Consider the following 72,089-nt stretch of genomic DNA (forward strand, 5'->3'; position numbering starts at 1 on the left):
TGGATTTTCATGCAGGAAAACATTGTCCTAACTATGGGAAATTGTACATACTGTACAAAATTGTTTTGTTATAAGAGTATTTGAGATAAAAAGGGGTATAAAAGAAGTATTTGGTGAAGTGAACAATAGTGAAAAAGGACATCTTGGTGTGTTTTAACGCCGTTACATGTTATTATGTTATGTAGACATGTTGGTGTGTTTGTAAAGAGACATTTTTCTGATCCAAACAGAAAGCATAACAAAACATAGTCATCATCATTACACTTCTTCCTGATTTCAGCCCACTCCAATGATACTGATTATTGATCATTAACTTGGGGTGGGGGATTGCAATGGACAATTGTGTCAATATTTCTTTCCACACACTTGATCCCTGCTGAAACCTACAACATTATATACAAATACTTCTAGTTAGTTTAATATAGCAGCCAACTGTACTTCCTGTTTTACCTTCCTTTGTGGGATTTGAAGTGTCGAATGGAATTTCACGTATTGGTGTCGGTGTCACTGGGTTGACAGGTTTGTGCGCAAGGTCTGCAAAAAGCAGACACCCGATGTTTTCCGTGTTTTTTTTAAATTTTATTTTTAAATTGTAACGTTAAGCCTTCAATATTTGAGAAAATGTAAATATTTTTTAAGTTAAGTCAAGTAAAGTCTTTTACCAGTGTTAGTCAAGCGAGTCTCAAGTCAAATTTGCAACACTAACAAAATGTTATCAAATTGATCACCACTGTCAAAAATGAACTTTCACTATAAATAAATCACATTAAATATCCTCTTTTATCAATTTTTGTGCATTTTCGATGAAAGCATTTCCTCAGGTTAAAGATAAAAAAAAAAGGCACACAGTAGCTGTTGATCCACTGCTGCCTCCTTCAGAACCTCGTTCATTTACACAGCCAACACTCAAAACATCCTGAACTATCCCTCACTGCCAACACTGAAGATATCACATTCATGTCAAGCTGCAATCTAAAACTCTGTGCTGGCCCATAGGTGTGGTCACTTGGCAGGTGCAGCACATATTTCGAGCAGAGGAACAGCGGTGAGGGAGGAGAGGGAACATTAAAAGAATTTGGCGAGAAGAGAGGGAGATAAAGGAGGTGACCGAGGAGGCAGAGACCGGGGAAGAAAACAGAGCCACAAGTTCCAGGCAGCTGGTGTAATTACAGAGCGGCGCACGGAGCGAGAGAAGAAGAGGGGAGAGAAAAAACAAAAAGTTGTACAAGTAGTGGAGCTGATCTCCTCCTCTGCCCTGCCTCTGTTCAGCCCTCAGCACCTGTCTGCCAGCTGGACAATGTTTCCCACTTCACCTGGACAACTTTGCTTTGTCTCTGCATCTCAGTTCAAACTTGGCAGCGCACATTCTCACAGGCCTTAATGTCTGTGTTAGTCACTCCGTTTTAGCAGCCGTCACAGAGTCTGTTGGATCATTTAAAGGACTCTACATTTACATCTCTAATATTGATAATAGCTTTTTAGTCTGATTCACTGCTATACAGAGAGGAAACCATTTTCATTTTACCAACTTTCAAAACTGATACTTCAACTAGCCTATGTGTTTCTCTTTTGTTTTAAAGGAATAGTTCAGGTATGACACATACATTGTATATATACACATATATATGTATATATGTGTATATAGTCTGTTAGAATTAGTTTACATGCACAGTTTAATCGAGCTAAGTAGTCTGACGAAGACAGGCAATAGGGCCACTTGCAGAGTCCTAGTATACATGCGGAGGAGAAAACCGATTTATTGGCTGTGTACGTATGACTCGTCCTCCATAGGTGGCGCTGTATCTCTCTATCAGCTGGTGCGTATTGAATCAGTTTCCTGTTGACCTTAACGTCGCAGAAAAAAAAACAGGGAACTGCGAGATGGACCGTGCTGTGGTTCTAAAGCATAAATCTCTCTACTTCAGTCCAAAAGTGGGAGTCTTCTCCATAGCCTTCGCTCTCGCCGGCGCCATCGTGTTATTTGTTTTTTTTCTCGGCAACAGCACTGCAGTTTATACGTCGTCTCCTTCTACTTCTGGGTCAAAGACCGTGAAGGAAATTTTGGTGCATGCACAGAATGCCAAGTCCGACTCTAGTCCGACTAAGCGTATACATGCAGGAGTAATTGGACTATGAATCGCATCATCCAGGTATGTTAGTCCGACTAAGACTAGCTCGATTTTAGTCGGACTAACATGTTTACATGACAAATTATTGTCTTAGTCTGACTAAAATTGGACTTTAATGTGCATGTAAACGCACTGAGTGCTCACTTGGCCATGCATGCCCAGGACAAGGACCTTCACCATCAACAAAGGAAAAACAGATTTTAGTCTGTATACAAAGTACACACATACAGTATTATGTCCTGTACAAGATGTATCAATGTCAAATTTCCATGATTTGCAGAAAATGTGTACTTACGTTTGGAAAAGGCTGTCGGTCTAACTTGCCGGTAACCTACACAACAGAAAATATAAAATCGATTAACAGTAGCAGGGTTCTCACATATTTTGTTTTGAAAATCCCACATATAGTTTATCATATTGTGTTGGAGACAGGTGTAAGAGTGTGATGCCCAGAGGCCACGTCAAGCTTTCATCTCAACAAACAGTTTAGCTCCAGGCAGGGACTGACATGTGGCTGACAACAGGATGTTGTGCATTGTTCAGCAGAACTTAACAATAAAATGTGTTGTATATCCAGGTAATGCCACACAACATCACACCACTTGCATGTACAGGTGATATCCAGATCCTGTGACATGGTTGACAATAGCAGGAAGAGGTTTGGTTATTGTATCAGACAGAAATGGTCTTTAGCTTTCTGAACAGAGGAGCCACAAAAAACCCGTGTGTCAGTGTCTGTGGACGCTTCACACAAACCAAACTGTGACCTTGGGGGCTGAGGATCATTGGAGAGCCACAATAATACAAGTGTAAGTGCTGCTGGACACCAGGAAGACGGAGTCAAAGCTTCAGTTGGAAATTCCCTCTCGCTCACAGAATGCTGCCAGGCGCCTGGAGGTGAGGGAAGAGCAAGATGGAAGCAAGTGTTCAAATGCCTGGGAAAGTCTGGGAGGAGTCAAACAAGCCAGATATCAGGCTTCACAGCGCTCAACAGGGAGGGAAGATGCATCAGGCAAGGTTTATTATACCAGAGGGCTAGTTTTTTAGACATATGTTACTCTATGGGTCTGATGTGAAGCTGTTGAGGAAGCAGGTATACAGTGCAGAGAAGCTGAAACTGAGACTGCATTTGAGATTAGTATTGTGGTCCAATTGTTTCATTAGTTTTGACTTTTTAAAATGAGTTTGTTTTAATTAGTTTTAGTTTGGTTGTTATTAGTTTCAGTGTTAGTTTGAGTTTTTGTAATATGGCACATGCATATCGAGTATCCTTGCATATCCTTGCGTCCCACATTGCAGACAAAAACCAATTGAAAACATTTTATTGTGAATGAAAATACAACCTTTCAAAATTGCCCACAGAGAAAAAAATAAATACACTTCATTTGAACCCAAAAGGATTATGTATAAAGTTAATTTACAAAGTGGAAAACAAAGCACATTTCCACAACTTTAGTTAGTTTTAGTTTGTTTTTGTACACACGCAATTCAGTTTCAGTTAGTTATGTTTTGGTTTTTTTTAAATCTAGTTTTAATTTTAATTCAGATAAGTTTAGTTTTCATTTTCTTAGTTTTCATAATAACCTTGGTGTGGTCATACATAGTACAATGTCTGAGCCATAATAGCTTATAAAATGTTTGATCTGTGATGGATTGTGTTTTAATTCATGTGCTTTTCCCTCCAGCACAAATAATATACTGTTGACCACTTTATTAAGTACACCTGTCCAAACTAAGCAGTCAATGCTTCTAGGCATGTAGCATTGGTCAAAATGAATTTCAAATCAAGCATCAAAAGGGGGAAGAAATGTGATTTAAGTGATTCATTGTAAGGTGGTTGTTGGTGTAAGACAGGCTGTTTTCAGAAATACAGAAACGATTTGACTAGTCATGCACATCCATCTGTAGGAGCACAAAGATAATATCCAGTGAGCTGCAGTTCCCAGGGTGAAAGAGGTCAGAGAAGAATGACCACACTGGTTAAAACATTATACAATAGCCACAGTAACTCAAATAACCACTTATTACAACCAAGGTATGCAGGAGCTGAATGCCTCCACATCAGACTTCATGAAGCAGCAGCAGAAGACCACACCATGTACCACCCTGACACTTACATAATATGTGTGTACCTAATAAAGTGGCTGCGTGTGTTTTGATGAATTCCCAGTCTGAGGTTCCTCCCGCAATATCTCCATTGAAATCACTGTTCTATACTTGTGTTGAGATTTATCCTTCGAGTGACCCTGCATTTCTATTGAACCACCGATAGATGGCAACACAACACCACGAAGATGCTGTCACGGATGCCACGTCAACATTTAAAAACATTACAATTCCCCACTTACGCAAGCGGCTCGTTGGTCTAGGGGTATGATTCTCGCTTTGGGTGCGAGAGGTCCCGGGTTCAAATCCCGGACGAGCCCATCCTTTTCCTTGTATATGATACATCTTAACTTCTTTTGTTCTTAATTCTGAGTTACCTGAGCTCATAGGTAAGTCTGTATTCATTTGCATTTTTTATGACACCCTGTTTATTTGATCCACTACAAATGTTTAACCAATACTGGTATTTGGTCCTCAAAGAAAATGCTTAATCAGATTAATGTCAGTTTCATTTAAAGCAATTGGAGTCAGCTGTGTGTCTTTTACTATCATGTGCTTCTTTTTGGAAGAGATATTTGAAATGGATACTGGATTTTCTTTCCGTGGCATTACTGAATACTCCAGAAACTAATAAAAATATTTAATTATGGAGCAAAAATACTTTTTTTTTTTTAAAGGAGAGGATTTGAATTATTATTTTTTTTTTAATTTAGAATGTTTATAAAACATACATTTATTTTGGAATCCTATGTTGCAAAGAAAAGGAAGTAACTGTAACTGGTGACAATTTACCAGACATAAGTACATTTCTTTAGGTGTATACTTGCTTTAAAATAAAAAATAATCTTTGTGTTGTTTAGATTGCAGGGCCTGTTGTTAAGTTTTAGTTTAAGCGGGTGTCGTTGATAATAGAGGATACATTTTCACTGCAATTATTGCTCTTAATCTTAGAACTTGGATAATTAAAGCTGTAGTGTGTAACTTTTGAATATAAACAAACGTCCTTTACATTCAAACCATATGTCAACTTTCTCTGACATGCTAGTTAAGCGAGACGGCAGTGAACTTTACGTCAAGGAATAAGGAATGAAAGGAGAACCTAAGGTTCAGGCTTCATCCTATAGACCTCGACTCGTTCTTCCAGAAAGCTCTGCAGGCTCACCTGAGGCGTGGGGGTAACGCGTACGGAAGTCTCAGAAATTACCTTCCCTAATAGAGACACAACATTCCTTAAAATAGAACCTTTATTATATAAAAATGCTTTTGATACAAAAATTATCACAAGTGTAAATTACACAAAGCATTTTAGCTGAGACAACAAAAACAGAAGGTTTGTCGGAGTTTCACTGACACAGTGGTTTAAGTCTTAGTAATAAAAAAAAAAGAAAAAAAGAAGAGCTGTGCAGCTCAGCGTGTTCCCACTGACACACACACAGACAGACACTACTTCACTTCTGTTAACTGGAAAAGAGAAAAGAAAATAATCCACCTGCAGCCAGTCACCAGGTGTCAGCTGTGAAATTTATCAGGCGACAGCGACAAAGTGCACCACACGTTCCAAAGATTTCCCACCTCCAGAAGTGCTGGGAGAGTTTCCCGGGAGACTCATGGCTACGCTCGCCTCAGCTCAGTGATCAGAGGACATGATCAGCAAAAGAAAACTGTGCCCACTGCGTTCAGCGTCTGCGAGAATTGTGCTATTAAAATAGTATAAAATGTCCCTGTGTCTGAAGCAACAGTTTAAAGCAAGCCTGGTGTGTTCTGTTCTAAAACTCGGAACATTTCTGTTTTCAAGTGCATAAAATGTCTTCCCGCGTTTGCTGCTTGGGCCTCTGTTGATATTTGCTAATAAGTGCTGGAGCAGCAGCAGCAGCAGCAGGCTAAAAGAACACGACTCCATCACGATCGGACATGAAGAAAACTACTGAGGAGCTTCAATGTGCACAGGCCTCAGAGGTGGCAACCAACTGCTGCACCACGACACCAACAGGATGAAGAAAAGACTAAAAGTAAAGCCTCATGACGCCCCCTAGAGGCTGGTCAGTACACTCCACCTTTGAACAGATTTGAAAAAAACAGCAGGCTGGCTGGTGATATTGATTTTCTTGAAAGAGTGAGATGAAGAGTAAGGATTAACACTAGTCATCAGCGAACCAGCTGTTACTGTAAGTCATGAATTATAGTGCCTTCCAGTTGTAATCTGAGGTCAGAACTTCCCGGTTATAAATCGTAAATTACAATCAGAACAATCTCTGAAATTCTATTCATCAACTCTTTTGTGTCTACTTTAATTAGATGTACATATAGTACTGTCTAACTGCCACACGTAATGTATAAAATAAAACATTGTGTTCTCTGACACGTGAAGTTCTGTGGAAACAGCAGTGAACCAAACTCGTATGTGATGTAATTTCCTGTTTTGATTTCAACTGGAATGCACTATTATCCTAACAAGCGGCGTGCGTAATTGTTTTGTCAGAATCTTCCAGCGTAGAACTACATAAGTGCGTTTTAAGAAGACGTTTCTTCTCAAGAGTAAACGGTAAAAGATTCCTAATGTTCGTGCGGTACAAAGGAAGGCACACTGGTGGGTGATAAGTGTTTTTAAATGTCTGAAAAGGGGAGCGTTCAAACTAGAACAGCGGTTGTTCACATTTCTTTGTTACAAAGCGAATCTAATTTGAAATTTTAACTTGACTAGTCATGTCCACGATAGTGATGGTGCGCGACTCTCACCTAACCAGGCTCCTTACCAGGTGTCTAAACAGAGGAGAGGCGGGGGTTTGAAATTCTTTGCCTTGTGCGATTCATCATGTGGAGATAATGAAAAGTCGCAGAGATGAGGACGACTGATCTGCAGCTCACTGGAACCTTATCTGGAACCACTCAGTTAAATGTCTCAGCTGGAACTCTTGTCAACTTTCCACTTTTTCTATTTCTAGCAAAAAAAAGAAAAGAAATAATAATAATAAAAAAAGACTCCTTCAAACCAAACATGGTGACTGACACAGAAACATACACAATCAGCTACACACAAATACAAATAAGCGAATTTGCTATAAGAATAATTTGTTATTAACAGTAAAATAGCTTAATGATCTAACAACAGTATGAGAGTGGTAATTTTGGGCTTTCTGTGTAATTACACATCATAGTAACTAACATAGTATGTACACAATAGCAGCAAACATACTTTTGGTAAACGGTATGATGAGAGTAAAGAAAAAGGAGAATGGAAGAGGTTCAGATTCACAATGCAAAGCATCCACGTGTCACAGCTCATTCACTCAATGACTTCATTACACATAATATGTACAATAGCTTTACATGTTGACATTTTGGTATGTTGTTGTTGTCATGCGGTCATTTCATTGGGACAAAGACGGGACTGATGGCAAAATGTGTCTTTTCCAGTATGAAATGATGAGGGACACAATTTAAAAGTAATGTTCAAAAGATTTCACACTTTGATCTTGGCCCTGCTCCATTCATCCACTCGTTCATCCACTCATTTATTCATTCATTTTCTTCTGTTTGTAAGGGACTGGGTCATGGAGGCAGCATGCTAAGCAGGGATTTCCAGGGGATCTTCCTTCTGGAACTACATCGAGGTCTCCTCCAAAAAAATGGACTTGATCAGAAGACCTCACCCAGATCATTATGCCCCAACTACCTCAGTTGGCTCCTTTCAATGCAAAGGAGCAGCAAATCTAACTCCGAGCTCTTCCCAGATTCCTGACGTCCTTACCCTAAATCAGAGAGACTTTCACTGAGACACTGCTGGTTCACTTTGAATGGGGCAGTGTCACATGTTGCCAAACTGCATTGTGGATCCTCTTTTGCATTGATTTGCTTGCGCTGTGTGTGGCAGAAGTTGATTTTTACAAGTTGTAGCATAGGTGCTAGTCAATCAAATCATATTTATGCATTGAAGTAGTGCACCATCCAAACCGAGCTCTTGGACAAAGCTTTTATCTCCATTGCTGGACAAAGTGCACCCACATCACTATCACTGAAGCAACAATAGCACTAATGCTACACAGTTGGTCATGATGGACACGGCTCAGGTAAATTCTAAATGCTGCATCCAGCACCGGATGTCAAGCACGTCCACCGTCAGTTGTTGAAGCAGTGTGATGAGGGAACTCATTTCAGCCACTTCAAACTGTGATGTCATTCTTTTGGTCACTATCCAAAGCATGTGACCATTAAGTCGAGGTTTGGATCATAATCGATGGGTAAATTGGGAGCTTCAGCGCAGCTCCTCCACCACAATGTCCCAGTACAATGCCCACATTACTGTTGAAGTGATCATTCATTCATTCATAATTCTACACATTCATTCAGCCGTCATCTACGAATTGATCATATTTCCTACAATAAGGCAAACAGTCTCTCTCATACAACATCACACACTCATTCATTCATCAATTGTGCCACCCATAACACATTTCATCTGTCCTGTTTTTTTTTTTTTCTGTGGTGTGGTCGATCAGCCAGCATGAATAAAATAGCAAAATAATTCCTCTCTGATTAATTCTTTTTTTTGTTCATATTATTTTTAAACACTATATACAGTCCTGCTGCTGCTCGACCAACAAGGACGCTGCGATGAAGGAGCAGACAAATGGCAGGAAACTATGGGGGGTGGGTTGGTTGACAGGTTGTCCATTTCCTTGGTTTCAGTCTAAATAGTAACTTGTGGCACTGGTGACTCTCACAGTCTGCGAGTGCACGGGAGGTCAGGACTTAGACTCACATTTTGTGACCCACCAAAAGAACTCTTCTTCGTTTTGTGTCCAACAGAAATGAAATAAGAAAGAATGAAAGGATGGGACTCAATCCTGCTCCCTGCCACAAGAGACTCACTGTTCGTTAGAGCAGGACACATACGCTGATCAGATGATGGTCACCCTGAGAGCTTCAGGGTGACTGGAATGATGACACGGCCAAAGTGGGAAATAGGAACCTTGAAGAAGGCCTTGAAGAAGCCAAAGCAGTTGATCAAAAGCAGCATGTGTGAGGTTGGCACAAGTTCTTTCCCTGGTATCGTGGCCATGACAAGGCCAGTTCTGTGGGAGGCAAGCGTGCTTTGTCCTTTCCTTTTTCACAGGGCTCTCGGGCTGTTGGAGGGTCACGAGGAGTCGGTACAGGGTGAGGGAGGAGGGGGACACAGGTGGAAGTAGGAGCGCTCCGTGGAGGGGGATGGGGGACAGCTCTCCTCAGCTGACAGGTACTGGGAACGGGGAGTTGGGGGTGGAGGGTAGGGGTCAGAGTCAGAGTTAAGGTCCATGTAGTACTTGTTCTGTTTGCCGTGGCTGCTGTGGCTCACAGCCTTCCAGCGGCCGGCTGACGATGCCACACCGGCAGGCAGGTGGTGGGGCGTGTAGTCGCTGTCACAGACGTCAGTGCTGCAGGGTGTAGTGGGCGGTGCTGCACCGCGGACTGGGTGGTAGGGTCTGATGGAGGAGGGCACAGGGTTAGTTAAGTTCAGGTTAAGTTAGTTTCTATCTGCTAGTCCTTACTAAACAAACTATTACCTTCTATTTGACTCTTTGTTTGAATTGCTGATTCTGGAAACTATTTCATTAAACATTTGTGGTGTTTTTAAAGCGATAACTTTTAAAGCGATAAATGTTGTCAAATGGGATCACTTAATGTTGATTAAGCCTATCAGTGTCACACAGTTTCTCAGTACAGCACTGTTTGATCTTATGCCATCTGGCAACATTTCCACACTGCACACAGTTTTTTAGACAAATGGAGGCAACAGAAACATTGTGCTAGTAAAGTGAGGTTGGAGTATGACCGAATACACAAAAAAGCGCCCAAAAGTGACTTATTTTGTGCTGGTCTAAAACATCTGGTCATACAGAAGTGTCACATGCAGGCCCCCTGCATTTTTGTAACAAACATTTTCCACACACTAGACAAAATGTAGTCTGACATAATCGGGTCTTTAAGGTCCCACCAGAGTAGACTTAAAATCCACTTGAACAACATGATGTTGTAACAAGCGAGTGGGGGAGAATTAAAGGTAAACAACTAGAGGATAAGACAAGAAAAAAAATATCAAAAAATGTAATTATACTAGAGCCAGTATATACAGCTGCTTGTTTACAGGTCAGGTGAACAGGGACCATGTCTGTGGTTGTGAGTACCTGTATGATCTGGTGGTGGATGGACTGTTGGAGGAGTAGAAGATCTCTGTGTTGTAGAGAGAGTGGTCAGTGGCTGGGGACGGAGGAGGGTTCAGGATCTGCAAACAAAAGAGCTGTGTGTTAGTTGACTGCTGAGATGTGTGTGTGTGTCTGTGTGTGTGTGCATGTGTGTACCTGGGGGTAGAAGGCTCCCTTGGTAGATGACGAGCTGCTGGATGAAGCTCCCGTCACATGGTTCCTGTCATAGAGTGGCGCTCCGCTGCTGCTGCTGCCCATCAGGCTGACTGAGCTCATTATGGACTTCCCACAGGAAATCCCTGCACACAGCATTTCACACATTACATCAATGGAGCACAATGAATGATGGAAAATTCAGTTACAGCATTAGAGCCACTAATACACGTTATCCCGCCATTGCTGCAGTGTTTCCTGATCTTACCTTGGAAGGTGCCGTGCTGCGAGCTACTGGGGGCAATGAAGTTTAGCGGTACATGGGGTGTACCGCTAATGTACTCGTGAGGAAACGTCCCACTGGGGCCCTTGTAGCGTCGACACACCACACGTTGGCAAATGAAATAAGCTCCACCGATCAGAAAGACCAGCAGGATGATGGCAATGACTGGAACTATGGTGTTGGTCCCTGTGTTTGGGATGCCACTGGATGGAGGGGACACATATTCTGCAAAAGGAAAATACAAAAGATGCAATGTCAGATAAAAGATGACATAATACACATGAGTTTACAATATAGTGTATATTGTATTTCAGTGTGTTTACCACAGGCAAGCTCATCCGATCCGTCTGGACAGTCAGAGTAGTTGTCACACTGTTGTTTCTTCGTGATACACTGGTTGTCACCGCAGCGGAACTGGTTAGGAGGGCAGATGGCTGGAGCAGAGGGAAAACACACACAAACATCAAATACAACACACTAAAAATAACACACACTCTACTTTGCTGCTTTCACCAATATTTTTAATTTATAGTTTTCTGATACACATTATTTATTGCAGTAACTATCCCAAACTGTCAAAAATCGTAAATGGAAAAAGTTCTGTACGTGTAAGTAAGCATTCAGATATTACAAAAAATATTATTGCTGTTACCAAATCCTAATAGTGGATATTCACTACTATTAACCCACTGTGACTACTTCTTCATTGCACTGCATAATAGTAGTAAACAATTATTCTCATAAAGAAGCTGAATACGTCCCACCACTGGCAGCATGAATACTTTTATTGACCGTACTGAACTGTAGAGTGCTTTTCACAACTCTGTTAAGAATTAAAGCATTTCTAAATGGGTTGTCACAAATTACAGTAGCAGTAAATAATCTAACATTTAAATAGAATAATTAAAACAATTTTTTTTATAAGTGTGTTTTTATCATAATTTAAACTTTTATTTTGTACTTTCATTGTTGTATTATTATTGTTTTTACTAATTTTGCCTAAATGTCAGTCTTTTTTTTTCTCAGGTTTTTCTACAGGACTTAACTTTTCCATTTCACAAAATATAACTTAGAACTGTTATTATATAAACTTATTTGTTGGCCACACTCTTTCAGGCGTCAACCTACTTTCACAGTCCTGCTCATCAGAGTTGTCGGCACAGTCTGGCTCGCCGTTGCAGCGCCTCTGAGCGTCGATGCAGCCTCCTTTGTCGCACTGGAACTGGAAGGCTGAGCAGACGGGGCAGTTCTCCTCGTCGCTGCCATCTTCGCATTCAGGGAAGCGGTCACAACGCCACGCCATAGGAATACAGTCGATCTCACCAGTGGAGCAGGTGAACTGCTCGGTGGAGCAGGTGGGAGGCTCTGGGAGAGACAAGGACGGTTGTTTACAGTGAGGTAGAGAAAAAGACAAACAGGGGGCATTTAATGTACATGAGACCAGAGTCTTCAGTGTGTGACTATTCAGGTAAAGTCAGACCAAAAATCTGTGCATTTTGTTTAGACAGCACCGCAACCCTCAATGTGACGTGTAGTAAGTTGTTCACCTCCACAGCGCAGCAGGTCCTGCAGTAACACCAGGTGCATCGGACAGGAGCAGCGAGGTGTACCGTCACCCTTTGCGATGCAGATATGAGAACAGCCACCGTTGTCTCGGGAACAGGGATGGGAGGCTGGGGAGAAGAAACGGACATTACTACAATGACTCCTGCTGCAGTGAGCTACTCAGGACATATAGGAGAGCAACAGTGTTCCGTACCAAACTCCTGTGGGTCCATCTCTTCTACAGCGTGAATGGAGGTCAGGTATGATATCCTTCCCTGTATGCGTGTGCGTCCGTCTCCTGTCAGCTTGTCCACCCTCTCTATCATCTGCTGCTGCCGGTCAATCCAGTACAGATGATCTCCCAGAACTGTCAGGCCCATTGGCTGTAAAATGTTGGAATCCTGGAGGACAATGCGATTGGCTCCTGGAAAAGATGGAATGATGTTGTGTTACACTTTTCATAAGAGTCTGGTGTTGCTTTCTTACTGCTAGCCTGGTCTTTCTCGATTATAGCTACACTGTGCTAAAACAGACACTCTTTCCTACACTGTGTTTGTTGCAACATAATGATTTCAGTCTCAGTGAACATTCCCTTTTATCATGTCCAGTACTGTATGTGCAGGACGTTATTGTAATTTTAAACACTATTTTCTTATTCTTGTCACCTCTTTTCCCTGGGTGTTGTAGATGTAACAGGAGATGCCTAATATAATCAGTGTCTCCTAAACCTCATTGTGACAATGTCCTCTAAATACTTTTTAAATTACTGTCGGAGCAGAGCAAAGGAACTTCATATTTACATTTAAGAAAATTAAAAAAAAACAACACTTCAACCAATTATCAAATTATCAAAATAGATGGTGACTAATTTAGTAACTAATTTGTTGGTTACTAATCAGTAAACTGCTGCAGCTCTACTTCAAAGTGTTATAAAATCATTACAGGACTATCCAAAGCACTTTTTTTAACAGTGGTTTAACCATGTTTGTGTAACTCACCTGTCAGATCACTGCTCTCTATGCGTTTCAGGTCAGCATCAACCCAGAACAGTTTTCCCAGTTTATTGTCCAGAGCCAGTGCGACGGGTCTGATCAGACCAGTGGTGAACAGAGATTCTCTCTCTGTCCCGTCCAAACTGGCACCTTCGATTTTAGCCGAGCGCTCCTGCACTGTGGTGAAATACATGTACCTGCAGAGTGGGACACGGAGGCATTCATATTGTGCAGGACACAGCAAATATGAAATTTCTAGGAACCCAAATAATAAAAATTAGCTCACCCTTTCTCAGCACTGACCACAAGGGCCCGGGGCTTGTCAGTGTCGTCCTTCAGGACCACACCCACGGTGTGTCCGTCCATCCTCTGGACATTTATAGTGTTTGTTGTCTCACAGGTCCAGTATATGTGGCGGCTGTAGGGGTCCAGGCTCAGGTCGTGAAGCTGAAGCTGGCTGTCCACTGCCTGAGTAGTGCTGCTCACTATCATGGACTGAGACAAACATAGCCGGCATTAGATTCTCAAGTCTAATAGTGATCTGAGTCAGTGGTAGCAGAGCATGGTATGGGATTTTGCGATCTGAGAGTCAGTAAAGTTTTATACAATCTATACAAACTCTGCTCTTCCACAAACTCATTGAGCCATGAGGTTCCTACAGTGTTAGCCTTTTTTGATTTTTAGTATGAGAGCAGCTAGTATCTGCTACTATCATAATCTGATGTGTATGAGGCAGTGAGTGGCTGTGGATGGATTTATAGAAGAAGGACGAAACACAATAATGTAGACTAAAAGAATATCTATCTAACATTGTGGACACGATACTGATCCAGAGGACACAATAATAAAATGTGTCCACGATAGGTTTTGACATGAAACAGACAAACCACCAACAAGAAACTGATAAAACCTCTTAAATAAAGTTGCTGTTGGTTTAAAATTGAGAAGAAGTAGATAATTTCTGTTCATTGTTCTAAAGCCAAAACCACAACCAATAAAAAAAAGCTGTAGTGAAGATCAAGTGAGGTGGAATGACTGACATTAAGACAGATCTCAGTTACAAACAAAAAGTAAATTTATCAGTTTTACAAAGTCATATAAGGAGAGGGCTTTTAATTTTTTTTTACAAAATTTGAACAGAAATATGAATATTTACACATTACATATATTAACAAATATTTACTCGAGGGCTCAAAACACTTCAGTGTTCTGGGTGGAGGTATTGTTGGAGGTGAGTTTTGGCAACAGAAATGACTGATTGTCAAGAGAGATGTCAGTTCACACTACTAACCACAGGGAGGCACTAGTGTGTGTGTGTTCTCAGGGGCAGAGGGCTACCTACAAACAAAATTTAAGAAAATGTCTTACCATGGCTCCATCGTCTCTGGCCCTGCGAATGTTCTGTCGTCCGTCCAGCCAGTAGACAAGCCGGTCTAACGGGTCGTAGCTGACGGCTCGGACGTTTCTCAGGACATGGATGGGCAGAATTATATCAGGACTCTGCTCTCCCAGAACCATCCTGCTGATACTGGCCTTTTGACTGAAGAGTAGGAAACTAGAGGGAGCTGCAGACAGAAAGGCAAAGAGAGAGGGAGAGAGATGGGAGGATAGAATGGAGAGGAGTGAGCACATGGGGTGAACACAGCGTTCTCTCTGGCAATAGAAAGGCTTGAAATTACTCGGTGCATATTGTGAAATACAAAGACAAACGTACAGGGACATAATGTTAAACCTCAGCACACACAAGCACTACATTCTTAACTTTTTGGAAACATGACTCATTTTCCAAAGCAACAGAGGTACTCTGTAAGGAACTCTGGCCTCCAGAAAAAACACTTTCAATCTTTAAAGTAACCAAGAAAAAAATCCAGTCTTTCCAATACAAAACCAGGCTATTCTATGGATTGTGTAGAATATTTGAGATGCTATTTAGTTGTTGCAAGTGCAGTGACCACCTAACATTGTTTCACTATGTATTAATTTCCAGATGACACATTGTTGCATTAGTGTAAAGACAGCCAAGACGGAAGAGATGACATGCAGCACAGGTCATTGTAAAACCTAGGCTATTATTTTTGGCCTGGATTTTATTGAACTATATTGTGAATCTTGTACAATAAATGAAAAATAATGGTATTGAAGCTTTTTGTATAAATGTGTACTGTCTTCTCCTTCTCCTGTAACATGCATTGACAAAGGCTTGTATTTAAGAAAGGCCTTTGTTCCTTATTTTCTCTGTTCTTTTATAAGTTTTTATATGTTGATATATTTACCATATGTATAGCTCAGTGTCTGTTAGCTGTTGATGCAAACGCAGGGCATATTTTTTTAAAATCCATCATATGAAACTGTCATCTTAAACTCGCCACTCTGATATTGTCACTGTTTTTTTTTCCACAACTATAGTTCCAATTTATTTATTTCTCCATTTAATTTACCCGGTTAGCTGCCATTAATAAAACTTAACACTTCTGAACAGATGTTAAAAATTAAAAGCCAGGCAGTGGCTGAGAGGGCAGAGTCACTCTCTTTAGGCACAATTTAATGTGGACATTTTTAACAGTTTTAACTTTCATTGACAAGAACAAATCCAAAATTGATAGAACAACACTGTTAAAGATACAGAAAAGACTTTAAGAATAAGAATAGTGGTGAGTATGATAATGTTGTGTAGTACTGATGGAACTGTTGCTGTGTAATAGAGCATTTTATGACACTGTGTAAGTCAATCCTGGCATTCAGACCAGATGTTTTCCACTCCCAACCATACTTGCAGTCCTCTCCACTTACAGCTACAGTTTCGTCCATCGGGGTTCAGGGTGTAATGGGAGGCACAGCGGCACTGGGCACCAGCAGGCGTGGCCAGGCAGAGGTGGGCACAGTTGCCGTTATTATGGGAGCATTCGTTGGTGCCATCCTGGCGGGAGGAGTGGAACACCAGGATGTCCAGCATCAGCTCCAACTGGCCCTGAGGACGCAGTGATGCAACATTAATAGTGCACAATCTCCACCAATCTTTATCACTATAATGTCAGACAATATAAAAAACTAATTGTTTCCTCTACTTCAGTGAGAAGGAATTAGTAGCATTAACATTCAAACATTTTGTTTAAAAAAGAGTTTGCTACAATTTGACCCATAAGTTGAACAGGTTACATACCTTCAGCACAACAGTGCGGTTTTGTCCACTGCGTTTATCTGCCCGCTCAATGCTGCGCAGATTGAAGTCAGTCCAGTAGATAAAATCTCGGTACTGTGTCAGACCAAAGGGGTGAGGGAGGTCGTCCACTATGATCTCTCTCTGAAGGCCTGCAGAAGACAAGACAACGCTATAAAACTAATCCGCAATCATCTACCCACAAAAACGTCTTAAACATGTTCACGCAGCCCTGACAGTGTGACTTCTTCTGACCCATACGTCACTATTTTTCCAGCTTTAAAAAAACAAAAAAACATTGTCAATTACACTTTCGATTTACTTTATAGCAAGTTTGAGTCAAGATCTAAGCGAAAAGACGCCGTGGTTTGTCGACAAGGTGCAGGCATTCCTGCGTGACATTCTCACTCAAAATGGGGAAGGTCTATTAGGAGGTTGTCAATGTCACAGCAGTTTCACGCAGCTATGCTATGACAACCCCGCCCACATGGCGAGGTACTATGAAGTATTGAAAACGACCTGATACCTATACGTGTAGGGCTAGAACAGTATAATGGAAAACCATCATTATTAATTCATGTCATTCTAACACAGCAGATGAAGGAGGTATGTGTGGAGGTCAATAATCTGATGTGTCCTAACCTTGCATGTTGGTGCTTTCGATCATGCATGTGTCCAAGTCCGTCCAGTAGAGTCGATGATCTACATAGTCAATGGTCAGCCCATTGGCCCGTCCCACCTTATCCACCAGGGTCGTGATGGTGCTGCCGTCCATATATGCTCTGGCTATACGAGGTCGGCCACCCCACTCTGTCCAGTACATGTAGCTGCGGAGACAAAACCACTGTTTCAGCAGATGTGACATGTTCCCGGGCCAAAGAGATATGGCATTCTTGGATAAATCTGTTTTCTCATATGATATATTTTTCAGTGTATCATCTCTGGGAATCTGTTTCCACTTTGTCAGTTCTGTTCAATAATGTGTGAGCATGAGTGTGTGATCATAAAATGACATCAGACGCCTCCAGGCAACTGCGTTGACAGCTCTGGACTATAACATTATGAAGACATCAACAAGTGAGTGTGTTAGAGAATTTGGCACACAGGCACAGGTATTTAATGTTCACACAAACACAAACACACACACGCATACACAGAGAGTGAGAGAGACAGATCTGAGTGACTCTGGGGTATTTTGGCAGTGAATGAGCAGCGAGGTTGTCGGCCTTGTTAAAAAACACGGTTTTAATAGCATCATCTCTCTCTCTCAGCTGGAGGTTATGAGGAAAAGGAGGCGGTTGTATCAACATTCCAACACACTGACATCACCACACTCTCATTGCCTCAGACAGAGTGAAGAGACACGCTACATGAAGTCACTGGCACTAACTAAGGGGCTTGAAAGGCGTAAATCTCCAGCACATTACAGGTGTCTGACAATGAATCACTTCCCAAAACCCAAACAGCTGAACAGTTTATATGTTGTATATCAGTGGTCAGCAGATAAGTTTGCCTGCATTTTTATTCTAAGCCATTGGATGACAGGCCACAACACATAATTAATCTTAAATACACGAGAAATTGTTCAGCAACAGTTATAAAATGTGAACACTCACTGACTGAACAAAATGCAAAATGATTAACTATTTAATAAATGCAGTCATACCCATTAGCTGGGTCCAGTGCCAGTGAGCGAGGGTTGTCCAGTGAGCGCGGGTTCTCAAGATCCTTACAGACCAGAACCTGTCGATACTGGCCGTCCAGCCTGGCCACCTCGATGCGGTTAGTGCCCGTATCAGCCCAGTATATGTTTCTACCCATCCAGTCAACTGCCATGCCCTCTGGGTAATCCAGTCCAAACTCTATGACATGTTCTACTGAGCTGCCGTTCATATATGCTCTGCTGATCGTCTGAAGAAAGGGGAGCACAGTGAGAGGACAAATTAACATTCAAATGCCAGCAATGTATTTGACTATTTGACTTCTTCTTTCACATATGTTGTTGTTTATTTAATATGACAGCATTTCAATTTAATCTTAACATGTTCAGCCTCTGCAGCTGACTCACCTTGGCCTGTATGTCCGTCCAGTATATTCTTCTCTCAGAGACATCAAAGTCGAGAGCCGAGACCTCTTTGACTCCTGTCAGAGGAATGGCCACGTCGTTGCTGTTTGTACCCAAAGATATACTTCTGATGTTGTCCCTTAAAATAGTACAAAATAGTGATTAGCAACATAAATGTTTGCAAATTTTATCTTTATTTTAACACACATTTTGTCCTGTTGACAGTCACAAAATAGCGGGACATATTAGCTGATGTTGAAAATGAAACAGACATGAAATATTTGAAAAATTAAAGAAATTTTTTAAAAAAAACAAAACAAAAGTATGATTTCAATCACATAGTTCAATTTGGTTTCTAGAAAACCTTGTAAAATGACATAATTCAACTCATATTGGTACGAATACTAACTTCTGGTAATGTGACATCCATTACAACTGGTAATCTTTATAAGAAACTTATAAGAATGTGGCATATCATATGACTCAAGACTGAAACAAGTGAGAAATACTAAACCCCATGAAGATGTAGTAGCCTGATTAGGGAAACATAAAAAAGCAGGCAACAAATGTACTTGAAGTGTTTGGTTTGACTATGGGTTTCATCAGTAAACAGGTACCTGTTGGTGAACAGCAGAAAAGCTTCAGGTACGACACAGGTCTGCAGGTCAGAGAGCAGCTCCATGCCCATGGGACAGGCACAGCTGACGGTCTGTCGACGCCAGAAACACAAGTGGCTGCACCCACCATTATCCACCGCACAGCCATTTGTACCTGGACACAATAAGAAGGGTCATTATTTATATTATCTGATTTGTTTGCTCAGATGTGCTTTCTACTGTGGTTCATAAATCACCTGAAAACCTGCCCTCCTTACCGTGTGTCTCGGTCACTTTAGTGGCCTTCAGCCCCATTAAGTCTGGCAGCTGATCAATGATGATCTCTCGTACCGCTGTGCCTTTGTGGACCCTCTCAATGCTGCGTCTCTGCCAGTCAGTCCAGTAGATGTAATCACCAAGCAGAGTGAAGCCAAAGATGTGAGGCAGCTTGTCCTCCAGCAGAGTCTGTCTGTTACTGCCATCCACATTGATCACCTGAGACAGGAGCACACAGGCGAGAGCACATTACAATCTCATTCTTACAGCCTTAGGGTCTTTGTACATGTTAATAATATCTTTTGAACCTGTATCCAGTCAATGGGATCCTTCACGGTGACAGAATTTAGTTGTGCAACTTTGTTTTTGTTGTTTTATTTTAAAGCTTTGCTTCTGACAGGAACACATCAAGCAGTCAGAATGGATGTTGTTGAAAAAAATAATAAAATAAGCAAATATGCGCAGCTAGGACTGTTTTCAATAAACAGCACCTCCCTTAAATCTTCTGTCTGACAAACATCCTTAAGTTTGTCTTAAGGCGATGAAGTGGTAGACTACTCTCTTCTTTTCTTCAGTGTTGGCTGTCACCAGGCAATTCTTTTTTCCCTTTTTTTTTATAAAATGTAAAATGAGCACCAGCTCATCATTGCTAGATGCTGACGTTACTGGTTTCTTTCTATGACACAATTACATTTCTGGTCTTTAAAATTGATTTACTTAGCTCTGTGTACTTTATGTGAATGATGAGGGTGTGTCGAAATTCACATACAGCAAGAAATTATTTGCAATTTCATGCCGTTTATTCACGATGCTGTTGATGTGCAAAGGCTATTACATTCTTCATGGTAAAAACAACTGCCAGCTATGGAACATAGAATACTTACTACTTAGGTTTTCCAGAGACTACAAAATATACCCAGAGAGGTAAAACATGTTATTTTGCGTGCCAAACAATGCAGTGACAACTTTACTGATGTGTCCTTGAGCAAGACTGACAAATCTGTGAGCAGCTGCTCCTATACTCTGACTTGTAACCCTCAGGGGAGGGGTCTGTTTCCATTCAGAAGGTAGTGGTGGGACAAATGTGACACAGTAGTTGTGGGAAAAGAGGCAGAAAAAGTGGCGGAACAGGAAGTGAAGAGCTGGAGGAAGCAGGATGGAGGAAGAACCTGCCTGTCTGATGAGGCAAAGGTGAAAAACAGGGACATCCACAGGAAGTTGTGCGCACAAAAATAATGATCATCTACAGAGCAGGACAGCAAAGGTGATTGGAAAGGGGAATTTCACCTGACACTGCGATGACCAGTTAAAAGTTCACAAGGACAATGAAAAGGTTAACGTATAAATATGCTATGTTTAAATAGGGCTGCTTACTGTGTGTGAACCCATTTGAACACATATTCATGACCCGTTATGTCTTCTGAAAGCTCTGAATTTAGGATGCCCTGTGTATGATGTCTATGACATGATTAAGAGGTGCCAACTGAGTGCCAACTGAACACAACAGCAAACACAGGTAAAAGTGACACATGTAAAGTAGTGAAATCAAGATGGCAGAAAGTAGTTTAAAGCGTCCCGCTGAAGGTGACTGAACGCTGGAGTGGATTTGCTTCCAATAAAAATGAATTATTTGGCTACAATGGCTTCAGACAAGGAAAGCGATAAGACCAGGATTAATATTAGTCTGGCATGGAGAGCTCAAAAGTGACTCTGAGCAAGCCTTTCAACTCCTGGAGTCATATGCATGGTGATGCATACAACATGTTTCAAGTCTGTTTTCATTGGTGAGCAGCTAGAAAAGGCATGATAGCTTTCTGGTCTTAGCTGTCACGATTTCTATTGTTTTTGGTCAAACATGTGCTCAACAGCTACAAGTAGTGGTGTTCAAGAATTCCACATGAACTGTCTTCTCAGATCCTCGATGAGCGATCGCCAATGTTACTCTTTTTTCTTTCTTTTTTTTAAAAGAAATTCTATCATCAGCTAATCGCAGTTTAGACTGTGGACTGAAATGAAAGGAAGAGAAATATTTATGGTATTAAAACTCATTGGTAAGATCAGGGACAGGAGAGACAGCATTACGATACAAAGATTATAAAATCGTACTGTTGTTTTGTGTGTGTGTCAGTCACAAGGCATCTATTACTAGGCTGTTGAAAACTGATACAGGCATCCCTGCCAGCAAACCCCCGCTGTGTGTGTGTGTGTGTCTATATGCGGGTGGTTAGTTTTGTGTGCAATAGAGAGTGTGTGTGTGTGTGTGTGTGTGTGTGTGTGTGTGCATGCTTCTACAAGTAGAAAGCGAGAGCTGCAATTGACAAGGCTGCAATTAGAACTTATGTCCAGCCCTCCTCCTCACCGCCTGTGCTATTACTGGACTGGCGTCGACTGAAATAGACACACGCTTTTATTTTCTACACACTACAGTCATCTGCAGCCTGCAGGGTGTGTGTTTGTGTGTGTCTGTCACGCACTGCTGAAGTTCTTCAGCGTGCCATGCCAGAGATTTGACAAATGGGAGGAATTCTTTTGGACACTTTGCTAAACTACTGCACTGTATGTGGAAAGCCAACAGACCCATTAAGGTCAAATGCTTTGAATAAGCTCAAGGCAGTGTACAACGAGCCTATAGCTGATTAGATATTGTCTATCACTGTATCACTGATTTAGAATCAAGATCACAACCTGCCAAGGAACTACAGATGTACATTTACCACTGGCTACAATCCGACGTGTCTACATGTTGTTTACTGATATTAAAATCGGCTGATTTCAGCATCTGAAAAACAATGCTGTGTGTCATAAAAAAAGCTTCAGTTTTCATGTTTACCTCTGTGTGACTCTCATGGAATTCCAAATGAGCCGTGGTGACCTGTGTGTGACTCACTAAGATGTGTTGCCCTTTAAGAAAGTGACAGTCTGTCTGTCGATGGTGTCGATAACCAGGGCTTGTTTTATGTTTGTGATTCATTTTACTGCTGTTTTGGGAAGTACGACTGTTCAGATAACATCACTAATTAAGTACGATTACCAGACTGTGACACTACGATAAAGTCTAACCGCATTGTGTAGCCTGTAAGGCTGTGGGCGCCAGGGTGGTGAAGAATGTGGCCCTGTCTCACTACATGTCTTATTTAATGCAGATCGCTCCTTTTACCTATTTCTTTCTTTAAAAACCATTTCCTAATTTTTCAGACAAATAACTTTTAACAACTTAATGAGTTCAAATTTGTGGCCTTTACTTTAGTTATTATGGAATCAAGAGATGCAATCCTCGCCCACAGCTCCCCTTGATATAGGTGTTACCCTAAATACACTCTGTGTTATACAGAAACACGTGGACAAAATCAAATAATCTGATGAAATAATGTAAACCTGTAACTACAATAGATCTCGTCTTGTCTTGTGACACTGTCTTTCTTGCTTGCGTTTGCATTGTCACACAACAAAAAATAGACGTGACGCTGAATAGGAGGCTAAAAAGTCCTGTGTGGTTTCTATGAAAACAAAAGCAAATGCAAAGTCAGATGAGTTTGGAAAGAGGGGCACTTGAGGGGCAAACTGACTTCTCTTTGATTTAATTTTGTCATTACTAAAACTGTCATTAACTACAGGACACACGGTCTCCTGTTGCCATGAGCTAGAGGATAATACCTAAAACAAAACCTGTCTAAACTAGAGTTAATGTTGTGGCTTTGATGAGCAGCTATCCTTTTTAATGAATGCTCATTTAAATATCCACTGAAATGGTGGGGGTGACGGGGTGAGCAAACAGAAAAAATATACCATTCACTTTGATGGGCCTCTGATCCAAGGGAGGTTCCTGACCCCTTCCACAAAAAACCTATTCATTTATCACTGTGGCACAATTAGATATGGCCATCCCAGTGAAAAGATGGCAGGGACTCCCTTTCTCTGCCCTCTCCTCCTCTCTTGCTCACGCTTTCTTTCCGCTGGCTTTTTCAGGAAGAATTATGCACTGGGAGTGTGATTTTCTTCCCCGTCCTTTTTCATTTTGGGTGTGAGAACGTCTCATTTCTTGATGGACACAAGGGAAAAAAGGGACAAAAAGACAGAAAGAGAGCAAACAGAAAAGTGACAAAGGTCTCATCGGACACGCAGGGAGAAATCAGACCTTCACGGGACAGCTCACATACGGATATTCTCTGATAAACATAATGAATCACACTGCATGAATGGAATCCTGCAGAAGTGCACTGTGTTTCACCCAGAACCATGATACTTTGTACCAATGAGGAATACACTGAAACCTTTGGCTACTTAGTGCGTGTCCAAGGGCAGAACTCCCATATGCTTCAACTCATTCACCATTGTTTTCATTTCATGGGAGGCTCACACTGATCAGTTGTATTTTATTTTGTTGGCAATTCCATTTTACGTCTGATGATCAGTAGTATATATATATATATATATACATATACATATATATACATATATATACATACATATATATATATATATATATATATATATATACACTTATATATATACATATATATGTATATCAGCCATTGCCTGCACTGATTTCTATAGATCGGCATTGGCCATAGAAAACGACTTCTATCACAGGGTCTGTGCTGGTCTGCACCTTTTCAAATATGAAGTTATGAAACACACTATTCAGGCATATTTCTATTGCATGTTTTATTGTGTTTTGGCATGTATGTGCTGTCTGTACAGGACTTATTAATGGATGCAACTGTCTTAAGATTGCAAAACAAATGTACTTGTACATGTACAAATAAAATGTCTTGAATAGGAATTGGAAATATGACAACTATGTCAAGTGACAATGTTAATTGACTAACTGGTAATCCTAGACTGTGCTGATCTGCAGGCAGAAAACACACATTCACACAGACCCGGTGCTATCCGTTTCCTCTGTAAGCAAACAGAGAATGTAAAGACACCCTGGGAGTGTTTACTTGTGTGGGTGTTTCATAATGGGAGCGCTTCTCAGGAATGTGCAACCTGAGACTAACCAATGTGTGACAGACAATACACTCAACTCATCCAAGAAGAAACCTTGTTGTTATGAGAGTAATAGCAGCCACCGCCACCAATATTTTTCTCAAACAGTCACCATTTGAATGCTGAGAGCTGCTACCTGTATTACAAAGTTCCTGTCGCATGAATGTAATGTTTGATGCTCTTTGTACATTCAGGGTCATGTTCCTTTTGTGTTTGTTGGGTTGATGAGGAGATAGTGTACATCAAGTCAAGCTGACAATTTAGTAGTATTTAATTATTATTTAAAATACAATGAGCCTCTTCCACAATGTCTGTAAATTGCCCAGAATTAATGGAAATGGTGAGGGAAGAGCTTTACATGTTGTTAAGTTCCAGTTAAAAAACATGGGGTGGATTTAAATTTGAAAAAAGTTGCAGTATCTAGTGTTGCAAATACGATATTCTAATATCATTAAAAACATTTCAGATCTTTTGAGGATTTCAAGATGCTTCAACTTCGAAGTTGACTTTGTCCTCTTTGGTGAGCCTCATCTGCATGGAACACCACAGATACAAACACATAGCTGTGGGCTAATAGCTGCTGCTCGCTGCCCACAACAGAGCTCACATCAGACCACAATATTACCAGTCTAATGGCATGCAAAAGATCAGCCACAAAATTCAAACACACAGATGTGGGCCAGAGGGTTGAGGTCCCAGAGGAAATGAGACACGCAGCTACTGTCACTCTGTGGTAACAGGGATGGAGGAGCTTATATCCAGCAGCGAGACAGGGGGTGAGGAGGATGGAGGGAGAGGGAGGGAGAGGAGAGGAGACAATATGGAAACGCTGAGCAACAACAGGTGTCTCGGTTATTTCTCTGACCTGTGAGCTGCCCTCACCGTCTGCTCGATCAGTTACTATGGAAACATTTCAGGGAGGGTCATGAGCAGAGTCATGTCACGACCAGGCTGATGATGTAAATTGTATATGGTGTTTGATGTAGGACAAAATGTATCTCCACTGAACTGGATCTGACACAGACAGATTAGTAACATATGACTAGAATGCTGTCAGGATACCTTTAGTGCTGTCAGTACTGTAACATATAATATGTTATACACATATTACTATACTACTCCTGTGCACATGTTAGGCATTAAGCATATTAGGCAAGCCATGGGGATACAAGGAGACCATGCGCAGCATGGAGAATGGGGAAAAAAGTTAAAAGAGAAAGTGAAAAGATTGGTGGTGCGCTATTTCTTCACAAGCCTGACTGGATTAAATTATGTACACAGAGGATTGATTTGCTTTTATTTCGGTAACTGTGTTAATGAACCACAAATTCAGGGTGTAACTCGGTCTGATTCTGATACTGAACTTCAGCTATTTGTTTACAATGCACTGGGCAGAATTGCAAGAAAAATAGCTGATTGTTGAGTTTAAACCGTGGTTTGTTGAAATATTCTTTGTTCTACTCTCATCGGATAAGCACCAGCAGACACACTTGTTTTATACAGATGACCAGAGGCAATCTTTCCAACTCTGAGGCACTCTGCCGATATTGACATGTGTTTATTATCTGACTCTGTTTTAGGCTTTATTCCCCTTTTTAGGGGAATAAAGCCTTTTCAGCATAGGAAGTTGTTGCCAGTATTGGACTAGGAATCATTCCAGCAAAGGAACTCTATGCAGAATAGGTGTAATGGAACAACCAGTAAGAGCACAAACGACTGCTCTATGACGCAGCGATCAAAAATGCCAACAAATCCTACCAACTGCACTTATGTACAACACTGACTTTGTCTTTGAGATCGCTTAAACACAGCCTGCGGGATAATTCGGCCATTTGATAAATCTGAATTGATCTTCAGGGTAATGGAGCATTTCATAAATATTAAAATACCTTTCAACTGACTGACTGTGCCATGCCGAAGAGGAAAGGCCAAAATACATAATATATCAAAAGTGACTACATGATTTTTTTTCCATGAAACCCTCCCAAGCTTTGTGATGCAGTCTGACCCATTCCTATTTCTCTTGAAAACTGCTGTACTCCAGGTGTGGGACTGCCACACTGTGGCACCCTTTCAAGCAAGAGAGCAAATAATCAGATGCTGGCAAATTTACGTAGAGTTGTCGTTCACACTGACAAGAGATTTAGATAGCAGTCTGCCATGGCTCATGCCTCTTAAGTGCTACAGCATGCTGTAAACTACAATCAAGCTTTGCTTTTTGTTTGTTTTGTGAATTAAGAGAGTCTGCACAAGTCCTATCTAAACATTTTCTGTAACAGAAAAGCTGCACACAGACTCTTTCTGTTCTTAAGGTTTATACTTATTTATTAATTATATGGGAGAACCCAGGAAAGCTACACAGCGGGGTGAATCGTCTAATGCAGAGTTTATCCTCATAAAAATACACTGCTGCTGTAGATTAAAAGTGCACTTTATATCACGGGATTATTTCTGGAAAACTTCTTGGTACCGGTTCTAAGTCAAGATGTCATTCCAGATCAACCTTGAAATGAACATTATTATTTTATAATATGATATAAAATAAATTACTTGAGGAGGGAATAGATAACATATGTGTCTAATGGCTCCAGTTTAGTCACTGTTGTAAGGATGCAGCAGTAGGAAGTTGTGGGTAGGACACAGGTACTTTTCCTCAAAGCCAGTGCTGTGTTGTGTCATTAAAAACAGTGGTGTTAACAATCTTATAGAAATCTAGAACAAAGTAAAAAAAAAAAGAAGCACTTTCTTGGTGTTAACACCATAATGACAAGTATAAGGAACATTTCTACTTTAGTCATAAGCATATACATACAGTATATCCGTCAAACGTCTCCAGACAACTCAGTTTGCTTGCTGTCTGTTCCATTAAAGCTCCTACATGTTTGTTTCCCTGTCCTTGGCTGCCTGCTCCATTATTACCACTGCCACTGAAGCAAAGAGCGGCTCCACCACTTTCACAAAGCTGTCTCCAATCATGTTTCACGGCCCTCACTGAGGGATAAAGCATCGGGGCAGCGCAGAGCCACTCAGAGGCTAGTGTCCACATAAAACTTCATTTAAATTGCTCTTTTAATTGATCTATTCAGTTATGCTGAATCTGCCAGGCAGCTATTAAAGGCAGAGTAGACTTAAGTCACAGTGCTGATTTTCTAGAAAACATTAAAAGAAGTCAGCATGTCAACAGCCGTAAGTCACATTCATGACTTTCTAATGTCGTGATGCAGTTAGTGATATGTTCACACAGTACTTAGTGTATTGATACGTCACAGTCTCGCTAGTATTTAATTAAAGGGATAGTTCAAGGTTTTTTTTTTTATTTTTATTTTTAAGTGTGGTTGCTTGAGGTAGTGACACATTGTCAGCCCTGACTGTGCTGTGCACAACCCCTGCACCTGGAGCCTATAACAGCTACAGTAGTTTCAGCTACAATATAGCAGTGTTTTCTTTTAATGAACACATAACCTGAGTGTAAAATTAAATTATTATTAAAACAATCCAGTGACGACAACTGCAAAAACAAGGTGCCTCTAAAATCTAATATATGTTGCAATGTAATTTCTTCAATGGTAATTTAACAAGGTTTAGGTTTGATTATACTTTAACGAAGTTAAGGCTTGATTATACTGTGTATACATTGATGCATTGTACAAACAAACCTTCAGACACAAAAAACATATTTTTCTTTTGAATGTTTTACTCCAGATGCTGGAAATGTTTGATGTGTGCCTGCTGTTTTCATTCAGCCTTCTACAAAATTATTCTAAAAAACACAGTACTAGAAAAATGTGTAAATGTGCTTGATTATATTCCAACACCGACATGGACATATGTTAGCGAGCAGAGAAGCTATGGAAGCAGGATGCAGGGCTTTCAGCAGGGGAAATTCCACCATATACACCTCACTGCTCTCGGAGGACCACCTCTAACACACACACACACAAGCAGTTACCATATGGCTCCTCAGTGTGACTGAATGGTACTATGCAGTCAATCTGCATAATCACAACAAAGCAGCCGTTTTGTGAGTGTGTGTGTGTGCGTGTCTGCATGTGCCAAGAGAGCAACACATCAGTCAAGTCAGTCAAAGCACTCGCACACATTCAAGCACGCACACATATACATACTTCTATTCAAAAGGAGGGGGCTGTGGTAACTTCAGAGGGTTTTTTTTTTCACAAAAGAGGGGGTTGGGTGGAAGGTTGCAGAGGGGGAGTCAGATTTCTTTAAAAAAGACTTGAAAACAGAGAGAGCGAGAGAAAGAGAGGGAGAAATCTCAGGGAAATTCTTCAGTCCGTCTCAGTCATTTATCATTCTCTCTCTTCTCTCTTTTAGACAGTAAAATGCTGCTCACTTTTCTGCTGTTTGGCAGAAGGCTACCTTACACTTGTGTACTCACTCATGCACTAAACCGTCTCAAGTATAGATACAATCCGAACAGCAAGTATAGTATGTATGCATGTGCAAACCACTAATGAATTGTGTGCTATACATACAATTGCCCACACTCACACTAAGTGCACAATTAGACAACATTGTTTGACATCTCATTATCGCACCAACTCCTGTGCTAATCGGAACGCAACAGACACATCTCATAATGCTATGTTTACTGACTTTTACAGAGAATAAATCAACTATAAACAGTATTTTTGATTTAATGTCTAAGAGTATCACACATCTGTACAAATAGCTACTATTTGTCAGTAATGGTTTAAACCGGGCATGTTATTTAAGACACATGCAGTGTTTCAGGTTTCACCTTTTTTTCTAAATGTGTGCATTTGATGTTTCTGCTCATTCAATGGTAACTCAGCTGGGCTCTGTTTACTGACTGCTAATTCTGCCACAGGAGGCTTTTGACTAATAACAGTGGATTCTCCAATTGGCTGTACAACTACACCTGCTACTTCAGCACTGGCTCAGAACTGCCTACGTTGCAACGAAACTAGAAAAAAAAAGAAAGACACTTAAAGAGAGTCAAACAATAAACGGTAAAGCAGGAGAGTTCCAGAGATGTAAGATTGCCTTGAGTCATCTGTAGTGTATGAAACAAGTGTGTCTGTCCATGCAACTCTGATCAGAGGAGCTCAGTACAGAGAGTTGTAGCCACAAAACATTCAAATTTTAACAACCTGCAGAAACGTGATGCTCAGCATTAAACTTCTATTCAAGCAATCCTGCCAAATGCCGCTTTAAAGGTTTGGGTTGTAATATGGCAGATCTGACCCAATAACCACTTCAAACTCAATTCAAAAATGTACTTGACCATATTTGAAAATTAAAATTCATTAAATACTAGACGCCATGTCTTTAGTTATCGATCAGCAAAATGTTCTTCATCTATTAAGCACTATGGACACATTTTTAAGTACACACATTTATGGTGGATGTCCACTTCTATAAACTGACTAATAAATAGGGCTGAACAAACGTATTTTCATTATCAATTAATCTGTTGATTATTTTCTTGATAATTTAAGTAATCAAAAATGTTAAGAAATGCTGATCAGTGCTCCCCAAACCTTGAAATGATGATGTTCTCAAATGTCCACAAACAGTTTTAATGTTTTCTTTGTGATAGGGAGGAAAATATTCACATTTAAGAATCTGAAATATCCAGTTACCGTTCTGATTTTATATATATACATATACACATATATATATATATATATATATATATATATTTATTTTTTAAAAGACAAACCGATTAATCAACTATCAAAATAGTTGACAATTAATTTTGATTAATTATTGAATAACTTGCAGCACTACAAATGAAAACTAAAATATACTGAACATATCATTGCTCGTATTTCTTAATGGTGTGAAGTTAAATACTAATTTTGGTAATGGAAATGATAGAAAAACATACACATACAAGATCAAAGCTTTAATGAACTGCAGCTGCCCTGCAGTGTAAACACTGTTCTGTCTCTAAAGTATAATCAACCTTAGTCTTTATGTTTGACAAACCTAAATCAGTCTGCCTACACACACACACACACACACCGAGAGAGAGAAGCACAGGGACGCAAGCAGACGTACAATGGAAATGTCTTCACACCCAGCAGCAATTTCTTTTCAACAGGATAAAAACAAGGCTGAAATGTGAAAAAAAAAGCCCTTTGAGGTGGGTCCTTTCACCCTGACAGAGAGAGAGACAGAGGGAGGGAGCGAGGGAGAGAAGGAGGAAAGGAGCAGCCACCCCTTTTCAATTGGTAAGCATTCAGCCAGAAAGCTCAGGCATTCACTATTTTGGTCTAGTCTTCCCTCTTCCCTCCCTCAGCTGCTGTGAAAATATGCTAACGCCAGAAAACTTGTCCACTTCTGCAGATGCAGCTACAATGACCAAATCACAAAGACTGCAGTAATAAACAAGTGAGCAAAACAAGTGTTGGTAACAATCAGGAAGTGGAGTAAACAAAAAAATACAGGGAAGAAAAGAGTATGAGACGATCAAAGAGTTATGGTGATGTCGAACAAAACTGAGTGTGAGACCCTGAGAGTGTGAAGGAGAATAGAGAACACCTGCTTTAAAGCAGCTATAGAAGTCTTGGTGAGAGGGGGAAGGGCAACAGGAATAACAACCACCCCCCAAACCATGCCTCACTTTGTTGTCCTCAGCTTCTGAGACTGGGGTGTGGAGTCCTCCCGTGATCTAAACCAGACTTGTCAATGTGACTGCTACCGTTTTCTTTACTGAGGCACGTTGTGTATGTAGAAAAATATCCACACAAAGGGTGAAAACATGCGCAGTGTTTTGTGAGCGTTTTTTTATTATTATTCTTACGGTTTTTGAGAATACCAAGTAGAGAAAAGCAGTGCACAAGAGTTTTTAATCCTGCGTGGAGGTTTCAAAGCGAAGGGAGTCTGCTGGCACACTGAATTGTACCATATGTCATCTAGTGTGAACTTGGCTATACAAAAAAGTGCAGCGTAAATGACCACCAATAGAACTGAATTTTTGGATGGTAGGAAGATGTGAAATTGTGCTCAACATGCTATAAAACTAGCAGCATGCTGAACCAGCAACTGCCTACTAACAAATAGGTGTATCACCAAAGGGAAAGTATTCCCTTTTAGCCAAGGGCCAAGTGGCTGCCGGTTCTCAATAAGTAAAACTCCAACCTGAGAAAACACGGACATCATCTGCTCTCATGTGAAATGAGACCCAACAGATTCTTGGCTAATAAAAACATCCAAAGTACTATGACGTGTGGGACCAGGTTTATAATGAACCAGTGGACTCACTGTCCTGAACACAGGTCAGTGTACTGACTGCACACAGCTCGACAATGAACAGTGTTTCCTATTAATGATCTGGACTGTGACAGCCCACCATAGTCTAATTTGCCACGCCAGAGTTTTATATGAAACCAAGGCCATTTTCAAAGTTCCTGTAATAAGAGATCATAACTTTGAGTTTTGTTTTTTTGCGGCACTGCAGATGCATTGACTATGCTGCTGTGTGCTGAGGCATGCTGATGCAATCATCCATAAAGTGCGGTATGCGGAGACAAACAGCTGATTACCACTCACCCATGCATGCATTGTTGGGTTAATGTTTACTTGCACACACATGCATGCATGCAGCTGCAAACACTGCGATGGAAACAATATCCTGCTTCCAGTGACGTCAGAGCACAGGGTTCTGTACAACAGGTCAGACCAGCCCAGTGCAGACTGTACCAAATTGGAGCAGACAGGTCAGATCACGTTTGATCAGCAGAGACTAGATCAGGCGACAACAATATAAGACGACGGTAGGAAATCTTTGGCAGAGCTGAGAAGAACCTGGTGAAAATAAACAGACAATTGATTTTGCCGAGTCGTACCTCTATCTTGTCCGTTTTAGCATCTCCCCAATAAAGCTTTCCTTCTGCATAATCCAGTGCCAGTCCGTTGGGCCAGCCCAGAGAGCTGTTGATCAAAACCAGCCGGTCTGTTCCATCCAGGTTGGCTCGCTCGATCTTGGGATTCTCACCCCAGTCTGTCCAGTACATGTAACTGAGAGAGACAACAAAGGGAAATTCTATACTCTTGTTTGGAAGGGGAACAAATAGAATATAATTTATCTAAACCGTATTTACTGCTGTTTAATCAGTGAGCTGACGTGTTGTTGAAAAGACCTTAAATGTCCCTTCTAGGGTGTCAGCTTTAGTGCTGAGATCCAGGATTAGTCTCTAAAACTGATTCATCATTCATATGTTGTGTTTACTGACTGACATGAACATCCAAATGCCCTCAAGTTTGGTTGATATATTTCGTCAAAGTATGGAGTGTCATATGTAACTCTTGTACCTACCCATTAACAGGATCCAGGACAATGGCTCTGGGTTCATTCAAGTCCTCAGAAATCAAGATTTTCCGGGAGGTTCCATTCAGCCTCGTAACCTGAAACAGTACATGACACAATTTAGTTTTAAAACACAACTTTCACCAAAATTCACAGGTCTACGTGGTTTTTATAACATAAAACCATGGATATATCTTTCAAATCAGTCCCTTGTTCAAACTAATGTATGTTGCATATCATACTGTCATGCTGGAAGAGGTGCCCGCTTTATTGAATAGACTGCCAAAATAATAATGATCACGTTTACATTACTACTGATCAGAGCCGCAGCCAATAAAAAAAAACATGTCCCTTGCAGTTATTTGATCTTCTTTCTCACTTACAATAAAAACAGTAGAATATTCATAAATCAGATGTACCTCAATGCGGTCAGTGCCAGTATCAGTCCAGTACAGGTTCCTGGCCACCCAGTCCACAGCAATGCCATCAGGGTGATTGATCTCTGAGGTGGCCAGCACCATGGCATTACTGCCATCAATGTGGGATCGCCGAATGGCACGCACCTCATCATCTGTCCAATAGACATAACCCTCAACCGGGTCATAGTCTATGGCAATGGCATGGCGAATGTCATCAACCTGCATAAATAAGGTAAAATGATTTTAAAAAAATTATGAATATATGAGCTTGCACAATTAAATTACTAACAGGTTTGTGAATGTCAGTGTTTACCTGTAGCACAATGTCAGTGAAATCTGGCAGGTCCAGTGAGATTCTCCTCAGGTCAGTCCGTCTTGCCAGCAGCAAGACTTGCTCTGCTCCTAAATAAACCGACAGAGACAGCATGCACAGAATGAGACACAATGAACAATGAAGTAACGTATTGGTTGTTTACTCAAAAAACGCAATTGGATTTTTACAAAAAATAGCATTTCAGTGCAAACAAAAAAAACGCTGTGAGGATGTGAAGTCAATATGGTAAAAACTTAATTAACAATTTAACCCATGGGAGTTGGTGTTGGTCCATTGCTGCCTCCTCAAGTAAGTTTAAAAGGGGTTTACATGACTTTGGTGTTTGAAATCCTTTGTTCAGATTTACCTAAGTGACACAAATTTATCAAGCGAGGCAGCAGACAACCAGCCCCTATGTCCACAAAAGCAAAAAAAATTTAAAAAAATGTTTTCACAAAAAGTGCATTATAAATAAAATGTATGATCATTATTATTATTATTATTACAAATGCTGATTTTCTCTATTGACACTGGTGCCCCACACCAATTGAATGGTTTACAAAGCAACACAAACTTCAGTTTCTAATCCAAAAACACTGTCTCACTATACATTTAAAGTCCAAACATATTCTTAAAGTATCGTAGACAGCCTACATTTTATTAGGCAAGCCTTTTGTTAAATAGCTAATATAAATTTTGCCTGGTATCCCTGCTGGCAGTCATGTTTTCAGTGAGAGCGGGACTCTGTGTCTCAGAACACGGCACAGAGTCAGTGTTGACTATATGTCAGTGCTTCATATGACTACAAACCTGAGGGACCTCTCTATAGTGGACAGCATTTCATTGGATAAAATGTTAATACCAGGTAAATCTAACACAGAGACACAATAATTTGACAAATCTTCAGGAATACAGCAAAAAAGCCTGGACTACTACAAACCTATAGCAGCCCATCACACATACTGCATCCAAGACTCCTCTGCAGCTCAGTCAGCACCATTAAAAACTTGACGAAAAGCAGATATTTTCCCCCATTGGGAAAATGTTTCTTTTCTCCAAAGCTTGTGTCTTTAAAGAATAGATATCAAGGCAACATCGCGCAGATCCAAGTCTGAGTACTTGGTATTAGAGCCAAACCCCACAGTCCAATATTAACCTCTCTGTGGTGAAGAAGATTTCAAGGTTGAGCCAAATTCAACTATAATCACTTTTCGTCTCTCCCTCTTGGTCTAACCAGTCTGGAAACAAAGGGCTCTGTTGGCCCAAGGGATCCTTCACTGTGTTTGCCTGTTGGTTCAGATTTAACAGAAGCCAAACTCACCTCATGGGAGACAATTAACTGTTTTTTCTTTGTCTTTCACACCTCTGACTCTTAAGAGCTCACATTTATGGCAGCTCAAGTCTCTCTCTCTCTCTCTCCCTCCCTCCCATTCTATTCCCCTATCAGCCTCATCTTTCTTCTCATCTCCGTCTCCCATATCAGATCAATTCATCCGAATCATAAGACAGACCCATAACTGCACAGCAGAAATAATACTGGCATTTCAAATAGGTCCATCAACATGTATGGATTATAAAAACCTACAACGAATAGTAAACACAATATGTTGGAAAAAGTACAACCAATCAAAATCCGGCATCTATTAGCCTCAGTAACAATGAGATTGGACATCGAGTGGTACACCATTGTTAACTAAATAGTTGTGGCAAGGAGGATAAATGAAGGGAAAGAATGAAAAGGATGGAGAGAAAGCATCTGTGATTCCACTCTTCTCATCGCTTGACTTCATTCTGGGACACTTAAAGACTCCTGACAGTCTCACACACTCACTCTCACACACACACACACACACACACACACACACACACACACTCTGCTGCCAGCACAATAACAAACGCCTTCAATTTAACCAGCCAAGCAAAACAAATTAGAAGCACGGACACAAAGACACACACACACACACACTTACTTGCCTTACATTTGTGGCGAGGACATTGGCATAGTGTTTCTTGGCCTAAAATATCGTAGATAAATGTCTAACCCAACCTAAACCAAACTAACACCTAATCTGAAAACTAAATACACACAATAACCTCACAGGAAAGGTTTTACACACTTACACACAAATGCAAATACACACACACAGCACACACTCACATAGCCGGCTGACACAATAGAGCACTGTTGTTTTTATTGTCAACAGTGGCAGAGTGATTGTTGGCATGCTTCATTCAAATTTAATACATTCACATTAACACAGCCTAACAATCAGACGCACTCTAACAGTGTTGTGTTTTTGCTGAATAAGACTCTATTGTTTCGGCACCGTGGGAATCAACATGGCGGCTGATTCGTTGGAGTCCCACTCTGGTAGTAGAGTGGGCAGATTCAGAGCTGATAGACTGGTCTGCACTGCATCACAAAAGACACGCAGGGACAATAATAATGGAGGTCTGCAACAGGACTGACCAGATCTGATTGTAGTTTGTCGAGTGGGTGATTATCTGTTCAAAAGTTAATAAAAATATAAGTATATTTTCTAGATTTTTGAAAACTAGAAAACTATATTTACACCTGTCAACAGTCTGTGAGAAGACAGAGGCAATCTAATTATTGCAGCAATCTGACAAGTGTCAGAACAACTGTTACCTCAAGATTATATTTCATGTCTCCATAATGGAGGAGCCTCTTCAGGACCCCCAACTGTCCATCTATTCATCCACCCCTCCTTACAGAAACTCTTCTAGTAAAACTATGACCTTTAGTATAAGACATGTATCCATGACTACAGTGGTAGGACAACTTCTCTGTTGCATTTTTTTAATATTTCCAGGATGCGTTTTAGTTTTTTCTCAAATGTCACCAGGGGTTTACTCTTTGTGGGAACTGTTGAGTTTCTCTGTCCTATTGTAAGGCGTTCAACGTTCTATGTAAAGTGACATTTAAGATAATTGTAGCTTTTAGCGGAATCAGAGTGGCTGTTACTACATTTCACATTAAAACAATCCATCTCCATCATCCTGTTTCACGACATACATGCTGTACATGAGGTCCGTACCTGGTTTGCAAGTCTTTCCATCTGGGTTTAGCTGGACACCAGTGGGACAGGCACAGCTGTAGAAAGGGTTGACTGGAGAGAGTAGGCAGAGATGACTGCAGCCTCCGTTATTGTCACTGCAGGGAGTCTGGACTATAACGACATTAAAAAAAAAAGACCAGGCGAAGGGAAAGAAAGAGAGGGGGAGAAAAAATATGATTAGCACCTCCAAACAGGAAGTCAACTTACCAAAACAGAGGCCATGGCAACAACACACGAAGATGTACACATATAGTTTATATAATTATTAATCATTACTGATCAATGACAATATTCAGGTCCCTTCCAGATTATATTTAGCTGGAAAATTGATGTCAATCTCGGATAACTCTGATATCACATATGTATTAAACTTTACAGAAATGAAGCAGCCCACTTACAGTAAGGTTGTCGATAGGTCTCCAGAACCTGGATGTCCATAGGAGAGTAAATCCCACTGAGTATCTCTCTGGTTTTGTCTCCACTGTTTTTGTTACAGGCATGGATGGAGCGGGTTTGCCAGTCAGTCCAGTATAATGTGTCCTCAGACAGTGTCAGTGCAAAAGGATGCGTGAGGGTGCCCTCCACCACCGTTTCACTGCAGGACAAAAAAAACATCTTCTTTTAGAATGAGATGAAATTTTGTATTATAGTATCCTATGGCTATGGATATGAATTTTAAAAACGTTCTCTAACAATTTGAAGAACACAACAACTGTGTGATTGAATGCAATATATTGGGAACAAGAGATTGAATCATGTGCCGTCTTACCCTGCCAGGAATAAGCCATTTTATTGTGATAAGGTTTATGGTCATATTGTCCTGCCCAAGCAAGTAGCTTTCCACAATTTTAAAGTTTCCATCTTATCCCAAAAAACAAACTTGCAAAAAAATTGCACTTGAGTTTGCAAGAGTGGCAAAAGTGCAAAAGTGCATAACATCATGACATTACATTGTAACTTCATGCCAAAGCTGGCATCAAAATTGCACATTCCTGCCTAAATCCAACCTCAGTCTATGGGTATTGCCAGTAGCAGTGCTAGTGAGCATTGGTCACAAATACCAAAATAACTTTTTGGAAAATGTTTCTGTTCTAAACCCTGCAAAAAAACGTTGCACCCCTGAAAAAAAAAACCCACAGCATAAAACTGTGTTGAATTTTACACGGTGCAAAAGTCATATTTTGGTCAGAAACAAAAAAGTACTGAAATTTGATACCAAGCCTGACACCCACCTCAGCACATGCAGGTTCACTTGGAGGTAGGCACAAAACACACAAAAGCAAAGAAATGGAAAATAACATAGCAACTACTGCTGACTGTGCTGAAACAAATCCCAAAGCCTTATACTTTAGTGCTGCTGTTGACTCCTTCAGCTGAAACGTTCATTTAACAGAAGAAATAAGCAAGACAACGTGAGCAAAATACAGAAGATTTTGCCTAATAAACAATAAAAATATGAAACGGTGTAAAAGTTATTTGTCCAACTTGAGAAAATGTTTTTGGGAAAAGGGTGGATTAAAAAAAACGATTCTGACAATGTGGCCTAACAGAGACCGAAAAAGAACGGTTAAAAAAAACATTAGGAATGCTCCACTAGGGACCATTAATACCTAGACCACATTCCATGGCAAACGTGATCAGTAGTTTTTATGTCAACAACACATGCAGATGTTTTATATAAGACTTTCTTTTTAAAATCACATATTGGAAGATTCTGTAGCCTCAGCGAAGCTATGCTCTCTGTCCTCTAAGCCAAACAACTACATAAAGCATGTCGGTTAAAGAAGTGTGTGTGTGTGTGTGTGCGTGTGCGTGTGTGAGAGAGAGAGAGTAAGTCTTAGGTTTGATCAGGGGTGAGCACCTTTTTTTTTTCTTTTAAAAATCAATTACAGGAAAATGTACTCACACAAACGCACATAGGCAGAGGATCAAAGAGGCCTGTATTTAGAATATCAACACAGTAGAAGCTGGCTTTCATCAATCATCATATTTAGTCCTGTGTATGTGTGTGTGTGTGCGCGCTGTAAAAGCAGAGGTGCCTGCCAGCAGTGGTTAAAGGAAAAAAAGAAAGAACACATTTAAACAACTCCAGATTTCAAAGCTCTGTTCAGCTTTTGAGTGTGTGTGCAAAAATTTATTAGCAAGCAGGCAAATTATTCCATTTTTGAAGCTTTTGACTACATTCAAATGAAAGACGCCTTCTTAGATCCAATACATGTCTCTCCTATGACTTTATGAGTACAACACAAACTGAAATAACTTTACCTTGTATTTTGGTCAGATTGTTATCTTTTAATAAACATTTGGAATGAATGGCAAAAAGCAGGTTCCCACGTGTGGGTCACTCACTTGAAATATGAATGATTTTCCACATTTAGGTTTATTCCAATAACGGGATTTCCCCATGATCAACTTATTGTGAGTGCTTTTTATCACAATGCACAGTCACATATATCATCCCATGCCAGGTCATCTCTTCCTACTAACTGAGCTGCACCACAGGGACAGGGTTTTGGATTTTAGCACACCTTTTCACCTTGGTGTAAAAACTATAGTGTAGGTAATTAGACTGCAATTGTGGTAACCTCTGGCTCTTTATATTGTGTGGACTGGTTATAAAATGAGCTAAAATGTGAATAAAGAGGGGCAAAATGTGAAAGGTTTCATCCATTTCACACGCCATTGGGCCATTATTGATGCTCCATCAGTACTTGTGGTGCTCCCCAAGGCTCGATCCTGGGTCCCTGTTGGTTTTGTTTTTCCTCACACATTCATTTATTTCTTGGGAGTTTACTGATAGAAGTATTTGGCTTTGGCAAAGCCTGCCTTCAGACTTGCACTGTAGACAGACCTCTAAGAAAATGATGAAGAAAGGTTGGATGGATAAAGAGAGGGAGAATGAAGAGATTTGGAGAAAGAAAGCTGCCAATCTTGAGGGGAGAGGGAATGATTGAGCTGTAGGAGATACACTGCAAGAGTGTGTGAAGCTATGTGTGTTTTGACTGGGGCCTCCATACCACAGTTGTGTTTGTATTGGACAACTCTCCCTTGCTCTTGCTTTTTTCTCAGTTTTTTTTCATTCTGTCCGTATAGTTAGTTTTCTCTTCTTCTCCTCCCTTTCTCCACTGTTGGAAATAATCTAAACAGAGTGAAAACGCAAAGGCGTTCTACCTTTTCATACTTTAAGAGTGATGGGTGCTAATTTATTTAGCAGTTTATTTAATTTCTATCTTGTAGCAGCATGTAAGTAGTATGACACTATACATCATAATTATTGGGATTAGTGTGGCAAATCTCAATATGCTGCCACTATATTCTGTACATAAAAATGGACTTGGTCTGCCTGTCCAGTCATCTGATATACAGTAGTTATCGTCCAATTCAATCCGAGTCAAATACAACATAAAGCCCAGCATGAATTGGGACATGGTCACTGTGTGAGCTATTACTATCCAATAGGTGTCTGGTTATAGGTGTTAGATGGACAACCCCCACCTTTCCAAATATGGTCTCTTCGGGTTTAAAAAAACAACAACATGGAGCTGACCAAAATACAAAACCCGAGGCTTCACAACACTAGTTCATAAACCAACAGATTACATTATGCTGGGTTGATACTTGGCCACCACACTGGTGACCATAGAACAAAAACAGCACATGAGAGCATTTTTATGATGTTGGATGTCTCCCAAAAACGTGAAACGAATGATTCTTTGAACACACACGCGCGCACAAACACACACACACACACACAATACACCATAATCAGATCAACATCCAGAAGACCAGAAAACAAAGTGAGTAGAAGACAGCGTGTCAGAGTGCCTTAGTATGGTACACATCATTCCAACAATAACATAACATTCACTCCCACACACAAAGATCCATACCGTGCTGATCCGTCGAGGTTGGCTCTGTGAATGAAGCTGAGTTTAGCATCTGCCCAGTACAGCTTATCTTCCAACAGGTCTATTGTCAGACCATTGGGCCAGTAAATGTCCTGGTTTACGATCACTTTCCTGTTAGAGACAGAGACACAGATTGAAAAGACCATTTACATATAATTTTCATCTTTGAAGAACCAGTTTTTATTTAATTTTTTCATTTACTGACATTCAGTGACAAACATTAGCATGTACATCAGTGTCAATAGGTGTTTACAGTAAGTTCACCTGAATGTCATTTTTTCAGGGGAAAAAAACCAAACATAACTTGGGAGTGTAAACAAATATTTGTCTCTTTTTGGCCATTCTTCAGACATAAGACATTTACTGTCCATTGGCAGGCAACATCCAAAAATGTCTGTATGTAATCCTTTCCAGTAATTTTGAATAACCTGACAGTGCCCAAAAACATGATAATGATTTGCATTTGTATTTCTTCATTTTCTTCAGCACACAGCGGAGTTACCTTCATAGTGAGATTTCTGGGAAGGTGTAATCAAATATCTTATCAGGCTCTTCCAGACAAACTCCCGCCAAGTTTATGAGCTGCTAGATTTCCATTGGTATGACCATATTGCTGCCCACTCTTCCTCCGATATATTTATTGCTCCTTCCATTTCCCATTTTGTTTTAACAGATACAAGTGTGATTTCGAATTTCTGTGAATTTCCTCTATCTTTATATGAAGCATATTTGCTTTCAAACTAGTCTAATAACAGTTAGACTTGATTCTGCTACTCATTTTACCTGGTCATTAGCAAAATGTCTCATTTGCAAGTAGCGATAAAAGTGTTGTGTTTCTAGTAAATATTTCTCCTCAAGCATCCTGAAACTATGTAGTGTACCTTCCTTCATGATTATACATAAAGCAATTGCTACTGACACCTTATACACCTGAATGCAAAGGGAATATAAATGGCAGCCTGTATATAGATGCACTACCTGTTGCTGCCATCCATGCCAGCACGCTCTATCCTGGGCTCCTCCCCCCAGTCAGTCCAGTACATGTAGCTGAATAGAGAAAAGGGAAGGAAAAACAGTAACTCAGTTGTACAAATACAGGGAAATAAGGATGAGTTCAGTGCTTCTCAAACATATAGCATATCTAAACAGTTTATTAACATCTGGGTTGTACCAGCAATATTCTACATTTCTACATTTCTGGTGTACATGTGGTTTCATGTTTATGAGGATTAAATATTTGCCCAAATCCAAGAAAACAATCATTTGTCTTATCTTCAATGAAAACTAAATTACTCTCTACACTCTTGGTCTGCCTTGGTTGAGTTCATAGTGGAGAGCAATAAATCAACCTGTCACACAACCAATAGTTATTGGTTTGAATGCTACTTATTAAATTCTGTGGCAGTGCGCGTACGTGAGAGATAGAGCTCCAGACGCACAGTGAGTGAGTGAGTGTACCTACAGTCTGAGAATGATAGACAGATCTGCATTCCTTTGGCCACCAATGCAGAAATGACAATTACAGAGCAGCAAAGCAGAAAGAGAAATGACAGAGAGAGAAGCGAAAAGAAATTAAAGAACATATTCTATCTGTTCAATTGCTCTGGTCATATGCATATCTACTAGTTACAAAAATTAAAATGTAAAAAAAAAAAAAATACTACCAACTACCAGCACTACTTGTAGTATCAACTTGTCAAGAACAACTTGTCAATTCAAATCAACATGCTACAGCTTGTGGCCTTCATTCGCCTTATCCCCGAGGACAATTATTATTTGTACAGGTTTTCACCTTTCTCTATGCACCTGACAAATATGTGGGCTGTGCCAGAATTCTCTAATCAACTTCTAAAATGACTACATCTGATTTGACTTAATTTTTGAATTTTTTATTTGAACTGAAGTGAAGTTGGGCATCTGTTAACATGTCATTACACATTAGCTTCTTCTCCACCTGGCCCCTGCATGCATCAGCTACCTTGCAGCCCCTCAGCTTGCAGTGTGTTTTCAGGACAGATTCGTCTTTTCTCCAGGCTTCCCTGCCTGGTCTGAGCTTCAGTTACAGTATGACCGACAGATATGCCAACAACTCCAAACACAGACCCGCCCTGTGGTTATTGTAATCTATATAAATGTTAGCTTCGCATAGAAGCTGCTTCAGAAGCTGAAATGGTATTCAGTCTCTTTAAGCCTCAAACTGTTTACATTGTGATGGACCCATTAGGCTCTAGGAAAAGACAAGGAATGATTAAATGCAGTAAATGGAAAGGATTTACTGACTGGACTGAAGGAGGTCAGCCAGTGTGTAGTTTAAGTACAATGTCCTTGATAAGTAAAAAAAAATATTGGAGTGATCCCAAGAGGACCTTTGTATCCTAATTCGTTCCACTTAGACTCACATGCCTACAGTTCCATCCATACTAAAATGAGGATCCATTTTGGCCTGGTGTTCCACACATGAGTAGCTGATCCACATTCTACTCTATTCCAATATACTGTCCTACCTGGAGTGTGAATAGCTGACACATACAGGCCACACGGTTACAAATGTTTGGGCTACACATGAAGATCCACATAAGGTCTTTATGGGGTGGATGACGACATTTACATCATGTGGACCTCAGTTGACTCGTGGATGTGGAAACTATTAATTGGCCTTAAACCACATTAAAACGGGTGAAGCACAATCATAAGTCATTAGAGTGGAAAACAAACTGAGCGTTTTATGGACTGAATAACCCACAACTGTAAATCTATCATCTGAAGGCTTTGCTGATCCTACTAGCTGTGTGCGAGAGCAAAGGGAGGTCAGTGTTATGTTCAAACCACTCTGCAGAGGAGACCATCTTCTCTCTTTGCAGTATGTGTTATTATCAATACACATTGCACTGTCAGTTAAGGTATACCAGGCCAGCTAAGGTATTTTTGACATTGATCAAGTGGCATAAAGGATGGGTGGTTAAGGTGATGGTCTGCTAATCCATTGTGCTCTGCATGTGTGGGTTTGAATCCCACCCTTGTTGTCATTGAGTCTGTTATATTGGGACAGCTAGGACAGGTCAAGAGCTGTGCTGTCTCTGAGCAAGGTACCCAACACCATTAGTGCAAAAGAGCTGCCCCTGTGCCCAGTTTGTGTGTTAAATACTGGTGTGTAATAAGGATGGGTTAAATGCAGAAAAAAAATCTAATTATGTAGCACTATTTTGAAGAGTTTATGAAAATTAGAGTGGTATCTGGGCTTTCCACAAAGATAGGTAGTAGCGAGTCTATGGGGAAAAAGTACGTTTCACATAAAAAATCCCAAACTTCATATATCTTTAAGACTACATAGTCTTTAAATGAGCAGCTCTAAACAGCACAGGTTTTTTTTTTTTTCGTCCTCTGTGTTGATCATTCTCTATTTGGATCCCGAACAGCATATCCAAAAACTAAATGGAAGTATGTCTATTTACCGTTGTGCAGGGTTGAGAGCAACAGCTCTGGGCTGGTCCAAGTCCATCCAAAACAGGACTTTCCTGGAGGTTCCGTTGAGGTTGGCCACTTCAATCCGATTGGTCTCTGAGTCTGTCCAGTAAAGCTTTTTACCCAACCAGTCACATGCCAGGCCATCAGGACTGTCCAGCCCTGATACTACGACAGTCTTGCCAGTTCCCAGTGCCTCTTTAAGGGCTGCAACCACAGAACATTCACAGTGTAAAGCGGTGACAAGAGGAAGAATGCATTTACTGCTGCTCCTCATTATTCAAGGAGAATGGACACTAGGAAGACAATGTGCAGCCTTACAGTTGGATGACTGGTTCCAGTGGGTCTGTTTGATGGCCTCCTCACTGACATCGGTCCAGAATATAAGGCCCTCAGAATACAGGAAGTCCACTGCTGCTGCATCCTCCAGGTCACCGACAACAATGGCCGACTCACCCCGCACACTCTCTGCATCCACCAAACGTATGTCCCGCCGGTTGGCAAAGAGAAGGAGAGGTGAGCCTGAAGAGCAGAAGAAATTCTCAGTAAGATTCAAAACCTTTGAAACTAACCCAAAGCTGAGGGAAATCCTAAAGCTGTGGAGTCTGACAGGAAATTCACATATTACACACTTTTTATGCGGTATTGGTTGATAAAAAGTTCAACCTAAACCCCACCCCTCCAAACATTACATTTAGTAAGCAAACTTTTCATCCATACTTTATTCCACAATCAGAACACAAAATACAAAGTTAATGATTTATCTACCTCAGCAGTATTCAAATTGATTCCAATAGGTCCAGATAGAAAATAAATTCCTCATGCAAAGGTCATGTGAAAGCTAGATCTTAAGGCGCATTTCCACCGGCTCGCCTCACCACAGTGACATTTCCCACGCTGATAAGTGATAAAAGTCAAATAAATAAATGAATAATCTATGAATCGAGGATACAAAGGCAGATTGCTCTGCGTAGTTCATTCATACAGCTGTCTTGAATTAGCGACCTGTCAGCCAATCAGAAAATAGTATTCACTGTTGCTGGGCAGAATGGACACGCTCCGCTCTGGTCCGCTCAGCTCAGCCAAGTTACACTTCACTGCTGCCGTCTCACGTCCACCCGCTTCCACACAGCTGCACAGCTGGAGTCGCGAGACTAGGTTTTTTTGTGGTTCTTCTCGCACGGAAATACACTTTAAATGTTGTAAACAACAAACAAAGCAGTATTTCTACAGAGGGAATAAACAGGAGCACGCTGAGCTCGCGAGGACTCTTTCTATGATGTAGTAAAGTGAAGTACAATGTGGTATCATCACAGGATCTTTTATTCTGAAAAGTAACCAGATGTTTTGTTTTCCTACTTCCTCTCCCGGAGTGGAGTGCGAGGCTGTACTCCGGAGACGCGTGGACAGAAATCAAGCCGTGCTGAATTGTAGATAAGTTAAAACTACTTAACAATCCTAAAAAAACGTGGGTTAATCTCGAACAAATACAGAAGTCTGGTGTAAAGTCACTAGTCACTCGTGTGTGTGTGTGTGTGTGTGGTGTATAAAAAGAAGTCACCGCAGTTTCACTCAGCCGTGCAGTGATGACTCTGCCCACGTTAAGTAGGTACTTTTTGTAGTGGAGATGCAACCTAATGGTACCGTGTCGTGCCGTGCCGAGGCGAGTAGAGCCGGTGGAAATACGCCATTAGAGTGCTTTAGTTTACAAGAAGAAACAAATAAGTGTAAATTAGGTTTATCTTTTTCATAAACAATTTACTCTTGTTTTGATTAAAGATTCTGTCCATGTGAAGTTACTTGGCTATTCTTCCTCCCTCCATCTCTGCCTGTATGTGTCTCACTCACTGACTCAACCTCTCAAATTTCACTAATTTGAGAGGTTGAGTCATCATGCGGTGGTTTACAACAATCGTGACTGGTCTGAATTAACTGGACTTAACTGGTGCGTCAAATGGTAGAAACGTTCTGTCCATTCAAAGAAAAATGCTGCTTCAGAACGTGACTTTTATCATTTAAAGGTCCAGGTCCGTATAGAATGTCATCTGGGACCTGATCTGGACTGTTTTAGTGACCTTTAATGAAGGTGATTTTGACATTCAGACATCTCATCGACTAATTTTACTGTCACTAATTACTCACACCGACTGTTGTGCTGCCTGATTAACAATCAGTTCAGTGCCACTGCACACACCTCAACAGTGCCACAGTCAAGTTCGCAGCAAGTCACAGAAGTACCAAACAGGCTTTGGCAAAAACAAGAACCTGCTTGCACCAAATAAGATTGCCACTTGCTGACACAGATACAACTTCTAATATTAATGCCATCTAGCAACATTCTGCAGAGGCCACTGAAAGAGGAAAAAAAAGGCCAGAGGGATTTCCTGTAGGCACCAATATGCTATACATTAATGTTACCGTCAGTGAATGAAATGGGACGATTTACTAAAATACACATTTAAAACCTTGAGATATTGTATGCCTGTGAAGTATGTGTATGTCAGGGTCTGAATTCCATGCGTAGCTGTGTGTCTATGTGTGAGGGCAGCTTGGTAACTCAAGAGATGTTGTCCTCCCACTGTTGGAGGCCGTGGCTGTCACAGCAGCAGCTGCCACAGTGCCTCTGGGGAAGCTTGTGGTTTGGGGCTGGCAGGGCGGCAGACCTGCTACGCTGTGGTTTGGCACAACCAAGCCTACTGTAGTCCCACAGCATTGAGACACACTGCCTCTGTCAGTATGGACGCTCCCCCAACAAAAAGACATATAACATTACAATTATTTTAATGACTGAAATTAAGAACAAAAAGAATTGTGTGACAGACATCAATGTGGATGTGAACTTAGTTCATGTTGTGCACTCACAACAACTTTTATGCCTCATACTCATCCTTAACAGACGTCTTTTGTTTGTGATAAATTTGTGAATGCAAAATAGGACCAAATAGGAGAGATTCAAACACATTCTAAGAAAGTGTCTGGACTTTTACAGCCTCACGTGTAGGGCAAAAATACTAAAACAGCATATATATGATATCTGTACGGCAAGGGTTAAATTTAATGGTAATTGTGCAAACACACTTTGAGATACAACACATAATCTCGGTTTAGTGTCTGCTGTTTTCCTTCCCTAAAACCAGAAGTAACTGGTTTGTTCAACTTTCACTCAGAAGCAAAACTCACTCTTAAAGTATTTCACATTGAATCACGATAATTATTGATAAACACTGATTTGAAAACCTTGTTGTGATAACATTTTTGGCCACATCGCCCAGTCATACTCACATGGAAGGAAAGAATGAGAACTATGCAGACAGACAGAGACAAAAAAAATGTCTTAGGGTAAGTAAGTTTGAGGTGAAAGAGGCATGAGCCTGTAAAAAAGTAACAAAAAGGTAACAGAACCACTAAATTGGGAAGTATGCAGTATTTTTACCCTGATTTAACAGCTTTGGAGTGATTGTGATGGTTATACGTCTTGTTGCGGGGAGACCCTCCATACAGTCTTTTAGCGGACAACCAGCCTTCCAAGATCGGGGCCACCAGCACGAAATCCTTTATATACATACACCCTAGGTACCGTTCATAAGATCAAGGCAGCAAGAGCATTATTTTATTCGCTCTTCGTGGCAGAGCCGGCGAAAAACAAGCAAAGAAGACTGTTGGATGAAGTGAGAAATAGGAAACAACTGTCTAACTGAGCAAGGGGCCACATGCCAGTAAACATCAGACCGTCTTTTTACCGATGGTGAGAACTGAAAAAGACAGAAGCGTGCAAAACGGATGCCGACCTGCTGTTTTTGCTGTTGTACTTGTTAGGTATTTATGTGTATTTTCACATGGCTCTGAGGCTTGTGTTTGCCAGCTCCGTTGAAAACAAATGAACTTGGCCAGGAGAGGGGGAGGGAGGGGGGAGCGTCAGTGGTGAGTTTTTACGACAGTGAGGATAAAGCGGTAGACACAAGTTTCACTCAAAAACACCTCATAGGAAGAACATATCATAGCAATTACTTGTTGTGTCTTGTTGTGTTTGCACATTATACCATACATATGGCGTATTTCCACTGGCTCTACTCGCCTCGCCACAGTTTAAGTAGCATTTCCACTAGCATAGTACCTGGTACCAGGTACTATTTTTAGTACCTGCTCAGGCGAGGTTCCAAAAGCGTGCTGAGTAGGTATCATGCGATGATTGGTCAGAGTGCCGGCCACTGACTGGCCAGAGTGCCGTCACAGGAAGAGACGTCCCACACACAAATCAAGCTGAACAGTGCCGAACTGTAGATCACTTAAAACTACTTAACAATCATAAAAACGTGGGTTAATCTCCAACAACTACCAGGGAAATCTCTATATTTAACAGAGGAGTCTGTTAAAGTGGAGTGGTGTATTTAGGGACAGCGCCGGCGATCGTGAGCGGCATCACAGACCGTTGCCGCTGTAGTCTGTGGAGTAGGAGGCTGGGCTCCAGAGACGTGTGGACAGAAATCAAGCCGAACAGTGCAGAACTGTAGATCAGTTAAAACTACTTAGCAATCCTAAAAATGTGGGTTAATCTCCAACAACTACAGGAGTCTGGTGTAAAGTCACTCATAACTTGCGTTTCACTCATCCGTGCAGGGATGACTCCGTCCACGTTAAGTAGGTACTTTTTTATAGTGGAGATGCAACCTAATCGTGCCGTGCCGAGGCGAGTAGAGCCTGTGGAAATACGCCAATACTGAACCTTTGTTGTATTGCTATAGAAGAAATTTTAATTACAATATATATTGCTATTTAATTATTGTCCACCCCCAGATTCAGGGAACAGAAACACTTGAGTGCAGACAACCAAACCTAACAGTTGTGGGGGAAGGATAACAGCCTAGGTCAACATAAAGCCAGGTCCAGATTATCACAAAGCTGGAGACAAGATGGCAACTCGTAACCCAACACTTAAACAATCCAATCTAGAACATTTCAAATCTTTTTTCGTTTAGGCATACTACATTGACCACACAATATGTAAGAAGTTGACACAAAAGTCACAAATTTCCCTGGCAAATTTTCACTTCTCATACTTATTATCCTCTTTAGTACTATTTTTCCTAATTCAACAAAAAGTTTAGACACAATGTGTGAGTAAATGTGTCATCTTCACTGTGAGTAGAGAACTGGTTCCTCTAGATTACTGAGGTACGATACTGAACACCACTTTGCCCCTGATGGCAGTGTCAGTGGTGTATGAATGGAAGGGATAGATAAAAGCATTAGATACATACTGTCAGTGCTGTGTGAATGGGTCAACTGTAATGACTAGAAAAGGGTTAAAGACTAATGACTGTAACTGTGTCTCTTGGACTCAGCTCTGGGATGAGACGACTTTCAACTGTGAAAAAAAGGTTAATTTTACTATGACTGTATGAGGCTGTGCTGTGCAATCCCCTGCACTGATGGGGAGGTTCCCTCTCACTGAAAATATGGCTAATGACGGGGACGCAAGGAAAAACAGATGCTGGCTTCTGGTCTTAAATTGTACAGTGTACATTCTTAGGGGAGCTTGCATTCACACGGAGAGGAGACGCCAACCCCAGTAATGGTGTCCTGTTTACATCTAGTTACTTTGAAGTCCTTTACAGGTTACATATACCAGTGAGTGAGCAAGTACACATGACAATAGTCCTGTCACTGTAGCAACTGAATGGAACCAGGGAGAGAAAGAGACAGACAGACAGACAGACAGACGGGGGGTTCCATGGGGTTTGCATGTGTTTGTTGCAAGGAAGGAAGAGATTTTCTTTACACCTCCCCAGCTGGGACAAGAAAAATGTGTGATGAGTACAGGGAGTAAAGTTATGCAGCCTATTTGTGTGTGTGGGGGGACTCCAGAGAAATCAAGGTAGACTGCCTCAGACTTCCTCTCTTTCCACCTCTGTTCCTTCTTTCCTATACCTCCCTCAATCCTCCCTTTGCCTGTCTCTGTCTCCTCTCTCCATCCTCCACTTCTCCCACAATCCCCCTTTCGCCTTCCTCCTCTCTCTTCTCCCAGCAGTTTTTCTTTCATTCCTGTCTTTCTCCTCTCTGTCCTCTCTTTTTCCTGTGTCTCCCCTCCCTCCATCAGACTTGGATGAAGTCCAAACAGCACAGAACCTACTCAAGTTTCACACCAGAGCAACACAAACAGGAAAAGATATCAATCTCTTCTTTACATTCCTCCTCAGCACTGTCACCAAATCTCTTCTCCTTCCCTCCAGCCCCGCAGATTTCTCTTCTAGCCCCTAACTCTTCTCCTTCCCCTGCTGCTATGTTGCTTACCAACTCAAATTCCGACACTCAGTCACTAACCATCTGTATGGCTCAGTATTCCAACCTCAATTTTTTCCTTATGCAGAACAATTAGATACTTCCTATCGTCAATCTCAAATTAGCCAATTAAGATTTGATTTCTGAAGTTTGTTGTGAAAAAAATTAAAAAGGTGTGTTTATCTGGTTGTCATTTGTTAATGAATGAATAAAAAACCCTAAAGGTCATGTAGAGAAAAGCATTAGGTGCTGCTCTGTTCCAAGTCAGCCTGTGTTAGGTCTTGTCCCGTTTTGTTGAGTGAGCCTCCATCCAAACAAAAGAACAGACTTGGTGTATGAAACCTGGATGCAATGGCCCATATAGTGCAGTCTAATGGAGAGAAGTGTGCGTGTGGAAATCACCTATTGGTTGGCCTCTGAAGTGGAAATACGGGGTTCAAGGGAAGAAGGTATTTCTGGGTGGCCCACCCAAAGAGACAAATTTGTAAGGCTTTGGCAGGCATGCCATTCACCGTGTTGTAAATTGAACCATCAAAATAATATTAAAGACATTATTTGAGGGTTGAAATCCCACATTGTGTGAAAATTGTTTCACACACGGAGCAGGTCACAGACCTCAGTGTAACCCTCACTAAAAACAGGATGACAAAAAATTAACTGATGGCTCTTCCAACTCTTTCTTGCTTACCATCTTTAGCAAGTATTTTAACCTTTTCAGCTTTAACTAACAACAGTGAACATAAGGAGGGACTATGAATACACACTAGCTTGTAGCTGCTGTGTTTTTGTCCCTGTACCGGATTTGTCTCAGAAAAATCAATAGCAGCTTGATCTTTTCGAAAACACTCTCACCAAACGTGTTCTGCAAGGTAATGTTCCCTTAGCTTAAATCCCATCACTCCCCACAATGCACATCACAGTTATTAAAACTCTAGAGCAGTGACAAACACTTCTTCCTCTTGCCCTGGACTCTGACGTTATGTGCCAGGATCCTGTCAAGTCTTGATAATTAGCCTTAAAAAGTGCAAGAAAGTTGTTTGGGTTGGGTGTTCACCTTCGTGTTCTTCCCTGTTGGGGTATGAAAGGGGTGGCAAAGTTGCCAGATCATGACCAGGGAAGTTTATGCTTGGCCTTACAAGTGTATTAACTGAGCCATCTCATTCACAACTGAACAAACTTCATACTCGAGTATAAATTATCTTGGCACAGCTGTCAGGAACAACTTGAGGTTAAGTATCTGGCGCAGGAACACATCAGCACATAGAGTAAAGGAGGAGGGGATTGAACACACAACTTTCCAGTTGAAAAACGACCCCCTCTACCACTGAACCACAGCTGCCTCCGCTATCAGCATTTAGGCTATAAGCTCACAAGCTGAGAGGCCTTGTTCTGGCTCCTGATTGGATTGGGTGTTGAATTAGGTACTATAAACGTTTTTCTAGATTTACGGTCATAGTACTGAGAATGAGAGACACGTGTCTCTGGGCTGTAGATCAGTAATAGCAGTCATAGAGCTATTCAACAGATTTTTCAACAAGATGTCACCAAAAGCAGCTTTAAAGGCAGTAGTGTGGTTGTATCAGGTACTGACACATTGTCAGAGTTGCGTGCACTGTGCACACCCACTGTGCTGAGAACAAGCCTGAGAAACAGAGGCTTGCTCTCACTAAAAACACTTTTGCCAGTGGGGACAAAAAATGATTTCAGCCACTTAAAAGCTTAAGTCAATGTTATCTTTATAATATATTCACCACTTCATCTACATAAACTAAAAACTGAACTCAGCTCATTATATTTCAGTCTAAAGAGAAAAATCAGTTGTTGTTTTTTAACCATGTTCAGACCTGGTATTAACAGCCATCCTCAATGATCTGATCTCGGCCAGATTGCACTAAGTACAAGTCTAAATGATCTGAATGTGTCCTTAGATCAGACCACATAAACCACATTCTGAGGTAGTTTGAGGACACATTTGTTAAGATGTAAAACTGCTGATTTGTTTTACAAACTTCAACAACACACTTATCTTTAAAGTTGAGGACAAAGCAAGTTAAAATTGATACAGAAGTTGCCATTCAAAAATGAAGGTCAGAGCAAAACAAGGCTGGACACTACAGAGACATTTGTATTAATATAATATAATCACGCCTCCAATCCACACAACTCTGGCGAGGCATTTTTAAACACAAGTAAGGAATGTTCATTTGTTGAAATTAAGATTTATATAGTGTCTAAGCAAACAAGAAAATCCCCAAACCCCACCCACTTGCACAACCGTACAGACAGGCCCATCAGTGTGTGAGAGTTATGTGTGAAGTGTCAAAGTTCAGCAAAATTGGCCAACAGGCAACTCCTGCTATTTGGCATTAAAACAACATAAATTGATCATTATTTTGAACCCATTTACACCTGGATTAATGATCACAGTACAATCAGACAAAAGTTGACCACATGTGATGACAGTACAGATATAAATCCAACCTGATAAAAACTGTATCTGGATACAATGCCAGTTTTCAGCTGATAAGACAGAATGCATGATAAAAACAAGTGAAAGTAGAAAGGCAACAGGTTTACTGTAGTAAAAGCCTTCATGTAAAAGTATGGGCTGAGGCTTCATTTAAACCCAAACTGCGGGAACAGTAAGGATGCATGCAGTGGCCAGGCCCACAAGTAAATCTGTGAGGTATGTAGAGGCAAGCCCATGTAGTGCTTGAAAAGTAATTAGTAACAATTTAAAATCTATTCAGGTTTCTTTAGATGATTAGTGGTTCTTTTCAGACCTGACATTAACATCCAAGCCACAACAGAACAGAACTATGAGGTGAAGACGTGCTGGCTTTGGAAAAAGCCCGAGCCTGGCAGCCATAGCTGCTTTAAACAGTGAGCCGTGATAAATACTTGTGTTGTCATTGCTTACTGCACATTAACCCCCTTTCCAGTGACAATCAAGTCTGAGTTCATCAGTTCACACATGGCCTTATTAAAGCATCTCCACATGTGTCTCCCGTGTCCGCTTGTGATTTCACTTTCTTGTTCCATACATTGATCTATTTCAAATAGAAAAAAACAACATGATTTGTCTTTTTAACTGACAGTAATGCACTGAAATCTGCTAGAAGTAAAAAAAAAAAAAAGATATTAAGCATTAGAGGCCTTCCTAAGTGTGCTCCTGTCAAACCAGTCACAAAAATGTTTCATGATGCAATTATAATGTAAGTATAATATATAATAACAATAAATAATATATCTATGTGGTGTTTATGCAGTTTTCATGGAGAAGGTACAGTGAGTGCAATATAAACAATATTACAAAGCTAGAGACAAATTTACATTCAGGACAAAACAATTTACATTTTAGAAAACCAAAACCAAAGCAAAATGCATAACCATTTTACAAATTGAGCCTGGTTTCTCAGTTGCAATCAACAGACTTATGTTTCACAATATCAAAGTTAGCAGCAGCTAAATTCCGTTTTTTTTACATGGCACAAGATAGTTAACGTTATGCTGCACTGACACTGTTCAGGATTCAGCTTTTAAGATGTTCCCCGTGCACTCAGTCCTTCTGTCTAGTCTATGTCTTTTAAAGAAATCGAGAAACCATCTACACAAAACCATGTGAAGCAGATCATTGGTTTTCCACAAAATGGACAAACATCACTGTGTCACAGTCACCATGATCTTGCTGCATTTGTTACATTCACGTTCCCTCATAACTGTGGCTTTTGAAAATTTGTTTAAATTTTGTGAAATATAATTTATTTTGTCCTCAATGTAAATTTGTCTCTATCTTTGTAAAAAGTGTTTCACACTTTGTAATATTGTTTCACACTTTACTAGCCACCGTGAGAAAGCCAGGTTATGCATTTGTTTGTGAATAAATACATACTTCTACCAAAGCAAAGGGCGTTAGCCGAGAAGACAAAACTTCAGTGTGGCCCGAAAACATCTCAGACTGTGGTCACATAGATCTGATCTTAATGCATTCTTATTGCAGTGTGGTGTATTCACACCTATACTTAGAGATCTCCACTTTAATTGGTTCACATGTTAATGTACGTCTCCCACATACTGTTCCAAAAGACAAAAAAATAATTTAAACTCCACTAATTACTGAACATCCAGTCTAGCAAATCAGTCTCTCTAAATCATTTGGATCACTTTCATTGTCCAGATGGAAAGACCTATGGATATACTAGTGGGAATGTATGAAATAGAAAATATGAACTAAAGGCAAAATATAGTACATGTAAAAAAGAAAAAACATAATATAAGATGTTAAAGAAGATGGTGGTGAAAGGTGGAAAATATTACAATAAAATACAAAATATTACAATTACTACAAGTGTGAAAAATTAAAGGACATACCCCTCAGCTATATGTAGTAGGAATAAGGAATTTAAAAAAAAATTGAATGCAACCTGATAAACATACAAAATGATCAACAATAAATATGTAGTTTACGTGTGCAGTTTTGTAAAGTTATGAATGAAATGAATACAATTTTGAGTAAAAGTACTTAGGGTGCTCAGATAGAGCAGATGCGTTTTACGTTTACGTCTAGATAGCAATGGCCATGTCAAAACAATTTGTTTCACATTTATCTGTTATAGCAACCTTAATCAAACAGCGCACATCACAGTTTGAACTGAGCTAGTTGCCGATTTAGACCGCACATTTAGACAAGAACATTTTCAAATTCAAGGACTTTTCATTTACTTTCTAGGCCCTCAAATTCAAGGATTGAACGTGCTGCTGACACAGCTTAATATGGGAGGGCAACTTGTAAGAGCCATTTCGCCCATGGCGTCCACTTTTATTGATTTGTGGAACACTCTGCATCTGGACCAAGTGATTGTCCTTGGGATCTTGGGCAAGCTAGTGTTTGCAATTTTCTTTAGTGAGCCAGAGATCTTGGAATTTGCATTTCCCAGGCATCATGTAATTTGCTCTCTCTTGCTTAACGCTACTCGCTCATTGTTCTGCATGGAATCTCGTGTCAACGGTGGAGAGAGACAGTGGACAGTGTCCACAAAACCGCTAGTAATTATGACTCGATGTTTGTTCTGCGTAGGCCTAGTCTACGTACGTCAAGCAATGCAGAGCGCATGAAATAGTAAGTGGTGTTGTAAAAAAGAAGGGCACATCAGTGACATTCATGTCTATTTGGGGTGAGTTTCAAAAAACAAAAAACTTTTCTTTTCAAATTCAGAGACTTTCAAGGATTTCATGGACCTGTGGGAACCCTGAGTCAGAGGCGCTAATGCTCCAATCATGTGCTATGAAGCAGAAAAACAGCCAGATGATGTTATTTAAAAGAGCGCCAGTTAAAAACAAACGATGGACGGAAACAATGTGAAAATCGTGAAGAAAATGTGACATTAGTGCTTCACCCATTGGTTTTAATGAGATTTAAATGAACATAATTGTATCAATTAGGTTGATTATTCAAATAATTGTGGTTTAAAGACAAAATAACTGCATGCAGGTGATTATGTAATAGCTGTGATAGGCCTAACCACTGATATCTCATACATCCTGTGATTCCATACATGAGCCAACAAACTGAGCAAATTAATACACCACCTCAGTCTGTGTTTCTTGAGTGTTCCAGGTAAACTGAGCTTTTGCAAATCACTGACATAAGTTGGCCTGAGAGAGTTGGGAGCAGGCACGAAGTTAAAATTAAATTTTAAATCTAAGTCCAGCTGAAATCACCGCAGAGCTGCTGTCATTAACAATGACTTTATCGCCACGGAAGCTTGGAAAAACGACACATACCAGCAATTATAAGACATAATTATTTCATAGCCCCCTCGTTGTCTTGACAACAGAAACAAAAAGAGTTTACACTTATCTGCAGTCAAGTATGTAGCAGTGACGTAAAAAAAACTTGCTGTATCCTCTAAATCTCTCAGTGATCCCACAGCTTAAATGTTGCTGAAGCAGTAATTATATAAATTTGGACAGATGACATTATTTTCTTTCTTTGTGGTTTGCACATTTGATTGAATTGGTGTATTATGGATGTGTGAAAAAAAACCACTAATATATTAAGAGTAAAATACAACAAACACAAGGCTGTGAAGCTTGCCCATCAGTGCACTGACACGACTTTGCTGTTTTTGTCCAGTGTGTGTGAAGTGTGCAAACATGCCGTCACCTCGGTGCTAAAAGCAGGACATCATTCTCCACCTGTCAACAAGAGTCAGGCTTCAATAAATACTCACTGTCAGTCACTATATGCTGGGGTTATATTACATTAAATTTCTCAAGTAATCAAATAGTTGTTTTCTGCACAAAATGTCAGCTTCAAATGTCTTGTTTTGTCCATGAACCAAAGATATTCAGTTTATTGTCATAGTTGAGTTACTAGGACAAATGTCAATATAGATTAAAGCAACACGAGTTAAAGACAGAGGACATTACACCATGTTAAGCTTATGTATATGTGTGATATAAGCAATGTTTGAATAAACAGCCTTGAGTGGACAGAGGGAGAGTTCACTATTAGTAGATTTTCTTATGTACAAGGCCTTGAAATTTGGCCTGTATAAAGTCACAGTAAATAGTGACCTGGTTTGACTAGGTATTATGTGTACCTAATAAGCTCTTTCAGTGATGATTTCTACATATCTTGTTTGCAACTGATGGTTATGGAGTTAATGTCGCCCTTTCCATCATTTCAAACCAGCATAGAAATTCTTCTCTGCCGTCAAAACATATTTGCCTGGATATCTGTATATTATCTGGATCATTCCTCTTTTTCTATAAACCGTAGAGATGCGTGAAAATTCTACTAGATCAGCAGTTTCTGAAATACTCCCGTCTGATACACATTTTGGACTTTGTCATCTACATAAAGTCTATGTGCTTAAAGGCACTGAGTTGCTGCTCTGTGATTGGCTGATTATACATTTGTATTTAAACAAGTGACCACTGAGGGCATTCTGCCTGATAATTACTGGTTACAAATGTTGTAGTTCTAAGTCCAAGGTAGTGGTGCAGAAAACTCAAGGATTTCACGTACAACATGTGACACTGTGCATAGTTTTTGAGATGGACCACCGTAAGACATCATAAGATTAGTTTTGTATGGATTCAGAATGTTTTTTTTTTGTCAAACAATGTTTGTTGCACAATACTGAATGCAAGTCGATGATTTCCAACTGATCCTCACAGTAACATGTGAAGGGTTGTATCTTGCAGCACTCTCCGTGTGAGTGTGTATGTGGTGAAGTGAACATAAAGCATGAGGCTTTAGTTTTCAGATGCAGACAGTGCCTTGCGTGAGAGGGAGCTAAGCTCCGCCTATGAGTCTGAGCACTTTCAGGCAAGAAAGACCACAAATCAAACCAGTGGAGAAAGTTAAGACTCATAAACACAACGATTCCGCGGGCACAAAGTCTCTAACGTGTCCAGCTGCCTTTTTCTTTTCCCAAATAAACAGCATGGTTACTTTTTCACACTGACTGGAACTCAGAGTTTGCCTGACACCCGACACCAAGCAGGAATGGGCTGGAGTTGTAGCTGGAGCTGAAGCTGCCAGGCCTGAGAGGAGAGCAGCACCAGGCTGACTGCAAACTTCACTGCCATGATCCCACAAATAATTACACTCAGGGGCTAAACTGGCTGCACAAAGCATGGAGACACACAGGAGGTTAGAGGAGCTACTCTTGTTAGAGCTTTCCATTAACTCTCATCTGACCCGCTTCACCAACAACCTGATAACTAACCTTAACTTTAACCAGTTAATGTATAACCTTAACGTTAAGCTAGACACAAAAACAATCCCCATGCGTATCCAAACTTTAGCCAGAGCCTCAGAAATGAAGAACCACAACCTGGTCCTAATGGGAAAGACCAAGTTGAGACCAGGTTGTGAAAAAATGTGTGTTTATACCAGTACTTTAGGGACTGATTTTAATGTGTAATTTATGTTGTGTGTGTGTTTTATTGCTAGATCTGTGTTGTTGTAAAGTGTCTTTGAACATCTGATCAAATAAAAATACGATACAAATAAAATGGTGTATTATTATTAGCAGTAGTGGTAGTCGATACGTTCCTTAAAAGTGGACAATAACGAACACACACACCACCGTAAAGTTTTAAGACCAAGTCATTACAACTGTGCTGCTGCTATTACTGCTGTTATTATTATCGCCGTTGCTGTTCTTCTTTCCCATTAAAACCATAAACTCTCGGAGTCAAACAAGGAATCACTGCTAGCGCTGCACTTGGTCTCGGTGTGTGGGGGGACGTTAGAGGGGGGAGCACACGCGCGCGCACATACACATACATACACACACACACAAACACATACAGCCGGAGAGCACAACAACGCGGTAACTACAACGTTGTTATCGTTATTTGCTTCTTTCGCTCATTGTTCCACAAAAAAATCCATGTTGTGAACAAAAAGAAGAAAAAAAAGTGTACGTACCGTGAGCCGCCGACACCAGTGAACTCGTCAGCAGTAACAGCGCCAGCAGCAGATCACCCATTTCACGTCCTCTGCGCTTTAAATCCATAACTTCCACTCCATTGTCGCCTTTTTACTCTTTAATGAAGTAGCGTGGACGTCCACGGCTCCGTGGGTTCATGAACAGCCTACTGTGTGTGGACTCGTGTCCGTCACTCTGTCTCTCTCTCTACCTCAACGAGACTTTTCTCCTCACTAAAGCCGCTCGCGCTACTTTATACTTTGGACTGTCGAGCTCGCGCACGGAGTGAAAGGGCAGGCGGACGTGGTGTGACGTCATCCTACGATCCTAAGAGCCAAAAAACATTTTTTTCTCTTTTTCTTTTTCAGTTTGTCTGTTAATTAATTTCTTTTAACATCGTGTCTGCGCAATAATAATGAGAATTAACGTTAATTTAAGGAGGCTATCATGACATTTGGCCATGGACTACAGATTAAAATTTGCATTACCTATGTCCAATTAGCATATGTTTATTATGCATAAATTAATTAATCCTCCATTCCAGGGGGAAATTATGTTGACAAAACAGCAAAAGAGTAGCAGCAAACATCAATCGGATAAATAAGGTGAACGTATCATAGGAATACTGTATTCTGTATACTGTATATGTAATCTCACAATCTGACTGACAAATAAACAAATTTGGCCAAAAAACATAACGTCCTTGGTCATAAAAGCAAGAAAACATGATATAAAAAAAGCATCCCATGATAGCAAGTCTTTAAATGTGGGTTTTATGAAGTGCTATAAAGAATCCACCGACTCTGAATCTATGAGCACAAACGTCAAAGCTTCACTTGAGAGTAAATGTTGCTGAGGAACTGTGTGTGTGTGTGTGTGTGTGTGTGTGTGTGTGTGTGTGTGTGTGTGTGTAACTGTCAAAACTGGTTTTCAAGCAGGCTACTATTGACTATTAAAGTAAACCTCCAGCCTGCACAAGTAAACATGAAAACAAAGCAAATCACCACTTCACACACTGCACTTACTGATTCATCTCATGCTGTTTGCTTTCAGTGTGTGTATGTGTGTGTATACATGTCTTTTTTAGGAGGGTTTTTTTGAGGATTTGAGGACAATTTGACCTTGAGTGGACAATTTGGCTGGTCCTCACAACTTTATAGGGTTAAGACTTGGTTTAGAATTGGGTTGAGGAGTTAGATAATGCATTATGTCTGATTAAGAATGCTGTAATCAACTATTTTTTTTTTCATTTTGCATTATAGAGATCGTAAACAGATTATGACTTAACAATAATAATAATAACAGTTATGACACAATATGAAGAAACAAACATGTCATGTTTTGAACTTTCATCAGTCTGATATGAAAGGTAATATAACACTACGTGACAGTTGCTGTGAGATGCCAGTTATAACTCTACAAACAAACAGAACAACCCTACCAAAATGTACAAGTGGTTCACATTAACACATGGTGCATAATCTCTAACAGCGTGTGTTCCGACATCTGAAATCTCTAAAACATTGTTTCCAAAAAAGGTGAAAAATCACACATCACATTGTTTCCACTGAGTAGCAACATGTGTTTTTAGGAGCATCTTGGCCACTTTGATTACTTGTTACTTGTGGTCAGAGAGTGTCATAACGCACACCAATCTCTTTGAAGATCTCATAAACAAACATTTACAATTACGTAAGCAAAATCTGATTCTTAGATGACCGACTGAATAAATGATCCTCACTGATGCTGCTGAGGCAACATATCATGAGTGTATGTGCAGCCCTCGGGTGATTACACTGTTCATTATTGTCCTTGCTCAAAACAATCCTGAGTGAATAAACACAGAATGTATTTGCATGGAATGGATTCACACACTGTAAATAAATAGCTGTGTGGGAACATGCAGATGGTTTATTTGGGTTAATTGTGTATGGCGACATGTATCGTATTCAACAAATATTTAATAAATATGCAACCGGTCACTTGGTTTGGACTGAGTATGCATGTATGTATGCTATCAATCAATGTTTATTTATATAGTGTGTTACAATATCTGCAAGGTACTCAAAGTGTGTTACATAAAAAAAGAAAGAATAAAAAATAAAAATACTCAATTTGACCTGATGAGCGTAAAACCCTGTCATTTTCACAGTTAAAATCTCTGCTAAATATGGTTGCGCGAGGCCATGGCTATAACAGCAAAGAATAAAATCTTAAAAATCAATTCTAAAATCAACCGGCAGACAATGAAGTTGACATAAAACAGGGGTGATGTGTTTGTGCCTTAGGGTGTTAGTTAAAGTGTTAAAACTACTACACTATACTACACTTATGTTTCTAATATTTAATATTTCTTGGTGTTTATAAGTCATGCTTACTGATTATTATATTTACATTTTACTATCATGTCTGCTGACGCAACACTGCACATTTCTCCGTGGTTGGATAAATAGGGGATTCTCTTATCTTATTCTATCACACCATATCACATGACATATATTATATTATTGTAGATTATCTTACCACCAAAATGCACATCGATGTTCTTAATTTCATGTTTTTAAATAATATACAGTCTGAATCTATCCAACGCAAACCATAAATATTGAAATTACGAGGACATTTTATATGAGCATTATCAGGAAAAAACACCTAACTTATCAATTCTTCTATTGGTTTGATACTGAATTGAAACAGTTTTGGCTTATAAAAAAGCATTGCTTTGTGTCTTTGCCCAAGGATAGTTTGACGCACAAAGTGAGGGAGCTGCGGATCCAACCATGACCTTTTAATTAGCCGACGACCCTTTCTACTTCCTGAGCCGCTGATGCCTCAGTCTTACATGAATATGAGAAAGACTTCTTTGTTTAATGGTTTCTCCACTGACACTAGTGTCTCGCATTTTGGTCGGTGCCCTTCTGTTTTGACAAGACAAAACCAGATTTGTAGACTATAATACTTCCACCGGTTTGTTGAAGTAGAGCGGTAGATTGGCCTGCATTGTCCTCAGCCGTGTCCAGCGCCTTTGATGTGAGCTGGAACTCTGTGAGCCAGAACGTATCATTCAACATCAGTGCTGGAACTCACAAATGCTCATGTGGCTGAATGGGCAGACATCCTTGCAGACAGCATCCAAAATGGTGGAAAATCTCAAAGGTGGAGGTTGTGCATATTAAAAGCTGCTGTTGATAGCAGTCTGCATTCCCCTCACTCCTCCATATGTCACGTCATGAATGTGTCTGGTGAGGTGGGGCATTTATTCACCAACAAACAGCTAAACCTCACAAGCAGAGAGAGGACTGTCATTTTAAGTTCTAGTTCCTGATTGGATAAAGTGTGCATTTTAATCAAGCGAAGGCCTTAGTCTGACTAAAACATGCAATCGGACAACTTGCCAAGTACGAGTATAAATGCGGAGGACAAAATCGCCTTGACTCCGCCTCCGTAGCTGGCACTGTATCTCTCTGTAAGCTCTCTGTATTGAATCAGTTTCCTGTTGACCTTAACATCACAGAAAAAAAACACACAGAACGGCGAGTTGGACAGTGAGACGGATCGCGCTGTGGTTCTGTATGTTTTATATGGCTCTTGTGGTTGCTGTGTTCGTCTCCTTCTACTTCCAGGTCAAAGACCGGGGAGGAACTTTTGATGCATGCATAGTACGCCAAGTCCGACTTCAGTCCGACTAAGCGTATACATGCAGGAGTAATCAGAATATGAATCGCATTATCCAGGTATGTTAGTCCGACTAAGACTAGCTTGATTTTACTATCTGACTATCTGACATAACTATAAAAATGTTATTATTATCGTCTTAGTCCAACTAAAATTGGACTGTTAACATGCATGTTAACGCACTGACTGAGCAAACACTCTACATTATTGATTAAAAACGTCATCACAGTGAAAAGGAGGAACCTAAAAGCGCCCGCTGAAAGGATTTTTATTGCCCGTGATGTTCCAAGCACCACAGGGTACTTGGTACGCTTTTTGCTTTTTGCTTGGAACATCACCGGAAATACACAGTTATTTAAATGGGAGCTCCTGTCCACATACATTTGGTCATTACATTCAAAACTGTCTAAACCTTGACCCCTTTTGTGAAGTAAACCTTTCTAAATTAATCTGTATAGCTTAAAAAAGTGGGACTGAGATCTAAATAGGAACTTGTCATCTGCTCAAATTGACCCAAAAAACATCTTGATTGGCCCGACTGCACATCTGGGCTGCAATTCTACTTTACTGCCGTACATAACAATAGATCATCCATCACATCTTCCAGGCACACAAAAGTACAAGAGTGGAACATCCGAAATGACGTAGATAAATTATCTTAGTCAATTTTGGACTCCAGAGGCACAACCTGACCAAAAGTTTTGAAGACTTAATGTGGATAGTATACTCTCCTGATTACCCAATAAAGGAAACAAAGATAAAACCCAGATCAGTCCTCACAAACCTAAAGCCCGGGCCAAACCTGGCATTTCTCTTCTCCAACTGGCCTCCACTCTAAAGGCTGAGTAAACTCAAAGCACATGTTCTCCTCCCCTGACGCTCAGTACGTGTGGGAGAGGCAGGCGGCGATTCCACAGCATAGAATGTGGAGTTCAGACCAGGTATTTCCACTGTGGAAGCAAAAGTAAAAGTGGTGGACTTTGCTGCGATTGCATTTCTATGAATGTACGAATTTATGTGTTCAAGTGCAGTTTATTGTGAATGTATCAATAATCTTTTTGTGAAAGTTAACCCCTGGAAACCAGACATCAAGTTCAAAGAGTGTATGCTCACCCTGAAGGTCCTCAATAATGGGACGTGAAACTTATTTTGTTTGGTCATCATAGAAGACGTAGGTGAGATTACATTTTGTAGGAAGTGGTTGAGTGATTGTACTTTTCGGCTTAGTTTCTACATATTTTCCATATTACTTATTTATTTCCAAGTGCTCTATATTGTATTGACTGCACACATATGCTATTTTCATCTCTTGTTACACATGCATATTTTTATATTTTGCTTTTTTTGAATTCACAATTTAGATTTACAACTTTGCTTTTGTTTTCCCATCAGGAAATGTTTGATTTTCATCAGTTTTCTCAACAAAACAAAAGGCATTGACTGTTTGTGTTACTTCACTTTGTGATGTGGAAAATGCATCATGTACCATTTTGTTTATTATGAATATGATTTACCTGATAATACTTTTACCTGACTCTTACCTGATGTTGATGTTTATGTTTCATCTAGTCAGAGATCCCTTGAAGTGGGTCGTGATGGGACACGCTTTGGAAACCACTTCTCCTCCTGCACCAAAGGCCAAAGAGAAAATGTGTGTTTTTAGCTCACAGGTAATTGAATGCTGTTGGTATATGTAGCCTCATTTGGTACATTTGTGGCAAATTCAAACAATAGGTTTCAAACTACAAGTAAGTGATGAAGGCAGCAGTGACTCAACAACCCCCGTGTGCTGTGATATAATTCATTTCTCTATGTCTTGATGAGATAAAGTATCAAACATACTCTTAAGATTAAGGCTGTACTATATTTCATTTGGCTGAACTTTTTCCAAGTGACTAAAATCAGTTTTTTTCTTGTGTTCCCACTGAAAGCAAATTTAGAGTGAGTCTGATGGGTTTAGATGAAGGGGGGTGCACACCGGACAGGCAGTTATATGTTGTCAGCATTTAACACTTTTAAAAATATCACTTTCAAAGACTTTCTCCCCGTCTCTTCTGTTCACTCTGTTTCTATGCTCTAAGCTTGGAATGCTGTAATGAAACATATTTTCTTTTTCCAGTCACCTGCAATCCACAGCTGCCGGCCTCACTTTGATCTACTCTCTGCTCTCTACAAATATCAAAACGATCTCTCCGTTGTTCGCTCTATAAAGACAGAGGCTTAGGAGTAATATAGCTGAGTAACAAATTCCTTTCTCTTTCTCTGTGGGTAACAAGGACCAGGTGAGACTCCCGGCTGAATGAGGCTCCAGTGAGGAAAACACTGTTCATAACTTTCCATTTAAGGCACGAGCATCTCACCCGGCTCAAGGGCACACTATCTTAACACCTGGAGCACAGCAGCACCGCGACACACACAACTGTCTCCTCTAGTGTGAGAACGGTACGTCATGTTCCTGTTCTGCCCAAGTTGTTTAAACAGGAAATGCATACGGTACACACCCACCACCTGAGCACCCATGGGCATGTTGGTCTTAAATGAGGTGTGGTCAGGTGCTTTGTTAGCACAGTGCTATCTTGGGGCAGAGGAAGGAGATTGACCAACAAAAACCTGATCTGAAGTGAGTGGTGCAGTATTTCACGGGCTTTATCAACACAGTCGTATGGGCCTACATGGTGTTGGCAGGTACACAATGAGAAGCACACATTGTTTACACACTAAGTTTGCATACGCGGATGGTTTGCTCTTGAGTTAAAATATTTCCTCTGCAGTCAAGCATTGTCTCTTAGCACCTGGCCAATCCACTGTTCAGTCAACCCACCAGAGTGCAGTTCTACGCCTCGCTTTTAAAGCTGTAACTTCTCAATATGAACAAATGTCTGTTACATTTAAACCATTGTGACACAGAGCGATGCATTTCCCATCACAACTGACTGAAGACGGGAGGCGAAAGCATTACAGCAGCGCTAGTAAAGTGAGACGGCAGCGAATTTGGGTCAAGGAATTAACCGTGGTTCTAGTGAAGTAGTGAGATAGTGAAGAAGAGTTGGAATATGGACTTGGAGTCGTCGTCTCTGAAAGCGCTGCAGGGTCACATAGGGATAAGTCTGGTGTGGCATCAACACTAGCAGTGTTTATGTGACGGACGTTACACACAGGCAGGAGCTTTAAAGCCAGGGTAATCATCAAAGCTCCATGTGTAGTCACTAGAGGTGGGTCAAAATATTGATTTAGTGATATATATATCGTTGTAATACAACACACCAGGCACTCTAAACAGTCACAGAGGGGAAACTTGGGCAAAGTTTGCCTGGCCTGAAGAAGAGGGAGTTTACAGCGGGATAATGGCAGAGAAAGCTACGCTAAGAGATCACGTTCAATACAGACACTGTATGCACTTTGTTCTCTATTGCCGTTTTCCACTACATGGTCCCAGCTCGACTCGACTCACCTTGGCACAGCACGTGTTTTTCTTGCTTTTAGTACCTGCTCTGGCGAGGTTCCAAGCGAGCTGAACTACGTCGACGTCGTCAGACTGCTGTCCACCGATTGGTCAGAGTGCCGTCACCGGAAGAGTGCATGAGCAAGACGTCCGACACAAGAATCTGTGGATCAATTAAAAAGACTTAAAAATCTATATTGTAGGTACTATATTGTAATGGAAAACCAACTGTGTAGTCGAGGAGAGGTGTGCCAGGACCATGTAGTGGAAAAGCGTGTTGAATAAATAGAGGAAAACCTGCACCGTTCTGTTTACTTCAGTTATGATTGCAATAGATTGATGATCATAGAATCGTTGTATCTTGATGTTATTGGTATCGTGGACCAGGTATCGTGTATCGCGAGGTTCCCCGTAATTCCCACCCGTATTAGTTACTGTGACACTTAGTGGTCAGAAGTTATGTTATGTCTGTCATGGCTGACATTGCTAATGTTGCTAAAGCCACCAACGACATGGGCTTGCGCTACCACATTTCTCAGCTTTATCTGCTCTCAACGCAAGCAAAGATCAAAGCATCAGTTCCACGATGCAGTTCTCCATATCTGTCCCAGTAAAAGTGAATGTGCAGCTTTTCAGTTGAAGCTTCTCCACCATCTATGTGTGCGTGCAATGTTATGGCAGTGATATACAGAAGAATTGGCGATAAAAAGGAACAAACAGGGCCTATCTGGTGCTTTCTCGAGTGCTGGCAGGGTTACATGTTGTTTTCAAACCTAAATTTAGAAACAATAATTAATCAACTTGAACCATCTGTGTTTGGCGACTTTGGAGCAAATCAACTAATGAGAACTTGGATGAAGCATGTGGTTTTCTAGTTAAAGGATATTCTCTCTAACCACTCAGTCAATTTGTCATTTCACTGCTGGTTTAAAATAAGCACGGTTTTCTGTGCAGAGGTCAGAGAGGTTATAGCTGCATGTAGCTGGATTTCAAAAACTGGAATTCAAAAACAATGAAAGTTTGGAATTAATGTACAGTACATTCATTCATTCATTCATTCATTGTCGACTGCTTTATCATCCAATCCCAGGCTTTGATGCCCTTCTTTTGGGGGAGTTAGATACACTGCAGTATGTTGATTAGTCGACAGAGAATCATCATTTCCAGGCAGCAATGGGAATGGAATAGGGGGAGAAAAAAATACATAAAAACTTACTTTATTTTTAAATTCACTGTGTGAACTAAATGCAAAGAGGAAGAAAGAAAAAGAAGAAGAAGAACTGAAGAGGCCCACACATTCTTGGAGGAGTGTTTGATATTTTGCATTGCAAAAGATGCATTACACAATTTGCCACTTTCACCCTCACGATATCTGCCGAAATCATTTGTCACAAAGATTTGGAAAGTGGACCTCTGTAAATAATGTAAGTGCCATCCTTTTGGTTCAGAAAACAGACATGTGATGTATCTGTGAATGAGCAATAGTAACATATAATTGTGGAGACACACACTTGTTCAAACATCCTCTCCTGGAGGCAATATCTATATCTTTATCTATATATACACTCACATATATATATATATATATATATATATATATATATATATATATATATATATATATATATATATATGGCTTTTCAGATGCAATGAGAAGTAAATCATTAACAAATCAATGTCGCGCAGATTCTGTGTCAGCAGGTCAAAAGTCCAACGGCATAATAATATGACCGGTCATGACCAGGACATGCAGCACAGGCGTGAGCTCAGAGGTATCACCAAACCACAGTGAGGGAAAGCATCAGGTAGACAGTGAAGTGCAATGATCACTATACTGACTGTCATCTACTTCACAAGTCAATCGAGGAGACAATGCAACCTGAAACAGGCCTTTGAAGGCAGAAAGTTGTGTTCTCACAGTTTCCACACTTAATGACTCCCATGTTTCTCTCTTAAAACTTTTGTTTTCCCCTGAACCTGAAAAGCTCTCCTGCTGTGTAAATGTTTGTGTGGTAAAACTGTCAGTGTGGGTGTGCTGGTCATGTTTGGGTGCACGCAGCGTAGAACACAGGGAGCGTAATTCATGTGTACATTACTTATCAGCGCTCGCGTCCAAGTGGCTCCTTTTCAGACACGCAGACTTGTTTCCAAACCATTAAGGTTTAGACTCTTGATTTGAAAACCAGCGAAGGAGGTGGTGTTTTCCTCAGCCCGCACAGGGAGCAACACTGGGTTTGTAACGAGAAAGATATGAGCAGGATAGAACTGAAAGGGAGAGTTCAGATTTTTTTTTTGAACGGTCCTTGCATGAGAACGTGACCTTTGTGATGCATGTTAATGGAACGGGCATCACAAAATTTAAAAGAATTGACAAAGATTAGCGTAAAGAACAAACACATTTGTGTGTTTTTACATTGGCGGTGGATATTTCAGAGTTAGTTCACGGTGATAAGCAGTAGGTAATAATACCTAGAAATCAGTACCAATCTGGTTCTTCTGAACAAACGTGGGTGCATCCGAATTTAGGCAGATTTCAACAGATTCTCTGGCCAAATTATCCAGTCGTGTGAGGGATTAACAGACGTGATTTTAACGTCATCGGATGTATCAGAGTTTGTTGATATTTATGACAGAAAAGCGACTGGGGGCGTGAGCAGAACCCCGCAATAACCAATGAGAGCGAGTTGACCGGGAAATAGATGTTGCATACTTGTATTTAGAACCGTAACTTGTATGAGCCAAGTGGATTCCGTCTTCTCAATCCCTGGAATCTCCTCCCTGAAATTGTTTGATTAAACGGCAAGTGTGTGGTAGGGATGGACAGTATCTTATCATCCTCGATATATCATGGTGAACAAAATTCAAGGTAAGAACCATTGCGATAAATGCCTGGTGTTGAGGCATTGACGTGTTTACGTATTGCGATGCACTCACAGCCGAGCGGGCAGCTCATGTGTAGAACAACAACAAACACGGCGGAAGGCGGAGTTGATTCAAAGGAGCTCATTTCTCGTTTTCGAGGCATTTTTATCGCCACTTTTATCGTTATCACCATTAATGCCAAAATAATAAAAATTTTCAGCCCATATCGCCCACGCCTAGTGTGTTCCTGCGTCTAATCTGTGCGTTCTCAGGATTAAAACATTAAATATCCTCTCAAGTGGGGCAAGGTCAACACGATGGCGGTGTTTCGTTGCTACCTCAGTTCATTGTTGCGGTCATATTTGCTCCTTTCCCACTGTATCCACCGTTTCCGCTTTTTTCTTCTTCTTCGGAAACAGTGAAATGTGGAAGTGAGAGCGATGTTTCTTGTCATGCAACTTTCAAATGTCCTCTTTTATGCAATTTATTTTGTATCAATACGCCAACTACAAAACTCCCTCAAGCAGGACAATCCAAAAAAGGGAACAACATTTTTGGGGTTTTTTTACTTTTACTGTAGGTCACGACTTGAAAAGGTTCATGTTATCAGAAAACATTATTCACTGCGCCAGTGAATAATACTGAGTAATGCGATTCAGTTGCACCCAAAAAAAACTGAAACACTGAGAATTATGTTGGAACATGACATTAAGGCATTTTCTATCAAATTAATTTCAATTAAAGTAAAAAGAATTGAAAAAAATCAATGATGAGAGCAACATTGTAAAATACGACAAGGTTTTCATCACTTCAATGCCCTGCATTCATCCACCCACAAGTCTGTGCAGCTATTCTTTTAAGGACTTGCATTGACTTCCATTCATTTGGAGCATTATCCATAACCTTAAACCATGAACAGTTAATGCCTAACCCAAACCTTAACCCAACCACCATTTAAACCTTAGCGCTAAAATTAACCAGTTCCTCAAAAATGAGGTTCTGCCACATAAGGACCAGGTTTTAGTCTCCATGAGGATGATTTGTCCTGACAAGGTCAGTGTTTACACTGGAAAATGTCCTTAAGAGGTAACAAATACAAGTATAAACACACACACAACTGCTTGTGTGTTCACCTCCAGCCAATTAACTCCTTTAGATGTTCATACTGGGCTGATTCCCATGCAGCAAACAGGACACGCAGAGCGGGCACGCTGCCTCCAGGAAGTAATCAGCACTCTGCAGATGGCTCTTTGTTTCTGTCTCGACCTCCTTGACTTTCGTGAGACGTGACTCATATAAACTGCCCAATAAAAAACACCCCTTAAACTCGGGGGGGAAAAAAACACTTTCCAAACAAATAAAGGCCAATCTCAAACAAATTTAACGGCATCAGTGAAAGGAGACATTTTTAGAATACCACCGGCCCGGGCTCTGCTCTCACAGGTGACAAACACTTGAGTTGTGGTTCCTCTGCCGTCCAAATCTTGATTTTCCTGTTCAGTGTTGACACTTTTAAAGAAGGATGCCATGCTCGGTGTTAAGTTAGCGGATAGACAAAGCGGAGGTTTTTTGCAGACTTGTTGCCATGTTTTAAAAAGGTTATAATCAAACTAAATTCCTCATTGACACGTGGGGAAAAACACTATCACCTACATATGTAGCCGTGTAAATAAGTAATGTAACTCCTTTTTACAAGAAACATGATGCCACAAGCATTTGTGGTTTGCAGAAATATACAACGGCAACAACATCCGGCACTACACTGCGAGCGCACCCTGCATGAACAACAGCTTGCAACATGGAGGCGTCCTCTGACTGAAAACATGGCTGCCAGTGAGGACAAAGGTTGGTGTAGTGGTCAGCACTCTTGCCTTTGCAGCAAGAAGACCCAGGTTCATGACCCAGTCGGAAAAAGGACCTTCCAGCATGAATCTCTGGTTTCCTCCCACAGTTCCATAGATTTGGGGATTAGGTAAAATGGACTGTTAGAGTGGATGGTTGTCCATCTCTATATGTGTCCCTGTGGTGGACTGGCGATCCGTCCAGGGTATCACCCTATGTCAGCTGAGATTGGCACAGTGACCCTCACAATGCCAACAGTCTGTCTCCATCTCTGTTTATATTCTAAAATCATGTTAAATCACGTGACATTCTGAGATCCCAAATCACTGGAATCTCGTCCCTGAGATCTTTTGATCAAAAAGTGTGTGGTCCTGCGTCTTGACTGGATCGTCAAGTTGCAGAAATGTGTCTCGGGTGTCACAGACTCTTTTTTAGATTAGCTTTTTGTCAAGTAGCTTTAATTCTTCAAGTGTCTTCAGCGAGAGAGAGAGAGGAAGCGTCAACATCTCAAGCTGGTTTTCTGTGCACCTAGTCAGCACCGACAATGTGTTGTCAGTAACACGGTGATACTTCAGCGAACCCGAGTCTCAAATCTCCTCCTCCTCCTCCTCCAAATTTAGACAAATCTCCTTTTTTAAATTTGTGAAAAAAACTTTGCTCAGTTTCCATGAGCCCCTGTTCCCTCTCCAGCTCCCTCCGACTCAGTGTATCAGGGGAACTGTGCTGGGTATAAGACAAATATAGTGATGTGTTGAAATGTGAATACATTCCAGTGTCGGAAAAACAAACAAAAGATTTTGTACACTGTACTCTAAATGATTCACTCAAGAGTACACAGGTTGTGTGTTTGTGTGGCTGCAAACTGCACAGGATGACTGAGAAACGTGTTTACTGTGTGCGGTGTTTAGTCTGCGAATGGCTCACCATGTTTGGACTCCCATGCAACCCTGACTGACATGTTGCTGTGCATGTTTTCTTTGTTGTGGGCGTGTTGGCAGATTTATGCCAGATGACTAAGATGAAAAGTGTGCTGATGCACTGGAAAACCCAGCGTGGAGGTGAAGTGCAGAAAGCCATGCGTTGCTGCGACATGCTGTGGCGCACATGGAAACTGAACCGGTCAGGGATTTGTGTGTAATTTCAGCGGTTGAAAGTGTTTGGACTCCAGTGAAACCCTCGCCCTGAGGTGAACATATTTCAGCTGCATGTGAATTGCTCCCGGGTGTGGTTTTCTTGTAATATTCCATTCATTCATTTAGACTCCACTGAGTAAGAGGTGGGAATCGCGGTGCCTTACAATAGGATACATGATACCAATAATATCACGATACAAAGATTCTGTGATAATCAATATATTGCAAGACAACCATATAATGATACATCGTGATATCTGTCTAACTGAAGGTCTGTGAAAAGTTATAAGTGCAGTTTTTCTCTGTTTATTCACAACATCGACAACAAAGTGCATAAAGTCTATGTATTGAACATGGATGGGGCATCTTTTAATGTAGCTTTTATATATCACCAAATCGATATTTTGACCCACATGATTAGCACCCCTGTTCTCTTTATTGTTGTAATCAGAATAATT

The 72,089-nt window shown here is 40.6% G+C and overlaps 1 protein-coding gene and 1 non-coding gene across 2 annotated transcripts; one reads left to right on the forward strand and one right to left on the reverse strand.

The window, feature by feature from the left end:
- The first annotated feature begins 4,483 nt into the window (after nucleotides 1-4,483).
- On the forward strand, nucleotides 4,484-4,555 carry trnap-ugg (transfer RNA proline (anticodon UGG)). The gene has a single exon. It is a non-coding gene; the product is annotated as a tRNA-Pro (tRNA).
- Nucleotides 4,556-5,465: 910 nt separating this feature from the next.
- Nucleotides 5,466-58,920, reverse strand: lrp5 (low density lipoprotein receptor-related protein 5). The gene is made up of 29 exons (XM_058644831.1): nucleotides 58,677-58,920; nucleotides 44,273-44,473; nucleotides 43,942-44,158; nucleotides 41,468-41,536; nucleotides 40,472-40,600; nucleotides 36,980-37,176; nucleotides 36,561-36,692; nucleotides 33,502-33,590; nucleotides 33,189-33,407; nucleotides 32,779-32,867; nucleotides 32,309-32,480; nucleotides 19,484-19,700; nucleotides 19,227-19,380; nucleotides 18,613-18,748; nucleotides 18,211-18,455; nucleotides 17,187-17,371; nucleotides 16,548-16,696; nucleotides 16,178-16,355; nucleotides 14,756-14,952; nucleotides 13,674-13,882; nucleotides 13,394-13,584; nucleotides 12,610-12,819; nucleotides 12,398-12,523; nucleotides 11,979-12,215; nucleotides 11,174-11,284; nucleotides 10,836-11,075; nucleotides 10,571-10,713; nucleotides 10,397-10,494; nucleotides 5,466-9,694 (listed from the first exon to the last, which is right to left on the reverse strand). Exons 1-29 carry the CDS (start codon nucleotides 58,762-58,764, stop codon nucleotides 9,370-9,372), a joined length of 4,953 nt encoding a protein of 1,650 aa, XP_058500814.1. The 5' UTR covers nucleotides 58,765-58,920; the 3' UTR covers nucleotides 5,466-9,369.
- Nucleotides 58,921-72,089: the final 13,169 nt, after the last annotated feature.

The sequence above is a fragment of the Solea solea genome, chromosome 12 (genome assembly GCF_958295425.1).
Source record: "Solea solea chromosome 12, fSolSol10.1, whole genome shotgun sequence".
Lineage (NCBI taxonomy): Eukaryota > Metazoa > Chordata > Actinopteri > Pleuronectiformes > Soleidae > Solea > Solea solea.

Coding starts and splice junctions, on each gene's coding strand:
- lrp5 (XM_058644831.1), bottom strand. CDS start 58,764: ATGGATTTAAAGCGCAGAGGACGTGAAATGGGTGATCTGCTGCTGGCG. Junction 18,456..18,612: donor GGACGGACATACAGGCCAAG/GTGAGTCAGCTG, acceptor CCCTTTCTTCAG/ACGATCAGCAGAGCATATAT. Junction 13,585..13,673: donor GTGGTCAGTGCTGAGAAAGG/GTGAGCTAATTT, acceptor CCCACTCTGCAG/GTACATGTATTTCACCACAG.